We start from the raw sequence: 72,089 nt of genomic DNA, 5'->3' as shown, positions 1-72,089 counted from the left end.
TGAAACTACTTGGCCAAATTAATCCAAACTTGGCCACAATCATCTTTTGGGTTAGTAGTTTGAAAAATGTGTCCGGTGACCCGGCCATCCAACCAAGATGGCCGCCATGGCTAAAAATAGAACATGGGGTAAAATGCAGTTTTTGGCTTATAACTCAAACCCAAAGCATTTAGAGCAAATCTGACAAGGGGTAAAATTGTTTATCAGGTCAACATTTATCTGCTCAGAAATTTTTAGATGAATCGGACAACCCGTTGTTGGGTTGCTGACCCTGAATTGTTAGTTTTAAGGAAATTTTGCTGTTTTTGGTCATTATCTTGAATATTATTATTGATAGAGATAAACTGTAAACAACCATTATGTTCAGCAAAGTAAGATTTACAAATAAGTCAACATGACCGAAATGGTCAATTGACCCCCTTAGGAGTTATTGTTCTTTATAGTCAATTTTTAACAATTTTCATAAAATTTGTAAATTTTTACTAACATTTTCCACTGAAACTAATGGGCCAAGTTCATTATAGATAGAGATAATTTTAAGCAGCAAGAATGTTCAGTAAAGTAAGATGTACAAACACATCACCATCACCAAAACACAATTTTGTCATGAATCCATCTGCTTCCTTTAATATTCACATAGACCAAGGTGAGCGACACAGGCTCTTTAGAGCCTCTAGTTACTTTTAATAAAGAAGAAGATTATTGATGTATGTTTAAATGTATATTAAAATGAGACAGCAAGCCAACAACACAAAAAAAAAGGATAAAACATACATATTTTGTTTGTATCAATGTTATAATTTCCAATATGTTCAAGGTATTTTTTCATTGAAATAAAACACAAATTGAAATCTGTCTGAACTTCAAAAGCTTAAAGAAATATTGTTTCTGTTGTCTGCATTTTGTATAATATATTGCAAATTCTTGTGAATAATGGAATGTTATTATAGTTGTCTAAAGTTTTAACTTTTAACATTGATCTTTATACTGTAAAATTCATAAATTATTGCGTGCATTTATTATTGCGATTCTGTCATTTTAGACTTAAATGCGATTTTAAATTTTACGATTTTGAAAAATCCTGTTTAATCCATATAAAATATTTCATAATACAAGTTTAAATTATTGCGTATACAACTCCGTTGCATTTTTCGCAATAAAAAAAAACTTGCATTAATTCCGAATTTACAGTATATATATATATTATGTATATAACTTGGGAAAATACCCAAATTTTATAAAGAAGAATAATATACAATTACTGTCTTTTGACGAGGTAAATATGCGGTTTTATTGACTTTTGAAAAATGATATTCACTAAGGCCGACGGCCGAAGTGAATATCAGTTTTTCAAAAGTCAATTAAACCCCATATTTACCGAAACAAAAGACAGTAATTGTTTTATTCCATATTCCGAGAGAAGAACATGTATTTAATGAATAACCTATACCAAAACAAATTTTACATGAAACATTTAACCGTAACGTTGCATGTAAAAGCGCGTGACGTTTAGCGCGGTGAATAACACTTTCTCAGGTGAATATGCTTTTTTATTCAAAATCCAATTCATATAGAGAAACCTACTAATATAATACCAATATGGAATAAATTAATTGATTGTTATATGGTATTAGAATAGGAAGATGTGGTATATTGCTAATTTGACAACCCTCCATCAGAGACCAAAGGATGTAGGCCGTTAGCAACTGATGACACTGGACAACCTTTAACAATCAGTAAAATCCATACCGCATAGCTATTTTTATTGAAAATCATATTATTGCTACATGTATGAAAACAATTTTGTATAATCCATTACTTTAGATTTTATTGGTTCTTTTTCAGAAGGATTGATATTCACCACCTAAAATAAATGGAGAAAACATAGAAACAAGACCAGAATAAATTCAAAGAAAAAAGTTGGATCAGTTATTATTTTCATCACTCAGTCAATGATTTGAAGTTCTTTTAAATTCAAAAAAATATTGAAACCACAATAATGTCAAAGTTCTGTGCTGAATGTCCAAAAAGTGGACTATACCATCAAACAATGCTGGATGATAAGAAACTATTAATGTTTTGTGTTGAGGGATATTGTGAAAAAAATAGATTTACTTAAATAGCTACTAGTATGTTAAGCCTAACAATAGAGTTTTTATTGATTTCAAATGGCAAATAATTGTGTTTCAAGAAAGTATTCTATAATTCATGAATAAACATATATTGATACTTACATTATCTGCTTTGTTGTTTAAAAGTTTAGTTTTGAACAGTTAAAGAACAATATGCTAAATTAACATTTCCCAAGAAAAAAAGATATTCAATTAAAAAGATTCATCTTATAATAATTTACTACCAAATAGAATACCTTGTAACATACACATTACTGTTTATTTATATCTATATATTTACAATTAGAATCCCATAGGATTTTAATTTGTCCCATGGGATATTAAAAATCCCATGGGATAATAAAAATCCCATGGGATTTTTTTTGTCCCATGGGACAACAAATATCCCATGGGACTACAATAATCCCATGGGACAAAAAAAAATCCCATGGGATTTAACCAAAATCCCATGGGATAATGGTAAATCCCATGGGATTTTGCCCTGTCCCATGGGATATTGAAAATCCCATGTTTTTATAATTCAAATTGCAAAATAAATATGAAAGTAACTGTAGAAAACCAATGAAATTATTGAATCCCATGTAATTCTGCACATTTTGGTTATATACATGATATTGTAGCTCTTGTTTGAGGCGGCGGCGGATTTGCAAATGAGTGTTTTGCAAATTAAAAGTGTCCAGTGTTTTTGGCATGTTTCAAATATGGTAAAATATATTGAATGATAAAGATCTAAATTTTCCTCGATGTATTGACGTTTAAAGCTTTTTTTTTTTATCTTCTTCCTTTTTAGTCGCGGGAAATGTTCATGTTGAATAACAGACAAAAGAGAAGGACACCAAAGATTTGATTAATACAATTTTGAAATACGAAGTTCAAAAAGGAGTTCCTCTGCGTGAATGGACAGAGAAGAATTAAAGCTTGAATAAACTGCATGTGGCTATTTTTTTATTTTCGTTAGGTAGTTTCTGATCGATCTATTGAGTTTAATCATTTGCATTTATTGCTGTTTACAATTTATTAAGTTGTTCTGTAACACCACTGTCCCAGGGAACATTGAACCCGTTTAACATTCTCATCCCTGCTACATTCAGTGTTTTCCCGTATAAGGTTAATTTGGCAATTGCATGCCATTGGTTCATTGCTGTCATATATTTTTTCTAATACTAATTGTATAAAATTCACCGATAATTTTCTAGTTTGAATTGTTTCATATTTTATGTCAAGGTATAGGTCTTTATCATGCAGGTGACTATTCAGTATTATGTTTTCCCATTGTTGATGCCCTACGGTGACCTATAATTGGTGTCATTTTCGTTTTTTGAACTCTGTTATATAGTGGTCTCATTTAAAAGCATACTACATCTCCTTACATCAAGGGAGTATTTTGTATTACCTCACTTGAAAATGACGGTTTGATGGACAGGGACAGTTATTAAATCTTGCAACGTGCCAGTTACGGACATATGCAATTGTTTTTACAAGTATTCTTTAAAGTTTAGAGAACGTGGTACTCTCAATACTCGAAGTCTTACATATATCCCAAAAAGACGTGGCTGTGTATTCATACATCCCAAACAACCAAATGTAAGCACTTCTCTATCAAAGCATGTGTTGTGCGAGTGAGAGGTCTGGGGATGCATAAACTATCGTATCCCTGCTATCGAGAAAACTCAAAATACTCGAAGTCTTACATATATCCCGACAAGACGTGGCTGTGTATTTATACATCCCACACAACCAAATGTAAGCACTTCTCTATCAAAGCTTTTGTTGTGCGAGTGAGAGGTCTAGGGATGCATAAACTATTGTATCCCAGTCCTCCCTTTCACCTCTTGAAATGTCGACTATGATACCTAATAAAATGCAAAGAGTGGAGAAATTATACCGTATTTTTCCAGCAACTTTCTTGTGATGTGTCAATATAATAATAAGATTTGTTATCGAGAAAACTCTCAACAAGAGACTGAAATTACGTACAATGCTGTTGTTAAACATGGCGACATTTTTATTATGAACTTGAATCATTGTTGTAAAATTGGCTTTTGTTACCAATTCGCCGTTGGCAGTTAATCTTTATAATTGCGTGCACATACACTTATAGCAATAATAAAAGTATTAAATCTTTGAACTTTTTTGTCTGGCTCTGTCCCTTCATCTTGACTTATAGTTTTTTCACAGTGCTCTAATATCACTTGACAAGGATTCTACGTTTTACAGAAAAGCATGGAAAAAAAAACATGATATACTTTTACTTTGCCTATAGTGAATCTATCATTTGACCTTATGGTTTAATTTATATTATACTTACCTTGAACGTGTCATTTGATAAATATCTCATTGACGTATACAGGAATGTGCGGATGGGGTGATAGTTTACAGTGTAATGAATAATGAGCAAAACGTGCAGAATAAAGACCAGAATATAAAAAGAATAGAGAGAGAAAAAGGCCAACAATCAATATATATAGAGAATAATTGGTGTTGAATTATACAGAATAATTATTTGGGGGGAGGGATAACTGAAAGGACGGACCTTCCATCTATGCCCCATGCCTTGTATTTTTGTATTTCTCTTCGTTCCTATTTGATTTTTTGTAACAAAATTATTTTCGATGCATTATTTGTGAATGAATCATTTTTCCACAAGCTCTTGACGACATCTGGTATAGTAGTCTCGTCGTTACTTCATACTGGTATGTACGAATGGCCTGATAGGGAAAGCATTAGTATTGTTTAAACCATAGGCGAAAGTCCTTAAAAAAATATTTTACCACTTTTTATTATAAAAACCTGGCAAAAAGAGTTTTGTGTGATATCAGAAAATCAATAGTCTGGTTTAGAATTAAAGCAAATTGATATTGTATATAAATACACCAGTTTATGATATATATTAAAGTAAACAAATTATAATGAATCACGTGTAACTTTCTTTACTAATATTTTGAACGCGTTCGATGTTGATTCTTCGGTGAGTGGTTAATGTAAATGAAATAAAGGGTTACCAAAATAAGCATATAAGTGTCAGGATATTCAATTTTCATTTAAAAATATGAATACAAAGAAATGTGTGCTTTACATTGACGTTATTTGCGATTAGATGAATATGGCTATTCGACAAAAGTAGGTTCGGTACTGATGTCTATACTACATGTACATGTACATGTCAAAATCTAATTTGCCGCGGTCTCAAATTTCAAAGATCTACCATCGACATCAAATTCTCCAAATACACTACCTTCTCCAAATACACTACACAAAAGCACGAGATTTGGCACATAAATAGTTTGAGGGATTAAAGGTGTTTAATCTACTATTAACGGATTGTATTAAATACATGTATACTGTTTGTGTTAAATACATGTATACTGTTGGTGTTAAATACATGTATACTGTTTGTGTTAAATACATGTATACTGTTTGTGTTAAAAACATTGAAAGAATTTGTGTTAAAAACATGTATATTGTTTGTGTCGAATACATGTATACTGTTTGTGTTAAATACATGTATACTGTTTGTGTTACATATAAATACATGTATATTGTTTGTGTTAAATAAAAGTATACCGACAGTATACTTGTATTTTAAATTAATTTAAATACAAATATACTGTTTGTGTTAAATACAAGTATACTGTTTGTGTTAAATACAAGTATACTGTTTGTGTTAAATATGTTAAATACAAGTATACTGTTTGTGTTAAATATGTTAAATACAAGTATACTGTTTGTGTTAAATACAAGTATACTGTTTGTGTTAAAAACAAGTATACTGTTTGTGTTAAATACAAGTATACTGTTTGTGTTAAATACAAGTATACTGTTTGTGTTAAATATACTGTTACAATGTTAATCATTTTGATTTTCTCAAGGTTTTTCATATGTAATTACGTTTAAAATGTACTCAAGAAAAGTGAATAGTTTTGACAGACAGAAGATAAAGGGACATACGAGAAGATTTAAGACCAGATTTAAAAGACGCACACTACTCTTCATTCTATTCCAAACTTGTTATAGTTGGTTGTTAATTAATTGCTTAATGTCCAGTTGCAAATATTCTAAGCATCTTGAGGACGGACAAAAATGTACAACGTTGGTCGAGAGATATTATTGCAATGAGAGATTGATTAATGCCAAGTAGCAAAAGTTTAATGCATATTTGAAAAGACAAGCACAAAGAAACAATAAATCGAAAATTAAAAAAGATTAGTCGTTGCCAAATTTTTAAATTCAAGCAAGAAGTGTCTATCCCACTGTCCCGTTAGTTAATTGAAAAGAGAATGAAAATAGTGAATAAAAATATTTTTATATTCTTGTAACTATACCTATAATTGCAGAAAACTCATGGATGCAAGAGGTGTTCTTCGTACATGCTCGGTTAAAAGGTAGTCATGCCGAACCCTAAACGAATTCCTTTTTCACTACAAACAGCTGCAAAACTATATGTATTTTGTCGATTAATTCCCACCTAAATGAGTGGAAAATTCAGGAGATTGTTTATAATGAAAACACAGAACCTAACATGCGACTTTTGTGACTCCTGTGCAAATTATTACTTCCTTTCTGCAGAGACGACCGACTTCAACTAAGAGCAAGAATTTCAAATGCCAGGGAGTTGTTGCTTGGGTTCTAAAGTTGAGTGTGGCTATATCACTACTCAAAGCATCTGATGTTAAAATTAAAGCGAATCTATTTGAGGAGTAGTGATTAATGTTTGAAATACAGTCAGCTGCCTATGATATATACAGAAATGAATACTTAATTATAATTTTGACAATGTTTTGAAGATTTGCACACTGATATATTCTGATAGTTTGCCCCAATTTACGTACAACTAATGAATTACATCAGCAAACGTGTAGAAGTCGCTCTTGGTAATCTGCTTCAGTTCTCTTGTGTGTTGCCAAGGAGTTAACGTCATGTTTTTTTTTCTTTTCTTTCTATAAACTGCAAACTCTCTCTGAGGACATATTAAAGAGCGACCACTTAACTTGGTGGTAGAGTTAGTAGCATATTTTTACTATAAGATATCGTGATCCCCAATTTAATGAAAAAAATATTCTGTTTAAGTTTTGAAAAAAAAATGATTTCAGTGACAGTGTTGAAAAACTAAATAAAATGTGTGAACCAAGTTTAAGGGGACGACCATTTGATATTCTGGGGGGGGGGGGGGGGGGGGGGGCAGAAGGATTTTGAAAATAGATAACTCAGCCTTGATAATCACAAAAATAAATGGTTTGGTCTGTGGTAGTTTGAAAATAAATTACCTGACTTGCAATGTATAGAAAATAAATAACTCAGCAGGTCTAATCGAAAGTATGAGATGGCACCAGATTCTTCATAAATTCATCTTTTTTCCCAAAAAAAATCGGGAAACACTTCCCAAATTTTTCAATAACAAAAGTATAAATATTATTTAAATATACTTGAAATGTCTGAAAATTGGTTTCATTTAACTTGAGGTATATTGTCTCAGGAAACCTTACCTCACCTTTATTTTAACAGGGCTGTAACTACATGTAGGAAATTTCAAAACCAAACGCTTGTCTCTATATCAAATTGTGTTCACGGCCTTGCAAGAAGAAAGTTTTGTTTTCCCTCAGACTTATAGCCCTGATTTTTCGGGATCAATGTTTCTTATTTATTTGTCTTTTGTTCATTGATTGCCCTTCTGTATTCTGTTAGTGTTGCATTCCTTTTGTAATCTAGTAATTTTGTTATGAACTTGATCATGAGTTTAAAAAAAAAAAAAACAGCAGCCACAGGCCTAACTATGTGAATTCCATTTTTGCTTTATCATGCGCATTGATCTTTTGATGTTGTCCCTAGAAACTTCAGTCTTGCACTGAATTTATACATTTTGCTTTGAGACCAAAATATTGTCAAAAAATTATTAAAACAAAACTTCATTTTCAGATTATGAAAGGGTCTTCGGAACACCCAGAAAGCATGATTTTGCATCATTTGTTCTATAGATTCTTGGGCCTTCAGTGGCTCCAAAACCCTTTAAAAAAAAATTTTGCCTCGCTCCGCTAGGCGTAGTATGTTTGCCAATACATTTAAAAGTTCCTACTTATAACTAAACTTCAATACTATGTATGTATGCAATACATGTATATGCAGTTGGGAATTTAAAAGATTCATTTCCGCAGAGGGGGATGGTTAATCTAATTAAATGGTACATATATATATAATGAATTGACTATACTATATGTATTATTTATAATAAACAAATCATTTATAAAATTGTATGTTTTCGAATATCAAAAATATGGTTGTGAAAATGAATAATCAGTCCCTTGCTTTAATGAAAATGAAAAATCTTGCTTCAATAGTGCAGAAAATGAATAATCTGTCCTCTTAGTTTACAAAAATAAATAACCGATCAAAAACAAATCCTCCTGCCCCCCCCCCCCCCCCCCCCCCCCCCCCGAATATCAAATGGTCATCCCCTAACTGAGAAAATGTAACAGAATCAGTTGGAAATGCATAAACACACATCGACACGATTCAAAAAGAACAAGAGCTTTCCCTATTTTGATGAATGTTAACTTTAACGAAAAATCCCTTATCAAATGGCAAAATAAAAAAAAAGAATAAAATACAAGCATTATTTCAAGAGCCATTATTTGGTACCTGAAATCGTTTTGAAAAGACACAGACATTAACAACTTAATTTGGTCTCATGTGGAGAGTTTTCTCATTGGCAATCATACCACATCTTTATTTTTGTACTCTAGCGTAGAAAGGTCCCACTAGCAAAGCCGTACTGACATCCTATTTGAGCTAAAACTATAAATTACGTATAGTTTTATACAACATGGATATGAGCATCAGCTTACCAAAACATATTTTACATACAGTATGTAAATTACACCTAGTAGCAAACAATCTTTTTTTGTGTTAAGCTGTTTCCGATATCTTAACATTATTGGCAAGATCTCAAAATGAGGCTGTTTTGTGAGTTTGTGTGGTTTGGCACTTCATTCAAGAAGTTTGAAGTCATAACACAAATATATATGAAAATTCCAAAAATATAAATAATGATGTAAGACAGACTTGTGAACATCTGAACAATATTTTTTTCGTAAATTAACCATACTTTTTTTTTTTTATTTTTGAAATCAAGGGGCCGAATATTTGACCTTATCATTTGATGCATCCGAAGCGCTTATGTGGATTTTCCTACATGAAGAACGATAAAACACGACAAATAAAATATTCAAATTAATCAAACAAATATTTTTCCATTACCGACTTGGACTTTTCGACAAACTTTTTGAGAAAAGGTTGGGAAAAGGGACGAGACGCTTTTTGACATAAATGTTTAGCTCAGACACCGATGATATTGGTTACTTGCATGTTATTGCCATGCATTGTTTTATAAATACAATCAGATTCCCCCATGCGCGTAGCTGCGTTTACGTCAAAACGCCCGGGCGTACACTTGAATTTTGAGAATAAAAATAATCGCAACAGAATAAGAAAAACTGGTCAAAGGCACATCAGCCTTGTGCTTCTTTTTTCAAAATATCTCCTAAATGACCAAAAGATAAAACAACAGTACACAAAACACATTATAGAAAACAGAATACCTAGCAACACCAACATCACTAAAAACTTGGCGTTATCTCCTGTGATCAGGCATGCTGTCATAAAACTTTCGAGCACGATTTTTGTACTCAGACTCGAGAATCAACGAATCAAAATGTTTGATTTCATGTTTCCAGCATGCTTTTTGTGCTCCGAGCACTGAGCAAAGTTTTATGACTTCAACCCCTGGGGCATGCAGGGTAAGCAAATCCTGCTTCACACGTGACAACTGGCAACTGAATGACACTTGAAATTTATGCACTTGTCAAAAACAGCTGTAAAATACGACGAAATTTTTCCTCGTTTCATTTTAATGATCAATCATATCATTTTCTTCCTATCATATACTACGCTATCTTACATGTACTAAGTGTATTTTATTCAACTGGAGGATAAAAAAGTATATATAGAAGTGAAAAGCATCGATAATATCAAACTGTATAATGTGAAATTTAAAATGTAACTTTAATGTAATGATATTTCGACTTATCTCCGTATATTCATGGTATTATTTCTTTCAGCTAAAATATAATATAAAAGTTGATACACTTCGTGGATATTGTATGATTAAAATCAGAGATGACATTTCAAAATTATAGATAAAATAGGGTGGCCAAAGGACACTGAATCGTATGACCTATATGTAACAAACATGTATCATTTCTTATTACTCATAAAATGATGGGATAAAACAATGATTACAGATTGTGAACCCTTTCTATTTTCTATATTGTTAAACGTGCAAAAGTGTCATTCGACATAATATATTTCCTTTTTAATCATTTTGCAAACCTTGTGTTTTTAAAAGACCTTTAAAAGAGGGGTTCCCGTAGATAACATCTTTTTGATGTTTTATTTTCTTTGATCACGCAAAAGTACATATTTCACTACATGTAATAACAATTAATTGAAAGTCGTTCATTTGTAACATAATCTTAATAACAGTATTAAAACCTTCAGTCGGGAAGTAAACATTGTATTGAAGGTATTAACATATATACATGTACATGTACATCCGTCTGTGTAACAATAACTTACGTCTCGTTTATTTAAACTAAGGCCGTTATTTCAATGTAATATTGCGACAGATAATTTTCTAACTTGTGTTACTGTCACATTTTTTTATAAAGTTGTTGCGAAACGATTTTATTTGTTGGTAAGTTTAATTTTTGTTTGTTCTGAAATTAATTCGTATACTTGGTTTGCTAGTCCAGATGCTGCAGTGCAATGGCTTTCGTTAGTCGTCTGTCATACTTTGTTTCTATGAAATGATATTAGCTATTATAGCTTATATCTTTATGTTTCCACCCCCACTCCCGCCTTTTCCCCCCGTTCCATAATGTAATGCATAAAGGGTATTACATCTAAATCCTGCGTAAACTGAAACGTTATGTATTTTGCTGAAAGTAATCAAACCAAATGCGTTTTTTATTATATTTTTATACGGGTTTCGTTTTGTTTTTAATTTGTTAGAGGTCGTACAGCGACGCAGCTGTTTACACCGTTGTCTCTTGGTTTTAGGTACATAGTTGTTTCTTAGGCAATTACATGTATAGCACATTTCTTTTTTATGTTTACTGCAAATTGCTTTGACCTGGATTGTTTAAATGTGTAGGGTATGAATAAATACAGTGATATTGTTTGCCTGAAATTAATGGAAATAAAGGCTTTTTTCCCCTGGAGAAGAATCACAATTTGAAAAAAAAATGGCTTAAAATTATTCCCAAAACAACAACTTTTTTCCCAAACAGTGCAGTTTCTGTAGAAATTGTGCATGAATTCAAACTGAAAAAAAACCTTTTTTTATGCCTAAGATTACTATATGTGCAGATTTGAGGGTCTATTTAATATGTATCATCACTGACAAAAAGGGGTCATATTTCAAAGCAGGGTTTTGACTCTTGAAATGGGGTCTGTAAATTGGAGTTTCAGTCAAATTCATGGGTTATTCTAAAATTCCCACTTTGATGAAAATTACGCATATTTTCCCAATAAAAAAGGGTACAGGTAGCCTGTAAAAAGCCAACAATATCACTAACACCAAGTGTAAACCATATCAAGACTTCTACTTTCATTTTGTATTTGTACGTTAATGGATGTAACATCATGGATAACATCCCTTATACAAAAGGCCATGGTATTTCTCTTGAGTAATTAACATGTCACAAAAATATGAAAATAAGCAACTATGACTTATTAATGATGATATTTATCAAGCAATTACACGTACCTCTTAGGATAACTCCATTTTAATCAACAAATGAAACTTAACAAATAGTTTAACAATAAATATTACATTATATAGTCGACCTCGCAGGACTTTTATTGTAGTTAATCGTATATCCTTTCATTGTAAATTCCAGTATTGCTTCTAAATAATCTATAACAACTCTATCGGCCCATGAAAGAGCAGCAATGTCATCTAAAAATCCGCCATGACCGCCATATTTGGGCATCAGCATGAAAAAGTTAGGATAATATTTGAACAGATCTAATGGAATGTTTTTATTAGAATGAAGAGGATCGTCCTCACTGGAAATAAATAACAATGGCACCGATATATCGTCCACATCTCTAAGCGGATTGTTCCTATCCCAAAATTCCTCTAAATCACTATACCCGTACATTTTACAAAACACAGCTTCATCGAATTGTTTGTAAGTCCAAGCTTTCAGAGCTTTTGGAACATCAATGATTTTCGTCAAAGCTTTTGCGTGTTTCCAGACAACTCTCTTTAATAATGTTAAAAATAAAAGATCATATATACCATGTAATTTCGTTGACGTTCTATGAGCAACTTCAAAGGAAGCAGATACGCTAACTCCCGCGCTTATTTGAGCAGACGATCCAAATTCACCCAGATACGAGAGTAAACACTCACTTCCGGTTCCGTATGAGACGCATGTTACAAGTGCTTTTGGATATTTACCATTTATGTATTTAATAACTTGCCTGAAATCTGAGGGGTCACCATAGCTTTGTAGTTTTGGGGTTGTTAAAAAAGAATTTCCAAGTCCTCTCCTATTAAATACAACGGGTTGAAATCCTCGTTTCGCTGCGTATTGACATATTTTAGAAAGGCCGCCTGCAGTTCCACATAGTCCTGGAATAACTATTAACACCGTTCTTCTTCTCTTTCGGTGAAGATGTAAATTTACAACCCAATCTAACGCTACCACACCCCTATCTTTCAACTGTAGATATTCTCGTTTAAACTGAACACAGCATTGTGGAATAAAAAACGGCAAAAATGTCTGAATATGTTTATTTCTAATCCAAAAGGGAGGCGAAAACTGACGAGTCGCTAGTCTACACTTTTTAATAAGATGTGACGCTAAAGTCGATTCTTTAAAATATAATCTTGGATAAACTTCGGTAGTTTGTAATAAAGATTTTATGTAACACAAAGCACTCCATAAAATAGTTCCAATTATTGCAACATAAAATGGTAAATATATAATCGTATAAAATGCTAACATATTAGGAGACTCTGATTTTTCTTTCACTTCTTCACCTGTCTCTCTCTCCGGTATTGATAATCCAAATGATAAGTTGTAAATATTTGATAATGTAATGTCCAGTTTCGGAAAACATCGCCTTACGGGCAGAAAACACTGTTCGCTGATCATTTGAACCGTAATAACACTGTCATCAGTTATAACTTCAATGTCACGCGTCAATGAACAATATAACTCCGCCTTATTAAAGGGGTCGTTGTATCTTTATGTAATGTCAAAGATATAATGTGAAGTGATCAACCGCTCTGTTACGTCTGTAAAAATATTGGAAAAATAATTATATTAATATATTGACTCTCTGCCAATCAGGATACAGAGACTTACTCCTAATCAGTTTTAATACAATAAGAGAAATCCAATTTATGTTACGATAAACAACGAAAAACAACGAGAAGTGTGAATTACTTTCGTTGGGTATCACAACGATCGTGATTAAACAGATTTGATTAACATTCCTCAATGAAATATCCTGTCAGTATTATCTTAAGTATGTCTTATCGATATATAGGTATTTATTTTACAGAAGTTTAGATTCTTTCTTGCATGTAAGCTGTAACTGTTGATTTATCGCAGAAGCAGGTAGTCTATATCAATCATTACGTCTTATGTTTCAAAAGAACTTAGCTGTTTCTTATAATAAGTTATCAATCTACAATTTATCTTGTGGGTGCGGGACTTGTTTTATTTCTTGAAAAAAAGGCTCTGGAAAGTTTGTTTCTACTGAAAATTTATGAAAATAATGAAAACAAAATTGATTATAGACAAGTAAGTAATTATATTTAATTCGAAAATATTGTTTGATCTGAGTGTAAAAGACCAAATGATCCAACACATTAGAACAAAAAGCAATAACAAAATGCATCAACCAATGGACTAAAGTCTCCAGACTACGTCGGACGAAGATTTAATGAATGTCACTTCTACTTTTAAACATGGGGTGTTAACACTCAACATTCACCCCAAACTGCAACAGTGGTGTACATGTAACAGCACACTGGAAGTACTTGTCGAAACTGTCAAAATAGGTTCAAAACGGCAAGACTTATCATGTAGAAAGGTACTATAAGCATGCAATTAGAAATTTTGGTTCAGTCAAGTTAAAAAATGTCAATGTATATAAATTTAATATTTAATAAATGCTATATATGAATAGCAATTTTTTAAATATTTAATTTGCAAAGAAAAAAAAAACTTTTTCATTTTGTCGCATATTAGAAATCCAAAATACGTTATGATAATGTTAAAGTATCATAAGATGGTGTGATAATTAAGATACTTATAGATTATCGTTGATCATCTCAACGAGATTGATTTTCTCGCTTGAGCCGGGACGGGAAAAGCGAGAAAGGCAATCGAGTTGAGATGACCAATGACCAATGATAATCTGTTTATCGCTATTTTACCTATGACGACGTTGTCAATTTCGTTAGCAATGCCACGTATCTGCTTAGTTTCTAGCGATAATTTTTCCATCTCAAGCGAGTAGCATGATAGGAAAATTATCACAAAAAAAAAAATCAAACGAAAAATGCACAAAATAGCGATAAATGTATATATATGAGGACGCATCGAAAACATCTCAAAACGGAATTTCTCGTTTTTTTTTGTATATAGATTGGACCGTTGTTTTCCTTAAAAGTTTGCTGTTCGGTGTGAGATAAGGCTCTGTGTTAAAGACCGTACTTTGACCTATAATGGTTGACTGTTACAGTCAGATGTGTCGTGGAGGAGAGTTGTCTCATTGGCACTCATACCACATCTTCTTAAAAAATCAGAAAATATTGTCTATATCTTTATGCTTCTTTCAACTAAAAATGAACGATCCTCTCGGATGTAATGATTTGACAGAAAAGGTAACAATTAAACTTACAAGAAATTCTTACAAATAGGAATTATCCATAATGTTCATTGATTTTATATATGATTGTATGAAATTATGAACTATTTATAAATGACAGTTAATTCCTTGTTATTTATTTCAACTTAAATATCTATATACTAGACATGTATGTAAGTAAATAAGTAAGTAATTTTTATTGGTTTAAAATCCAAAATTACAGGATTGATACCAAGACAATACAAATTTGTTATGTGAAAGCTGCTATGAAAAATCTGGGAGATAAGAGCTAAATAAAGATTCAAATTAAATGAACCAAATCTAAACCATGTGTAATTTATGACGGTCTGGATTTGGTTACCAAAAAATAAAAATTGGGTATCAAAAGTTATGACTAAATAATATATAGGAATATAGACCCCTCCTTCAAAATTTTATCAGAAATTTAGTTTTAACGGGCGCGCATTTGGTCGATCGAAGTATCACGTGTAGAACTGGACAGTTAACAACTGAGGGTACAAGCCAATAATGAAGTTGAGAATAGATTCTTCCTAATTATTTTTTTAAAATACATGTAGTATCAAATCTAAAGGAGGGTATCGTTAGACATTTTTCTACAATTTTTCATTTTCCTTTTCCTATGTTGATTCTGGAAGGTACATTTTTGTAAGTCGTCTGAGATGAAAGACAGGAGTGGTAGACAGCCACAGTAAGTGTTTTTTGGGATAGGGTAGAAAATTAGCATTGCAACATGCCCATCCGTCACTTCCCCAACGCTTCTCTGCACATGTATGGTTTGTACAACACTGATATCGTGTTTTCGTACATGATATTGCAAGCTCATTATAAGCCATGAAATCTTAGTTGAATATGCAGCGCTATATAGCTTCATCAACTCCCCAGATGTGTCTTATTTAAATCCAGTTTAATATCTATTACAGAATAATCCAGGGCTGATATGCATAAAACCACTTAATTATAGGATATTCAATAGTAGTACGACAGTGCTAATCTATCGTAGGACATACAGGAAATCTGTCCTAAGGCTTTCGAATCAGACCCCAACTTTAGTATTTTATGCATATAGAAAAAAAAATACTGAACTCCGAGGAAAAATTATCGAAAAGTCCGTAATCACATGGCAAAATCTAATGATAAAACACACCAAACGAACGGACAAAAAACTGTCATATTTCTGACTTTGTATCATTCTTGGTTCATTTTACTTTTGTTCCAGTTTATAGGCTTAAAGATTTTAAATACATCAAATTATCTAACAGCTATATAAGATCTCTGGAGGACAGATTCTATGATGATATATAGTCAAGTCAGTTTTTACGTAGACGTTTTTTTCCATCTTTATATAAATGTGTTTAGTTGTATAACCTTGATAATACGTACGTTAATTCTTTGCTCTTTTATCTTCGGTTTATTTTTGCTGCGTGATCTTCGCTTAACGTTTTTTGTTAAAGTCGTGATCAAAAAAAGATTATTATAACCATTCATTTTTTATCTAGACTAAATGCAAATTAAATAAAAACAAACTGAAAATATGATATCTAAAATATTTATATATAACCATACTAAATTATTAAAGGAAACATGAATAAAACATATTATGTGGATGTCTACACCCTCGTCCTAAGTTCTCTGTATATATTTAGTCCAATTGGCAGGTATATACATCATCTCATAAATGGGTTTAACAATGAAAACCAAGTCTTCATAACAAATTAAAAAAAAAAGAAGCAATTATATATATGTAATATGGTGAAATTGTTGGCGACAATTTGCACTTTTACATTAAATTTTCAGCAACAGTCTGTATACCTTTATTATGTAATATGCATTTATGTATTTATTTATTTCTCGAAAAAAAGTCCAAACACCGTGTTCTATCGTACATATGCTTTACTACTTTTTATCTATTTTTTATTAGGAATATATTCAATCCCAGATTTTATATATAGTAATTTGATCGTATATCTTCATGCATGATTTGAATTTTTAAATTTCCGTATGTTTATATAAACGCACTCAAATCTTTCATTCTTCGGATTAACAAACTTAATTTTTATTTTTTTTATTTTGTTTATATCAAAGGGATTCCGTATACATAAAATATAACTGCCAATGAAGTGGGTACATCATTATGCTGATTTAGTCAATTATACTAAGTGAAACTTGATTTATACTTCAATTTCATGTATAGTTGAACGACCACTGATTTTGAACAAATATGATTAAATCGACGTCAGACGCCATTATAAAGTTTAGAAATAACATTGAAAGTTCATAGTCATTATATTATTTGATTATGGATAAAAACGTACGAAATGTAATTTTGACCATCCGTTCTCAAGGGAGAAGCATGTTCGCGAGGTATCCGTGTGAACCGGAACTTCTCGCTACATGTCGCTACATATGTCTAAAATATGAGAACAAAATATCAAGGGAAATTGACATTTATCTTGCTGGAAAACAAATCATTTAAAGCTTTGCTTATATTGCTAAGGGCATCTTGGCTACGTTCAGTTGGCGTCTGGTGGATACTGGATATATGTCTCATTGTCAGAGGCGGATTTTTGCAAAAAAAAAAATAGTTGCTTATATAGGGAATCACTGAAGCGTGAAAAGATCCCCCTCTAAACCAGCCAGTGGGCCCACACTTATGAAAATTTCTGGATCCGCCACTGATTGTGGCAATCATATCCCATCTTTCTTATTTTTATAAGATGAAGATCTCAGAAAATTGGTTGTTTTATTTCAGCCATACCTACATTTTTTGTAAGTCAGGAACCTGGTGTACAGTAGTTGTCGTTTGTTGATGTGGTTCATAAGTGTTTTCGTTTCTCGTTTTTGTATAGATTAGATCGTTAGTATTCCCGTTTAAATGGTTTTACACTAGTAATTTTTGGGACCTTTTATAGCTTACTGTTCGTGTGAAGACCGTACTTTGACCTACAATGGTTTTTCATTTACTGTGAATTGGATGGAGTGTTGTCTCATTGGCACTCACACCACATCTTCTTATATCTATATGTTCATGTTTTGTACCAAGTCAGGATAAATGATTGTGGTTGTATTTATTACACATGTAACTGTGTTGAACATGTACATAATTATATTTCATTTGCAAATGCAACGGTTGATTGCAAATCTATCATTTTTTGTAAGTCTTTATAAAGTTTATTGACTCCGTCGAATAAGAGGTTGATTTATATCATAGACACATATCTATTGTTGACCTCTTAAAATTGTTTTTTTTCCATCGTTGGGCATTTGGTATGTTAATTCATTATAAAAAGTAGCATTTTGTCATTTAAAATTTTACATTTATATATATTTCAGATTGATTAACAAATATACATTAGTCCTGAGGGGACAGAAAGGTTGGTGACCGGACACCTAACTTAAACAGCTGTGGACACGCACATCATCACATGTCGTTTTATTAATTGAATAAACTCCAAGTGTTCGTGTTTTTCGTTCTCCAGACTTTCTGCCTAGAGCTGATTTATTTTATATGTATTGTAGATCATATTTTTATTTTTATATACATGTACAAATGTACTGATGAGCATTAACTTTTTTCTAAAAGTAATAATAAAAATAATTGAATGAAATCATTCTCAGGCTGGTAATTGCACCTGACCATATCAATAAAACATTTTGAATATAATATCATATATTTTCTATCCTCATTTGCTTTCCCTCTTTCACAAAGTGAAAATATTTCATGTTCACTTATTCATTGAAAAAAAAAGATTGAACAAAAAAATGAAAGAAGTATACAAATTATTAAGTATGTCTCATAAATTAAATGTTTGTCAGCACGACAGTAGCAAACTTAAAAATGAAATGATTTGTTCGACTTTAAAATTCAGGGTGAGGCCAAAATATGTCACTATTTAAAATTTAGTAGTTGCCTCTTCATCAAATAGATTGATTTATTCTTGGAATGCAATAAACTGCATGTTTATTCTGTGATCTTATTCTAATTCAAAGAAAAATCTTTCACATTTTACAATATCTGTTTCTTAATATTAGTAAAATTAAAAGTTAAAGGAACCGATTACCAGTCCTATTCTATAACATTGTCTTAATCGTTGGTGCACCCACCCACCCCTTTTATCAAAACAATAGACCCCCTTTGTCAATTAATACTTTGATATAATTGTCATTGATCAGATTTGATATCTAGTTATTAAATACATACATGTAGATTGATGTTAAAAGTTGATGTTGTGTGATTATTTTTAAAGTTTTATAGATAATTGAGTAAAATTAATGCATAAAAAATATCAAATACTGACCTTAGCAGAATTTCAAAAGATCTTCAAAATTCATCAAAACAAAAATGAAGCTTCCATATTTAATTTATTTTCCTGCAACTTTGAACCTTTTTAAATATATAAATTAAAGAACGCCGAATGCATGTTTATGCTGAAAATATTTATTAAATGGACTGTAGACAAAATATGTCTGCAAGGTCACAGGTATTACATGATTAGTATTATAGATTAAGACGATTTGTTTACACGTTTTCAAATTATTTATATGACCTTATTTCTTACGACACGAGTCACATTATTACGGAAGTCGGTTACTGTTTCATGTGTTTATAATATATACTAAATATTCGAGAAGCATAATTAAATCAATGTTCTTTTAAAGACCGCACATTACAGAATTTCTTTAATGGATAAATAGATTAGTGTTTAACGTTCAGCAGCAATACACACGTATATTATGGCGAGACATGTTAATCTGAAATGACCACGAACCCAGCTTAGTACTAAACCGACATCCCGATATCTAGTTGACAAAGTATAACCGTCTGCAAACAGATTATGCCACCAACTAAGACATATACATATGCCAGCTCCAAGTTATTCTGTCTTTGGTCTTAGTTCTAAATGTTGCGTGTTTGTCACGGCTGGGGGAAGAACCCACAATCCCCCCCCCCCCCCCCCCCAACTCGTGGCGCGCACCTTAATCATTACTCTTTTTATTAATAATAATAAACATATTTATCAGTGAATGATTGAATGCTGTTGAAATATAAAAGGTGGATGTCAAATTAGAATTAAATAATAATCATGGGTGCCCGTCTACATTTGTGTGCTTTGCAATACCTACAATATAGTGTTATTGAAATGAAAGATTACATTGAACGGCATAAACCTACATGTTCCCAAGTTAATAAATTGTATCAATATTAGCGAGTAACTGTACCTTTTCTTCATTAGGGAACCCCTTTCACACAGGCTATTTATGCAACCAACAATTGAGACCTCTTAATGCAATGAATCCCATTTTGGTGCTATTTAAACAATGATTCTGTTATGCATGCTATCATATTCTATCTATGCAAGGTTATAGTATAAAAACATACAATGTTTACATTGAAAACTGGCGAATTCATTTCAAACGCACCCAATTGGTTGTAAAGAAAAGTTACAGGAAACAATTTCAGGACGGTATGGTTGCCGGATGCGTCCATTTCGCGTTTTCGCGTTTTCGTGTTTTCTCCTTTCACTTTGAAAACGCGAAATCGGAAAACCGAGAAACTGAGAAATCAAGAAAAATGGGAAATAGGGTAATCAAGAAATAGGGAAATCGAAAAATAGGGAAATCTAGAAATCGGGAAATCGAGAGAGCAAAAACGCGAAACACGAAAGCGAAAACGCAAAATGAATTTCACGATTTCGCTTTCTCGATTTCCCGATTTCCCGATTCCTCAATTTCTTGATTTCGCTTTCTCGATTTCCCGATTTCCCGATTCCTCAATTTCTTGATTTTGCTTTCTCGATTTCTCAAATTTCCCGATTTCGCGTTGGAAAAGTGAGAGGAGAAACAGCGAAAACACGATAAGGGGAAATGGCCGCATCCGGCTACCATACTAGGATGGACAGACGATGGTTTTTATAAGGTGTTCTTACTTTTTGAATTGACAATAGAGGCAAAAAGTTTTATATAAAATATACATCAGTGCCATGGGCGGATCCGGACATTTCTAAAAGGGGGGGGGGGGGTCCCAACCCTGGATAAAGAGGGATTTCAACTACATGCCCCCATTCAAATGTATTTGTCGTCCACATAAGTGGGGGAAAGGGGGAGGGTTCAACTGAATAATTCACAGGGTGATTAGACAAACACACATATGACCTTGATTATAAAGAAAATACCTAACGTCCATGACTTTAAAGACATTATATAATGACCTTGACTATAATGACATTATCTCATGACCTTGACTATAATAACATTATCTAATGACCTTGACTATAACGACATTATCTAATGACCTTGACTATAATGGCATTATCTAATGACCATGACTTTAAAGACATTATCTAATGACCTTGACTATAATAACATTATCTAATGCATGACCTTGACTATAGAGAAATCACCTTCATATCTGTGCATTTACAATAAAATACATCAGATGTTACAATTCGAACTTCTTACAAAAATGTGAAATCGATGAATGATAGTAAAATCATGTACAAAAAACGAATTTAATATCTCTGAGGAATAAAAATATATACTTGGAATTTTCTTTATCTCATTTAAGGCACTGTACTATATGTTTATGTATGGTTTCTAGAAAAAAAATGCTATACTCTTTTTAAGCTTACTTTCTTTGATGACTTTTGGTTTATCGTCAATTTAACATGCAAAATAACATTATCTAAAGTTGTATCGTTCAGCGTTTTGCTTATATACATATTACGTAATTAATTTTCTTTGGGGATTTAGAGAGTACAAAATAATTCATTCTTTATTATTACTGCAGTAAGCGTTTTCATTGAAAAACACTTGATGAGGTAATTGAAATAAAAGTGTTATTACTAAACTTGTTGGCATTAATTGAGTGATAGAAATGGATAGCATATGTATCATACGCATCTATAGGCTTAAGGTGGTATGAGTGTCTTCCTCCATCTTGGATTGTAAAAAACAGAGAATCAAAGGTCCAGATTTTCCATCAAGTTAGCAAAATTTGATGCAGGAATGCAGATTTTTAATGTACATTTTCATTTAAAAGTACCAATTTATAAGAATATAACTTCTAAATATTGATATTTTTGCAAATGTTAATTATTTTTGGTTGTTTTTATTTTTTTTTAAATTGGCATTTTAAGTGGAGGTAACTCTAAAAAAGTGCATTTTCTGAAGGATTCTGTATGGAATTTTCCTATTTTGTATTTTAGCCGGAAAAAACGTACGGTGACCCTATCTTTTCTTATGATATTCTCAAAGCAGTGTCTGAAAGCCATCTTTTCCTGAAGTATTTAACAATTCTATCATTTTGTTTAGTTTCTAAAAACAAAATGGTGTTTTTTCCTGTATAATCCATACAAAATGTGTCATTTTGTCCCGTCCTGTAGCTTGAGAAAATGCGCGGTGACCTATCATTTTTATTATATTTTTCAACATGTATCAATAGATACAACGTTTTGGCAAAGTATGAACAAATTCTATCATTTTTATTTTAGACTCCCATACCACCTTAAGTGAAATCACTAGTTAGTATAATATCCGTACCACAAACCTCAGAGGCGGATTTAGGGGGGGGGCAGGGGGGTCAGTGAAAAAACAATGTGAATTCAGTTTTTTATCCTACATTGAACTTTTGATGTCGACCCTTACGTTGATAAACGAGAGACATGATTCTCGACCCTGCAACCTTGAACTAAAATACATTTGTTTCACTATGATATTTAAATAACCAATGGAAACTCATACTAACAGACTTAAGAGCGGGTTCAGCCATAGGCCTATGATAGGGTTATAAATATTTAGTACAGAGATTTGCAAATACTCAGATCTAATTGAAAAATGAAGGTAGCGAAGATCGGTGTTTACCTATAATTTATTGAGACTGCATTGTATCTTGTACGTCACTTTATTTCGTCAGCTGCTAGGCAAAATTACCGTCTTACACAATTTCAATCGGTAAATATTTAAACTGTGAATAACTTCTTCACAGTATTTTTAATATTTGATTACATTGAATAAGAAAAATAGCGAAGTTTGTTAATTAAAGTTTTATATACTTGTCGATACAATCTGATAATTGTTACGTACCTGTATCTCCATTATAATTAGTTTTGATTGATTTTCTATTACCAAAACAATAAATCATATAAACATGTAAAAAGGAAAGTGTATATGCCATTAATCCTTACAAAGTTGGATAATTATACTTCAAATAGCACCATTTTTGTTGAATAAATACATGTGTAATAAGTATGTAGCTTTTAATAGATGTACGAAACTGTATAGCATTTCTTATTCGGAAAGAGTGTTTATTTGCAATGTCGCTTACAGGAGGGTGATGATAATTTTTTTTGATTTTTTGTGGGGGAGGGGGTGTCTCAGTTGCGGATCAAGGGGGGGTCGAGGTGTTGAATCCCCTTTGCTGTGGATGATCGTTGCGTTTAAATGGAGCCATATGATTGCAAACATTCCCTTTCTACTGGGTTGGGAACCCTCTTTTTAAAATGACTGGATCCGCCCCTTGATCTTCATTTGTGTTCTTTAAATTAATACGTTATTTTTTTCCCTTTTTTTGACAATTATGGTTTATTTAAAAAAAATCAATTAGCACCGGAATACACTTTATTCTTTCTTTTGTTTGTCATTTATTCTGCACATTTTAACCATTATTCTCTCTACTGTTAACCGCATCCAGACCCTCTTTATATAGGGAAGCTTCTCACTCTCTCTAGCCTACATCTTTATTGAGGATTCAGACCAAGGACGGTATAGATAGCTGATAGTTTACTAATCGTCGTTTTAGAGGGGAGGTTTTATTTAGATAAAAATGGAAGTATTCAGTGTTTTATCATCGGGATAATTATTGCTCATTGTGAAAATGTAAAGATTCGACAAGAAATCATCCTATTTGTGCATGCGTTTCTGCTGCACATATGTACAAATGTAAAGATACGACAAGAAATCGTCCTATTTGCGCATGCGTTTCTGCTGAATAGATGTACAAATGTAAAGATACGACAAGAAATCGTCCTATTTGCGCATGCGTTTCTGCTGCACATATGTACAAATGTAAAGATACAACAAGAAATCGTCCTATTTGCGCATGCGTTTCTGCTGAACAGATGTACAAATGTAAAGATACGACAAGACATCATCCTATTTATAATTATAATTCCTTAGTGAACTAAAATGATAACTCATTATACATGATTATAATCTGATTTTATCCGATTTTGGTTTCTTCAAAGGAAAGCCATAGTAGGCTGGCTTGGTAAATTATCACATGAATGACATACTGTTAATTCGGTTCTGTCAGAAGTTTTTATCCAGAAACCTTACGTTCCGTTATTGTGTGGAAACGTTGACGTAGTTCCGTTATAATAGATAAATCCTAGTTAATTATTTTTGACACATATACGCGGCTATTAATGAAATAAGTACGTAAGTATGTACCAAACAATAGTTTGTTGAAGATCAGGAGAATATATGCGAAGGATTACCAAAGAGATATTCAAATCCATATGACGAAAACAAACTATCAATGCCATCGGTAAAAACGAAAAACGACAAAAGGACAAACAACAGCTAACACAAAACACCGGCTACATAAAAAAAAAAAAAAAGACCAAAGAAAACGAACCCCAATCAAAAACCAGGTTATGTAGTGATCTCATGTGCTCCCGAAAGGTAAGTGATCCTTCCCCACAAGCGACACCCGTCGTGTTACTCCTTTAAACAACAATAATATGTTATATCAAGTAATAAGGCATCGCATCACACAATAGCGAATTTGTAATTGACTCTATATTTTAAACATGTTTTGTGAGATCTCAACCCTCCCCCTATACCTCTACCCAATATAGAATAAAAAAAAACATACACCAATATACACAGTAAAAAGCAGTTAAAAAGAAATCAGTCCGATGTCAGAATAAAAACAGAAGAAACTAAGTAAAATGACTATACATAAAAAAGGACTTCTTTTTAGATATGAGCTTGTATGTCCCGTTCCTGCCACTAAGTGTGTTTCACATAGATATGAGCTTGTATGTCCCGTTCCTGCCACTAAGTGTGTTTCACATAGATATGAGCTTGTATGTCCCGTTCCTGCCACTAAGTGTGTTTCACATAGATATGAGCTTGTATGTCCCGTTCCTGCCACTAAGTGTGTTTCACATAGATATGAGCTTGTATGTCCCGTTCCTGCCACTAAGTGTGTTTCACAAGTCCTTTATTCTGTCCTCGATCCTTCGCTTCTTCATTCATTTTGAATTCAAACTTTTGTTCGGATATTTCGTTCGTGCTTTAAGAAGTTGATCTTACTCTTGATACATAAGCATATATGTAAGATCGATAATTAGATTAATTTGTTCCGTAAGGTAAAATGGCATGTGTTCTAAGCAATATTGCTGAAAATGTCATCTGATTAAAAAAATACGAAACATGTCATCTGATCAAAAGTACTGAACATGTCATCTGATCAAAAGTACTGAACATGTCATCTGATTACAATTACTGAACATGTCATCTGATCACAATGACTGAACATGTCATATGATTACAATTACTGAACATGTCATCTGATCAAAAGTACTGAACATGTCATCTGATCAAAAGTACTGAACATGTCATCTGATTACAATTACTGAACATGTCATCTGATCACAATTACTGAACATGTCATATGATTACAATTACTTAAACATGTCATCTGCTCAAAAGTATTGAACATGTCATCTGATCAAAAGTACTGAACATGTCATATGATCAAAAGTACTGAAAATGTCATCTGATTACAATTACTGAACATGTCATCTGATCACAATTACTGAACATGTCATATGATTACAATTACTGAACATGTCATCTGATCAAAAGTACTGAACATGTCATATGATTACAGTTACTGAACATGTCATCTGATCAAAAGTACTGAACATGTCATCTGACTACAATTACTGAACATATCATCTGATCACAATTACTGAACATGTCATATGATTACAATTACTTAAACATGTCATCTGCTCAAAAGTATTGAACATGTCATCTGATCAAAAGTGCTGAACATGTCATATGATCAAAAGTACTGAACATGTCATCTGCTCAAAAGTACTGAACATGTCATCTGATTACAAATACTTAACATGTCATATGATCAAAAGTACTGAACATGTCATTAGATCGCAATTGCTGAACATGTCATCTGATCAAAAGTACTGTCATCCAATCACAATTACCGAAGATGTCGTTCCATCACAATTACTGAACATGTCATCTGGTTACAATTACTGAACATGTCATCGGATCAAAATTACTGAACAAGTTATCAGATCAGAATGGCTGCATATGATTGTCATCAGATTAAAATTGGTTAATCATGTCATCTGATCACAATTGCATCATGACTGGTATGATGATAGATTTGTATTTGCACTACAGGAAAACAGTAAGAGCAACTGCATAGACATACACCACCTCACCCACCCCCCAAAAAAGAGAAGCAAAAGTGAGAGAAAAAAGTGAACAAAATGAAATATAGGAGGGGATGAAGTAAAATTACTTATTATAATCGATTAAAATCTAACTTATTAATTTTGATTTATGAATTTTGTTTTTAATTTAAACTTTTAATTATATAACCTTAATTTACATTTGTGCAAAAATGAAAGATGTGATCAGCATACATGTAATCTACATACATGTTATAACAGCAGGGGCGGATCCAGCCATTTTAAAAAGGGGAGGTTCCCAACACAGAGTAAAAAAGGGGGGGGGGGTGTTCAAACTATATGCTCCCATTCAAATGCATTGATCGTCCAAAAAAAAGGGGGGATTCCAACCCCTGGATCTGCCAATGAACAGTGACATTTACAGTTACAGAATAGTTGAAAAATTCAATGCAATTTGAGCAATTGAGGCGCAGCTGTTATAAATTCACATGATTAATATAATATAATATGAAATACTCACATATTATTCCGTGAGACGGTTGCAAATGAAAAGTTAATCGGTATCGACACAGGTGAAATCAGATTATAAAAGATCATTTTTCAGGAAGTCATTAAAATTACTTAACTACTAGTGTGTTTGTTTAATAATACCTATAGAAATACGTACATCAGTGACGTAGGTCGACATATATTATCAATTTTATTTTATACAAAATACGACTGATTTACTATTTAATAATTGAACAAATATGAACAACAATGAGGACTGAATTTTAAATTGACATAAACTAACACACTTTCAATGTAAAACATGGTTCACGTAATATAAGAGACGTGGCGTGTTCGCGGTTCTCATCAGATATGTATTAATGAAAATTAAACAACGGGTAATACGTGACAATGTACATGTACATGTGTAAATATTATATTACACTTTATTTTAAAACTTAACTGTGGTCTTTATCCAGTCCATCTCCCAGTGTCTCGAATGATGTACAATTGTATTAATAAGGTAAAACGTAACATTTTAATTAAGGGAGCTACCGTTTGATTTTGTAAGGGTGTGGTGGGGGCTAGGATAAGAAATTATGTCCTGCATTTTTATTAAATTTTGAATCTCTGTTCTGCATTTTTTTTTTTTATTTTGAATCTCTGTCATGTATTTTTTGTTATTAGTTTATCCTTACTTTTTCCCACATAAATGGACATCCTGCCTTTTTAGGGCAAAGTGTCTCATCCTGCTCTTTAAACTCAAATCTCCTGTCCAGCCTTTTTTTCAAATAACATGCAAGAACCACACCCCACACCTCTTCCATCCCATAACATTCAAATGGTAGATCCCTAAATGAAAATTTCAATTTCATAATGCTTGAAATTTCTCACGACACGGAAACGAGATGAATAGTTCAACTAAGTTTTTTTGCTGTCTATTCTATATTCTATATATGTGTTGATAATATTGACTTAATTACTGTCCTGATCTTTCCCCGTCATGCAAAGGTTTCTTTTTTTCTTTTTTTTTTGCACTTTGTATCTTCAGAGCTGTATGAAATAAATAAATCATTCTTTCAACAGATAAAATTGACATCCATTTTATAGATAATTACTGATATCATATCAAATCTTTCTTAACAGTCATTTATAACTAAACGTTTTTATTCTTTTTAAACATATTTCAAAATAAAAACATAAAAAGTTAAGTAAGTTGTCAAGATATTTTCCATATATAATGTTTTATATGTTTATGTAAGTTTTGTATTTCTGAAGTGTAGGTTTAATGCTGTTCAAGACAACGTCAGTACTTACTGATATGTATTACCAATGTCATTTCAACTGACCAGGCGGAACTTATGTTTTAATTTGCATAAGGACAGTCTTTAATAGTTATCCCACAAGGACGCGGTGTGTCAGTGTACTAAGATCCCCCCCGATGGCCGGAGGCCATGGGTGATCTAACACTGACACACCAAGTCCGAGTGGGATAACTATTTTCATCCCAGCTGGATTAGATTAGACGAAAAACCATTTACAATTTATAAAATCTAGTTTAGAACGCCACACAACCATTATAATATACTTTATATATTACTATATGATGTATACCCTTTATGACCCCCGAACACGATGAGTAGATATCAAACAATGTAAACTCGCCCCACACTACATCGCCACTTTATAAATACATCGCCAACTCTTAGACATAAGACATAAAGCTTTATTTAGAGTCGGTATAAGCAAGCAATTACAAACATAAGCTCTGAAGAGCTTTTAAAACCGACATAACAACAAGTAAAACAAAACATACATATCGAGTCATGCACACAACATTAAACATATAAAGCAAGAGTTGCTCTTATGTTTTGTTAAAATCACAGTACTGTGGTACTAAAATGCTTTTTCTTAACTCCCCGTTGATAAAATTAACACTTTTTTTAGTGTTAGAAATAGAAATTATTTCAATAGAAAAGGTTTTTTTGGTCACATGACTCCTCACGTATTACAACATTGACTTTCAAAATTGGATAAATCCCGCAATCACGTCTGACAAATACAAATAAAAGAGTGGTATTTTCCTATAACAAGTATCCAATCCCTTAAAGAAAAAGTAATGCATCTCTGGCCTTTGTTAGTCTTGTAATTTTTTTATTTTTAGTTTCTTGTGTACAATTTGGAGTTTAGTATGGCGTTTATATCACTGAACAAGTATACATATTTGTTTATGGGCCATCTGAAGGACACCTCCGGGTGCGGGAATTTCTCGCTGCATTGAAGACCTGTTGGTGGCCTTCTGCTGTTGTCTGTTCTATGGCCGGGATGTTGTCTCTTTGACACATTCCCTATTTCAATTCTCAATTTTATTTCTTTACCAAATGGCATATATACATTTGTACTTGGGATGAATTAAATGCTAGCTCAAACAAATCAAATGCGTACATGTATGCATTTTACACTGTTAGATTGTAGGTGCTGCATTCATAAGTGTCGACGCTTCAAGTCTCTTTCAACTGATTCACTCATTTTTTGTTTGTTACCTTTATTTGTCTCGTCTTAATAGATTTAGGGAGCTACCATTTGATTTTTATGGGGGGGGGCTAGGATGAAAAATTTTGTCCTGCATTTTTTTTTAGTTGTAATCTCTGTCCTGCCTTTTTATTTTTCACTCTATTCGGTCCTGCCTTTTTTTTTTTATTAGTTTATCCTGACTTTTTTTACCTAAATTGTCATCCTGCCTTTTTTTTTTGCAAAGTGTCTCATCCTGCCTTTTTTTTTACTCAAAACTCCTGTCCTGCCTATTTTTTTCAAATTTCATCCTAGCCCCCCCCATAAAAATCAAATGGTAGCTCCCTTATGAGATTTGAACTTCTTTGAGAATTTATTTTTGCCTGAACTTTATATCTGCATTGTTACAGTAGCACAACACGGCTAGAAAGAAGGAAATAATGATAATTTTCGATACATGTAGAGTGATTAATTGATATGAATTACGTCGTCTTTCCAGTACAAAAAGGCTGTACGGCGAGGGCTATTTCAGATATATGTAGTATAACTTTCAAAACTATATTGCCAGTATTGTAGTCACCTTCTGTCTATGTCAGGTTTGAGTTGCCTTCCGTCTATGTCAGGTTTGAGTTAAATATTGTAAGCAAACAATCAGTTTTACTTTTTATAATTCTTCAAGTATTGAAAATATTTACACCCACTTCGATCTTTTAGTATTCAATTCTGTTTTCTTATGTCAAAATACACTTAAATCTGTCGGCTATGATGCCATTCTTACCATTTATCTTACGTTTCACCACCTATCATTCTCTTTTTTTCTGATTGAGTGTTGAAACATCCTATTTACTTAATTAAGCTAATTAATGCCTGCGCTGATTTTGATTGATAGCAAAAATCAAATCACAATCTCGGTATTTAACCGATTTTTTAATAACAAGAACCGATCTCTCCTTCTAATGTTATGTTATGTTGTATAACTTTTATTTGACAGCTGTATAAACTATATTGAAGTCTGTTTCTTCCAGAAATATAACAGGATCAAACGCGAAATTGCACTTGCGTCATTCGAAATGCATTTATCAAAAGGTATAAATAGTATTCAACAAATTTGATGATCAACATGAAATAAATAAAAAAATGTATGTTCAAAACGCTGAACGTAAGCACATTTAGCTTTTATTTCAACGTCACATTTTGTACTTGCTTTCAATCTTGTTGGGTATACGAAAATAACAAGAAGATGCGAAGACTGCAAATGAGACAACTTCCAACCAGAGACCAAAATGACATAGCAGTTAGAAACTAAAGGTCATCGTATGACCTGAACAAAGCCATGCACAAAATAACACAACGAAGTAAGCTAAAAATTAGTCATCCATTTCGTGGCACGATAAAGTGAGTTCTTTTCTATGTATGATGTTGTTGCCTTTTCGGAATAATGAATAAGCGGAAACAGTATTTTATCTAATAAACTACGATCGAACAAAATATAAGGGAAATGCACGATCTTCAAATGGAGAGATGCATGCAACAACCAGCATTACAAATCAATATTATATTTTACATAGCAAAAAAAACAAAAAAACACACTCGGTAAATGCATCATATCTGTAGAAAAAGATGTCAGAAAAAAGATTTACGTTCGGTTTTGACGAGAGTGAAATATACATTGGAAATGAATATAATAAAAATATATACATTTAATGTCAATGTCAGTGTCTGCTGATGCATACTAACCATTGCAGCAAATTGTCTATGGGAACTGTCGTTTGGCTGTGTGCTATGTGTATTAATGCATACTAACATCTAATCGTGAATGTTGTGTCCAAACATCATAGTTACAGTCATATAAAAAAGAATATGTGGAATGATTGCCAAGGAGATCAAAATGACATAGAAATTAACAACTATAGGTAACCGTACGACCTTCAACAATGAGCAAAGCCCATGCTGCATAGTCAGCTATAAAAGGTCCAGAAATGACAATGTAAAACAATTCATACGAGAAAACTAACGACCCAATTTATGTATAAAAAATGAACGAAAAACAAATATGTAACGGAAACAGTCCTTAAGAAATTTATCAAAGAAAAACTTAAGATAAACGAAGAAATCAAATTTCATATTGTTCACCGCCTCCGACCACGCAAGGACGCCAAACCAAGAACCATAGTAGCTAAATTTGAAAGTCGAAAGGATAGAAACAAAGTTCTTAGAGCTGCCCCTGCTAAACTGAAAGAAACATCTTTCAGCGTCTTTGAGCAATATCCATACGAAATGGTAGAAAGAAGAAATGTTCTATGGCCTATTTTCAAACGAGAACAACGTCTAGGAAATCATGCACGTCTTAAAGAAGACAAGCTATACGTCAATGGTCACAGAATATATCCTGAAGATGTAATTGAAGCTCAGAAAAATGCTTCCAATGTACCCAACAACCCTTCGCAAGACAACATGTATCCATCTCAACAAGGCAGTCAATTTCTAAGGGAGCACTTTGGCTCACGAGACGAGTCAAGAGCAGGTTTTGGCCGTCCCCGCCACATATAGGACAGGCAAACAAGAGGACAGTTGAACTTTAAACCCAGTATATGTAACAATTCTCACTCATTAAATATTTCATGCTTAAATGTATGTGGCCTAAAAAATCGATTAATATTTAAAGAATTTACTGATTTGATTGAACTAAATGACATTTTTGTATGTATTGAGTCAAAACTAGATAATTTAGACCAGCTTAACTTGCCTAAGGGATATGATTATTTTACCAAAAATAGAAAAAAATTTGAACGAAAATCTGGAGGTATAACAGTTATTTTTAAAAAATGTTTAAAAAATTTTCTTACATTTATAAACACAGACTCTGAGTTTGTACTTTGGGTTAAAGTAGATATTCCAATGCAATTAACTAAAATTATGTTTGGTTGTATTTATGTACCTCCCGAAAATTCAAGGTACTCCTCCAAGGATGCCTTTGATGAAATTGAAACAGAATTAATTACGTTAAAAGATCAAAGCACTGCAACTGCACTACTTGGCGATTTTAATGCCAGAACAGGGTCTCTTTGTGATTATATTATACCAGACGATGAACTTTCAAAAATTTTGAATTATGATGGAATAGATGAGATAGATAGATGTTTATATGACTATTACAATTTATGTTTATATAATGTATCCTTACAAAGATCGTCCGAGGACAAAGGTCGCATCAATGTATATGGTAACAAACTTTTGCAATTATGTAAAAACAATTGTTTATATATTGCCAATGGCAGAATTGGTAACGACAAAAATATGGGCAAAGTAACTAGCAAAGAAACTAGTCTAGTTGATTACTTAATAGTATCAGGAGATTTGTTCCCCTATATTACGGAATTTGAAGTTATTGATTTTGATTCGTTATGTTATAGTTATTGACCAAGCAAGTCGGTATATAGAATTTAATCTGCACAGCTCAGGTGACCCTTATTAACCCGAACGACGTAGGAGTTCGGGTTAAAGGGTCACCCTGAGCGCGTGCAGATTAAATTCTATATACCGATTTGATTGGTCAATAACTGTTTTAACACATGACGTCATTAATTTACGTGAACGTTTTATATGTGGACGATATTCCGCAATCCACGGATCCTAGGAAAGTTTATTGTAGGGTAAAGAAAGGGGAAAATACGACTTTCATTGGTAAGTTTTAAATTGATAACTTTTTTTTAGGTTTAGACTTATTGTAAAATTGCAAATTAATGGTAGATTTTTTTTTTTAATCTATTCCCATTTTTTTTTAATAGAGAAAGATAAACCGAGGAAGAATTAGATGTTATATTTTAAATTTTAAATGTTTAATAAACAGAAAATACTTTTCTCTTTCCAATCTTTTACTCCCCCTCCCCCAAATTCTTTGTATCTACTGACAAGTCCATCTAAATGAAGTCTGATTGATCTCTAGCTACATGTAACCTCCCTGTTTTAAAACAAACTTAAATATGACCCCCTTCAAATTCGATCCAAAAATATGGGGAATAGATATTCAAGAAGTCGTTATAAATTCCATTGAATCTAAAACTAGTCCAAATCAGATTTCTTTTATTCGGATATTCTTAGATACATTTCTTTTTTTGGCGGAAGTTACCAAAAATAGTTTTAACTTTCTTTCTGACTTTAAAACACTGATTTAAGTTTTATGTTGTACGCAAAATATAATACTGAAACATTTTATGTTCAAGCTAAGATGAAAAAAAGGAATGAGAAACCTTTCTTTTTTCCTATTCTGAAACTACGATGTTTGTACAAAGTTCAGTTTTGTCGTAATTTCAAGGCAGATGGTGTATTCGGATGTGGGGACGAACATGTCGTTCACCCAAGGATTGGACAAATTATCGTGTTTTGCCTTAAAATCGTCAATATTGTTTTTAGTCTCGCTACGCTCGGTGATATATTTTTTTAATTTGATAGAATAACGCCCCTTTTAAAATCTAGGAACCGCCCCTAAAGGTAAAAATAGATTTGAACTGTGCGGTATATCTGAGGTAGTTAATGCACACCTTTGCTGTGCATTATCCAGATTATCGCACAGTAAGAACAAAGAGATTTTACCCATACATGTACCATGTGTTAATTTCTGATATTCATTGTAGATTGCAATTCAATCTTTCAGCGATGTTACCTGATGATTTGCTTGATAAAAACAATTCACCGAATGTGCCTAGTAAGCATATTCGTTGGATTGGTGACAAAAGAGATCAATTTGTTGACAGCGTTGAAAGTAAATTGACCATTGATAACTTGTCGAACCAGTTAGACACGTTTGATATAACTAATGAAAATTTTCAAACTGACCTTAACGAATTAGTCGAAAGTTTAAATAAAGTGTTTCTTGATTCAGCCATCGAAAATTTCGGAAATAAACCCGCCAAAATTAATCGAAATTCAAAACAACACCAACCGTGGTTTAATGCGCAATGTCGTTTAAAACGAGATAATTTTCATCAAGCAAAGAAAACACATAATTTATTTAAAACAGAGGAAAGTAGATACGATTTGAAAAAAGCAAATAAGGCATATAAAACAGTAATGAACAAAAGTTACGAGGAGTTTCAATTTAAAGCTGAAAACGAGCTGCGTAGTATGGATCAACATGATCCAAAAAAATTATGGAATGTTTTGAATAATTTTGAAAGACCACAGGATAAAAACACACCAATCGATCTTGATGAACTTCACGCTTATTTTAAAAATTTGAACACAGACGGAGAACGAGATGATGTAGATTTTGAAATACCAGATTGCAATGACGAACGTGTAAATGCAATCTTAAATGGTAAAATTACAGAAAATGAAATTTTTAAAGCCGTTTAAGATTTAAAAAACGGAAAAGCGCCAGGTTACGATATGGTCACCAATGAATATGTGAAATCTACCATTCAATTTATGATGCCCCTTTATCTTAAGTTATTTAATAAAATATTAGACTCTGGAGCCATTCCTGAAGCTTGGACATTAGGTATTATTTTGCCATTTTTCAAAAATAAGGGGGACCCCCTTAATCCTGACTCATACAGAGGAATTACTCTAGTATCTTCTCTGGGAAAATTATTTACTGCCATACTGAATGGGAGACTTTCAAAATATGCAGACTTATTTGAAATAATTCCAAAAGCACAAGCTGGCTTCAGGAAAGGCTATTCAACTCTGGATAACATATTTTGTTTACATGTGCTGATAGAATTATATTTATCATTTGGTAAAAAACTTTATTGTACGTTTATCGACTTTAAGAAAGCGTTTGATACTGTTTGGAGATTGGGGTTATGGTAAAAGTTACCGGAAAAATTTTAAGAGTGATTTTTAATATGTATGATAACATTAAATCTTGTGTCAAAAAGGGAAATGATATTTCTGGCTTCTTTTCTAGTGATCTCGGAGTACGCCAAGGAGAAAATTTATCACCTTTTTTGTTTTCTATTTTTCTTTCGGATCTAGAAGAATTTTTGTGTGAAAATAACATAAATGGACTTGAAACAGTATCAACGCATTGTCAAGAACATATTGGACTATATTTACAAATTTTTATCTTATTTTATGCAGATGACACTATCATACTTGCTGAAACAGCAAGTGATATGCAAAATACATTAGATATGTTTGAATTATATTGTACTCAATGGAAACTTTCTGTGAACACAGATAAGACAAAGATTATGATATTTTCAAAAAGAAAAAGCAAAAGAAACCACTTACATGATTTTAAATTATATGGTTCTGATATTGAAATAGTAGATTTTTATCCTTATCTAGGCTTGCTGTTTAATTGTAACGGTAGATTTACAAATGCCAGAAAAAAATTGATAGAACAAGCAGAAAAGGCACTCTATGCTCTCTACAGAAAAATAAGGAATTTAAATATTCCTATTGATTTGCAACTAAAATTGTTTGATTCTTTGGTTGAACCCATACTGATTTACTCTTGTGAAATATGGGGTTTCGAAAACATAGATGCTTTAGAAAGAGTTCATTTAAAATTTTTGAAAAGAATTCTTTCATTAAGAAGCAGTACTCCTAATTATATGGTGTACGGTGAAACTGGCACGTATCCCTTGGAAATTAAAGTACGATTACGAATTTTATCATTCTGGTCAAAATTATTGTTAAACAGCACGAAATTATCAGGATTATTATACCAATTTTTGTATAAGATGCATAATTCTGGAAATATTATTTCTAAGTGGATTAATTGTAATAGGTCTACATTAGACAACACAGGTTTAAGCTATGTATGGAACAATCAATGTATTTTAAGAAATGTTGACTTCAAAATATATGTTAAGCAAATTTTACAAGATCAGTTTATTCAAAAGTGGTTTAGTGATGCTGAAAACTCTTCTAGAGGTGGATATTATTTACTGTTTAAACACGCTTTTTGTTTAGAAAATTATTTGGTAAGATTAAAAAAAGAAAATAGAATATTATATTACCAAACTTAGATGCTCAAATATCAAAATTCCACTAGAAACTGGTCGATGGCATAATATTCCAAAAGAGGAAAGACTATGTACTTTGTGTAAAAATAATTGTATTGGAAATCAGTTTCATTACTTATTTGTATGTCAAAATGACGAGGTTAAAAAATTAAGACGTGCATATATTCCAAATTACTATATTGTTAACCCCTCAGAATATAAAATGAAAGGTTTGATGTCTTTATGTAATGTAAAAGTCTTAAATAACTTGTCTATTTTTATCAAAAAACTTATGAAATATCTATAATTCTAATATATTATCACTTACATGTAATCGACTGGCGATCTCAGATCCCATTATTATAGCTTTGAATAATTATCACGTGTTATGTATGTGTATACTTGTGTACAGAGAATTAGGTATAATGAACTATGTATGTATATTTCTTTCTATCTTGTTCACCATTGTAAATTATTACTTGTATTACTTGTCTGCCTCTTGTTACAGTGTAAACTGTCTAGAGTGTTAGTAAAAGTTGAAGTACATAAACAAACGACAACCACTGAATAACAGGCTCCTGACTTGGATCAGGCACATACATACAGAATGTGGCGGGGTTAAACATGTTAGCGGGATCACAACCCTCCACTAACATTGGACAGTGGTATAAAAGTACTTCATAAGAACGAACTATAAAAACCAGTTGAAAACCTTAAACAGATATATCTGGCACACGACTGATTCGACATGCTGTAAAACGAACATGGTTCAATTAAAATGCTGTTTCTGTACAAAGACTCATTTTGTCAGTTTGTCTATCTTCAACCTTCAACAAAAAACACAACAAACAAACAAACACAAACACAAAAAAAACCCAACAAAATAAAACAATAAATACATCTTTAAAACAAAGGCCTGAATAAACGATCAGATGATTTATTCTATGTGTTTCCATACCAACATTTCTTAAACAGTTCATCTGATTTAGATTTGTTATCACTTCTATCCTTCATTTACCTGATGGAGTGTTTTAAAGTTTGTCTGATTTAGATTTGTTATCACTTCTATCCTTCATTTACTGATGGAGTGTTTTAAAGTTTGCATCTTCTGTACCGTATATAACAAATAAACATGAAAAACAATTAGCTTCAACTGTCAGAAAGCTTAAAATATATCACTCCTCAGTCTTACAAACAACAAAATCATCATTACTTGAAAGAGTGATAAACAGAAGGACAGTTGTAATGCATACAGTGAGGTTAATAGTTCGCAAGTGTAGCATTTGCAATTGTGTAAAGTTTTATATTTAATTTATCCAAACATAATGGAGGGTCAACAACATTCAATATACATGTTACTTCTGTGTCTTCTCTCCCCTATTTTTTCAAAAAGGCTCTCTTTCAAGTGGAAATATAAAAAAGAAGACGTGGTATGATTGCCAATGAGACAACTCTCCACAAGAGACCAAATGCATAGAAATTAACAAATATAGGTCACCAAACTGCCTTATCAATAAGCAAGTTCAGAATTTAGCATTTATCATTCTGATCGATTCATGTTGCACCAATACGTGTTGGCTATATTGTTAAATGGTTGCAGACCTACCTCTTGATACTATTGAATGAACTAGTTGCCACTGGACGTTATTTAAGTAAACGAATTATCAATTGTTTGGTATGGTAGTACATCAAATACTTATGTGTACTGCAGTGCCACTGTCTTCACTGCACACACCACAGTAAAATATTGCATTTATGAAAAATTTAATTTTGATACAACTATAATACAAAGAACAGAATCGATGCATGCATGACACCTACAATAGTTAAAAAAAGACTTATAATTCGATCGCGAGTGACATTATTTTATACCTGTTACCAGCTAAAAATGTTATGGCGTTGAATTCCATTTCCTTAGTATTCACTCTGAAGTATGGGAAAAGGAAAAAGAACACCCCAAACCGATACATGTACATGAAGATATAGATATGAAAATAGTAAGCGGTGCATTATGTGTAAATTATAATTGAAATATATGGCAAGAAGAAAAACTCATTCATACAAATTATTTTTCCACCTTTTTTCTTTTAAAATGAATTGTTTGTTCGTCAAAGAAAATTGATAAATGTAAACACACATACATTCTCTTTGGTGGAGAGTTGTCTCATTGGTAATCGTGTCACATAGCCTTATTTTGATACAAAGTATTAACCAGGATTGACATTTTGTATTTGTGCCAGATGTGCGTTTCGTCTACCAAAGACTCATCAGTGACGCTCGAATAAATAAAAAAAAATTGAAAAAGGCTAAATGAAGTACAAAGATGAAGAGCATTGAGAACCAACAATTCCTGAAAGTTTATCCGAATGCAGCTAAGGTAATATGTTCCTGAGATAGAAAAGCATAAGTATTTCAAAAACACATGATTTATAAATGTATTTAGTTAGTACCGCAGTCCCACTAGGCCACGATCGCACTACGATCTGTGAAAAAAATGCAAATTTTGACGATCGTGCAGATCGCAGTAAGGTCGTACAGTATCATGGTCGCCAACTTTGAATCAGTTTAAAACAATCGTGGTGCGGTCGTGGAATAATCAGGTCGTAGTAGAAGCGTAGTGAGAGTGCATTAATGTCGCGGTAAGATCTCAAAGGTCGCTGTACCATCGTAGCGAGAGCGTTATTCTATTCGGAGAGAAATTGCGCTACTATCTCACAACGACGATATTACGACCTCACGAAGACCATCACGTTCTCACCGCGACCCAACTAAGCTTCCACTACGTCCAAACCACGTTTACAACACGCAGTTCAAGACCATAGTACGATTCTAGCACGCCCTTGTCGTCCTCATCACGCTCTTCTTACGAGCTGACTACGTTCATGCTACGACCACCATTCTCATTGCCATTTTAACATAACACACGTCATATTTAGTATCTTCAGCTTTTGATTGTCTGTAATTAGGACTTCTTATTCATTTAATTTCTATAACTGCTCAACCATGCTTGACACATCTGTGTCATTTCTGCTATCGTTCACAAAAATATCGTCATTTTAGCTTGATGGACCAGACATATGTTGTAAATTAGGTTGGATTGGTCGGTCCGACATCTCTGCTGGATCAGGATTCGTAACTATCAGAGATCCCTTTACCTCTGCCTCTACCACTGCCACCACGCCCACGTGTTCTAGTAAATGTTAGTGGCAAGACTGTATCTTTTCCGAGAAATCTACGTATCAATCAGAAATAGAAGGAATAGAACAGTAGTGATATGGAACACGATGTTGATGTTATTAATGAAAACGTAGTAAGATCGCGATATGAACGTAGTATAATCGTGGTAAGAACATGCTATTATCGCAGTAAAAGCGTGGTAAGATCGTGTTGCAATTGGATAACTCGTGGAATAGTCGTAGTGAGAACGTTGTCAGCGGAGTAAGATCATGACAATCGTAGAAAAAGCGTGATGAGAACGTGGTATAATCGTAGCGGGATCGTTGTAGAAGTGTAATGAGGACGTTGTATCATCGTAAAAAAAACCAAAAATAAACATTTTATGCCCTCATACCGCGACCTTACCACGATCTGAATTAATTGTAGATCGCGGTGATCATGATTCGATCGTGGTCTAGTGGGACTTGGACTTAAACAGTTCTATATATATATTTGAGCATAACCGATTGTCCTCTTTATTCCCATTTTTTTTTAAGACGGCACGGACTTGAGTTATTCAATTTACATTTTGTTTTAAATTTAACACATTTATCAACCATGTCTATAGGTATAAGTGTGTTGTGAAATGCACCTATAGGTTACAAGAGCGCAATTATTTGTTTACATTCAACCGGCCCTTTTTTACCCCAAGATGGTACTCAGAAAAAAAACTTTGAAGCTCCTGATTGGATGATGCAAGTTGGAATTATTTTTTATTTGAAAGCTTATCCATTTAGGTTTGAACATTGGTGAAAGTTAAATTCATAATTCACAATGTGTAGAAGATAGAATTTTTTTATTAACTGAGGATCCATTCAAAATTAGCCTTTCCAATTTAGTGCGGAATTAGGAAGCTTCCATAACAACTGCATTTTAGGCCGCATGACCATATACTTTTTTTTTTTGCTGTAATAAAAGGCTGACATCTATAGTCTCAGGAACTGCTACCCATTTTTTTCTAGTTTGTTTATTCTTCAAGAAATAAATTTTTGAATACCACTGGGGTCCTATGGAAAATGCATTACAAATAATTGCGCTCTTGTAACCACAAGATTTAAACTATGTCAATAATATTGCAGTTATCGTTCTTTGGTTGTGTTTTCCTGAGTAAAATTGCACCATTAATACTATTGACAGAGACAAATATTGTGTGTCTCTTTCATTATCTTAGTAATAAAATTATAGTTAAAAAAAAGAACAACTTTATTAATGTCATGCGTCCGAAGCTCTTTTCTGAACTTACCTTCATTAGGGACATTAGGAAAAGGCGAAACGATTGAGGAGCATCATGACCAGGAAAAAACTATATACAAAAACATTGCCAAATCCAACTAATATCAACTTTGCCTGGAGAACTGAAATCTTAGTTTCTCAAAAATTTTTAAATTCAAAATTTGTAAATTCAAAATTTGTAAATATATAATTGTCTGTAACAGACTATTCGGGAAAGGTGCCAGAAAACATTTGTTTTACCCAGCCACATGCTGTATGATCAAGTCAGGTGTTTGTCGATTCTTGCTATTTAACTTTGCTTAACACATGGTATGGGTAAAATCTCTTTGTTCTTACTGTGCTATAATCTGGATAATGCACAGCAAAGGTGTGCATTAACTACCTCAGATATACCGCACAGTTCAAATCTATTTTTACCTTTAGGGGCGGTTCCTAGATTTTAAAAGGGGCGTTATTCTATCAAATTAAAAAAATATATCACCGAGCGTAGCGAGACTAAAAACAATATTGACGATTTTAAGGCAAAACACGATAATTTGTCCAATCCTTGGGTGAACGACATGTTCGTCCCCACATCCGAATACACCATCTGCCTTGAAATTACGACAAAACTGAACTTTGTACAAACATCGTAGTTTCAGAATAGGAAAAAAGAAAGGTTTCTCATTCCTTTTTTTTCATCTTAGCTTGAACATAAAATGTTTCAGTATTATATTTTGCGTACAACATAAAACTTAAATCAGTGTTTTAAAGTCAGAAAGAAAGTTAAAACTATTTTTGGTAACTTCCGCCAAAAAAAGAAATGTATCTAAGAATATCCGAATAAAAGAAATCTGATTTGGACTAGTTTTAGATTCAATGGAATTTATAACGACTTCTTGAATATCTATTCCCCATATTTTTGGATCGAATTTGAAGGGGGTCATATTTAAGTTTGTTTTAAAACAGGGAGGTTAGCTAGAGATCAATCAGACTTCATTTAGATGGACTTGTCAGTAGATACAAAGAATTTGGGGGAGGGGGAGTAAAAGATTGGAAAGAGAAAAGTATTTTCTGTTTATTAAACATTTAAAATTTAAAATATAACATCTAATTCTTCCTCGGTTTATCTTTCTCTATTAAAAAAAAATGGGAATAGATTAAAAAAAAAAAATCTACCATTAATTTGCAATTTTACAATAAGTCTAAACCTAAAAAAAAGTTATCAATTTAAAACTTACCAATGAAAGTCGTATTTTCCCCTTTCTTTACCCTACAATAAACTTTCCTAGGATCCGTGGATTGCGGAATATCGTCCACATATAAAACGTTCACGTAAATTAATGACGTCATGTGTTAAAACAGTTATTGACCAATCAAATCGGTATATAGAATTTAATCTGCACGCGCTCAGGGTGACCCTTTAACCCGAACTCCTACGTCGTTCGGGTTAATAAGGGTCACCTGAGCTGTGCAGATTAAATTCTATATACCGACTTGCTTGGTCAATAACTATAACTTATATTTATTAATTTTAGTTTTTTCGAGTGATTTATATTTATGAATTCGGAGATTTTGTTAGTTTACTAAGCGGTATCGGATTTAAAGCCGTTTTTTACCTAAAGTTGTTTACTTCTCAATTCGTTCTATGGTACTATCGAGACTGATCCAGGGTGTGCCACCTGATGCACGTGACACATCCTCTTGAGTTTGGCAAACATTATGCACCCTTAACCTGTATGTTTAATACAATAAGGGTATAATCGTTAACACTTGTTAAATATGGATGTGTACAAATGAAGAGACAATTCTCAATGTTAAACATTTATTCTTTCTTTGATAGTACTATATGTTTGAACATGAGGCCCAACTGTTACCAATCATTATTTTTGTTGCTACTGTGATACCCAAATTCTATTGATTTAAAGTGTGTCTCATTGGGAATCATGCCACATCTTATTTTTTTTTTATTGTTACAGATTTAAATCATGTACAAGACTACTGAGCAAACGATACCCTCGGGGACTTATAGTCTACCGGCAGCTGTACAAATGTATCAACCCAATACTGTAAAAATGAAAATAAATATAATTTCAATCGTTTGAATTTATGAATTAGTATGAAATTATTTTCTTCTGAATTGTCTGCCCATAGGTGGCGTTTTTAGGTTACATTTTTTGTATGTGTTTCATCTGATTTGGAGGTTAAATCATTCGGCACGACAGGGTCCACTCGATCGGTCACGTTTATTGTTCTAGTTGTGTTTTGTCGATTTAAGTACATTCGAATTTAATCATGGACAGTGAAGGTGAGCCAGACATATCGTTGAGAACTGTTTTAAATTTTATAGATCTTCCTACTTACAAAAATGCTTATATAGCTGGTAAGAGTAAGAAGGCCATATTTGGCAATGTTGATTTAACTTTTTGCATGTTAGCATTACGGATGGATTTTTCATCTAGTTAGCTCATTTTGATGTGAGCATGTATTATAGATCTCTCTTGATCTTTTCTTATAGAATGTTATTTAACATGGATTTCTTGTGTGTTTGTGTTGACAGTGGCGAATATTACAGTGACATTTAGATTGTAGTATTAAGATGATTGTAATGATTTTAAATGATTTTCATTATTAATGTTTCCTTTCAATTACACATATATTTTTGCAGGCATTCGCTGGAGAATTGCAGAATCTACCTGTCTCTTTACTTAGTAAAGTGAATTTACTTCCAGAATTACTTTTGGAATCTCGAGCAGCATCTACAACAAAAGGGTATTATCAAAGTTTTTTACGATGGTAAAAATGGGCTATATTGAACGGAATTGAAAATTGTGATATTTTACTAGCTAAAGCTTTTCACGTAGCTATATATTTAGCTTCTCTGACACAGTCGAGCAATACTGTTAGTCCAGTTGTTCAGGCGTTTTATTCTTTAAAGTGGATACATTCACTAATTGGATCTTTATGTTCACCGACTGATTCGTCTTTAGTTATTAATGTGTTAGAAGGTGCGAAACGCAGTTTGGCTACTCCTACGAATAAAAAGGAACCTATTTCGGTGGAATTGCTGCATAAAATGTATGATGCCATGTTTTTTTTGGTAACTTGTATAATCAACGTATAATTTGTGCGTGTTTCACTGCATTTGCTGGTTTTTTAAGAGTTTCTGAGATGCTTAATATTAAAAGAAGTGATATAGTTATTTTAGAGTGTTATATGTCAATTCTAATACAACATAGTAAAACAGATGTATATAGAGATGGAAATTCAGTATTAATCGCTCGTACACATTCAAATAAGTGTCCCGTTAAAAACATGGAATTATATTTGCAGTGGGCTGATATTTCATGTGATTCTGATGAGTTTATTTTTCGAAATCTAACAAAATGTAAAGATGCCTATGTTTTGCGTAAAGAAAATACCCCTTTGTCGTATTCAAGGATGCGTGAGCTCTTTATTGAGGCTTTCAAGCCTTTTGTTCATAACATAAAGCGATATGGATTGCACAGTTTGAGGTCTGGGGGTGCTAGTGTTTGTGCTAATTTGGGTTTACCAGACCGACTTTTTAAGAGGCACGGTAGATGGCGTTCTGAAACGGCCAAAGATGGTTATGATAAGGACTCCTTAGAAGATTTGCTTAAAGTCTCCAAAAATTTAGGGTTATAGATTTATTGCTTGAATTTTGAATTCTTTTATCGCATGATATAAAACTTTCTTAAAATTTTCCCGTTCTTTGTGTTTCGGCCATCGGCTCTGTCGTGTGGTATTGCACTTTACTATTTCTTGTTATTATTATTATGAGAATAATATGTGGTTTTGATATATGGGTATTAACGGAAGAAGAACACTATATACATTTCATGATAACAAAAGTGTACCGATCTGTAACGCATCGATCTGTATATGAAAAATGAACACGATTTAAATTGGATTATTTCCCATTTACTGACAAACAATTATATGAACTACAAATGCATTGCTATTGAAACATGTTATGTGGGGTGGATAAACTAGAAGTCATGCTAAGGTCCTGACGTCTCTTATGTCAGATGTTTTAGAAACCACACAATATTTTAAGTTATGACATTTCGTATCGAAAACTTGTCTTTTCATGTTGATTTTGATTTCCATTTCATAATCAAATGTTTGATTGTTAATGAGTCTGTTGTAGGTAAAAAGGCCAAATGAAAACAATTTGTTACAGTTAAAATCAAATTTGTCATCACTTTTTTCACTAATTCTCACATAAGCGTGATATTTCAAGGATTAAGGTCGGCATTTTTTTTTGGTGTTAAATTTACTTTGGCTTGTGCTCCAATAGTAACATATATATCTATAGGACGTTTTCCCAAATTTTCTGCAGCATCGCATACAATTTAATATTTTTTTCGATATTAGCAGGAGGTGGGGTAAAATGAGCTTAGTAATTTACGAGTCTATGATCGCTTGTGATATTAACAATTAAAAATGAAGCAAAACACTTTGTGTGACAAATACAACCAATTTAATGAATAAAAAAAATCCTTTAAAACATATAAAACTCAAGAAATGTACAAAATACTGATTTAAATAATGTTAACAGATTGAAATACATGGTAGACAAGTTTGCACAAATCAAGGTTTTGCAAAAGACTTCTTTCAAATTAAGTCTCAATTTAATATGGCTTAACCCAAGAAATACAACAGCTTTTCAGACATCTACTAACTAAAGGGTCATAATTTGATAATTTATTGTTGGAATCCAATATGAATGTACTGAACTGTTTGCTGTGCATATAAAATAATGTCTCGTAAATTACATAGTTTTTGGCTTGTAGATTACAATTATTAAATTGACCCTGCAGAGATCTTACTTTACTTTTAAAGTAGCCAAATTCACTTATTTAAAGTACTTGTTAAATTGTATTGTTGAAAAACATCGCTAAGGTCATTTTTTCAGATTTTTCACATTGGCTCGTAAATTACATTTTTTTTATAAAAGTCAAATTATTTCACTTTTTATATCCACCAAAGACGTCGTAGCAAAAGTCCTGAATTTTAAGTATGCAAAAGGCATTATGAGTGTAAATATTTACTGAAACGTCTCTCAGATTCAGCAATTATATCTTGAATTTTTGAATAATTTGAAAGACAAAAACTCTCCTAGATCTCCTTGTCGTAGTAGGGTCATTAACTCTGCAAAGTATCTTTGTGGAATCTATCCAGACAGTATCCTCTGTGCTAGGCCATCTATAATTAATGTACTTCCAGTTTCCCTCGATGCATGAAATATATATTCATTTCAGGTGTAATTATTTCTAACACTTTACCCATTCAAAACGATGTTGTCATATTTTGCTACTACATAAGACACTATCCTTATTTGATTAAAGATATTTCCCTTTCTGTTGATATTTTTTTTTGTACTTCATTGTTTTGTATTTCAGTCTCAGTTTGATGGACATCTGGTGTCAACTTCTTCTCTTTACTGTTAAGTTGACTTGTTGGTTTATAATATTCTCTGGTTCTATTACTTTCTTGTATCAACCGGTGCACTCCTAGAGATGCCTTTTCCTTTCTCTGTATTCTTTCATCCTTTGTGACTTAGACTTCGCCTTTTTGACCTCAAAAATAATTAAAAAATTATCAAAACAAATAAATTTAATAATTTTGACTGATGTTTTTGATGAAATAACAAAAAATCATTCACAGATGAGATTTGTGCACATCAAATTACAATGTAATTTACGAGACTACAAACAGGAACAATTGTCATTGTATTTTTTTCATTGATAATCACAAACAAACATTTTATTCTCCAAATTTTAAATAAAAACATATACCAATCAGATATTCTACGGGATAACAAACTAAAGATAATAGATGATGATTTTAAAATAACAACCGGTACAACTTGATGAAATTTATTTTTAATATTCTGCACTAAGGTATTATTCTTTATCTTTATATAGTGTTTTGATAACTTCGTTTAGTATCTGATCAATTTAAGAAGATTGCTGTCTATGTATGTTCTAAAATAATCTTCATTCGTAGTCATATAACCTGTCTAACCTCATTTTTTTTTACTTATTAAGTTCTTGTAATTTACGGGACAAACATAGAAATTTACGGGACAGTAATTGTGTCATTTCTGCACTGTGATCGCATATTCTTCACGCATGATCATCAACTAATTAACATTGCAAAGCCAAAACAAACAATTGATTTTGTAAAGATATATATAAATTACTTGTTAAATGTATTAAAATATGAATGGAAAAATATTTTGACTTACCTGATTGTAAACAATTTGAATGAGTTATTTTTTTGTCATCAATTCAAATCATGCCGCCAATGGAACTTCCAATTGAAAGAGGTGCTCGAAAGGAAAGATATGTATATGCGTTACACTCCTTTTCTATCGATACACACCATTTTATGTGATAGCATGACTCGTAGATTACGACTCGTAGATTACATTGCGGCTTTCAATTGACATTTTTGAGAGTCATATTAGTTTCATGAAAAGATTCTGATATTTTTCTATCCTTGTTAGAGTTAATAATTAAAGATGCACACGGTAACTTGATGTAAAGATGATGGATTTGTTTGGAACGACGTCCCGTATGATTACAATTTTAACTTGACATAGGCAAACATTATGAATGCTTTGTTTCTAGTTTTATTTTCACTTTAAACTATCATGGGTCAAAATTAATTCTTTTCTATAATATAAATATACAATGTATAGGGATAAAATGAACATGTAAAAGTTACTTATTGTCTGTTGTGTTATGTGTTTCCATAGTCATAGACCTTTGGACTGGTAAATTACATTGAAGGATACGACAATTTTTAAAAGATCGGAATTTTAAAACTGGACAAGTCAGTTCGGAAAGAAAAGTATGACCGAGCATTATATGTTTTAGTGATTATAAATTGGTAGTAGCTATTTGGTATAAACAAATAATTCACTGCTATTTGCAAGTACAAAAATATATAATATAAATTATGACATAGACGTTTTTGCATCTGTTCTACATTCCATGGATTCAGACTGAAATTTCTGGATCATTTAATCCTTTGCTGTCAGTTTTTTTCTTTTCTCTTGGTTATGATGGCATGAAAAAACACCCTAAAGCTTGTAGAAACAAAAAACTAAGCAATTTTCAGATACTTAAAACCCAATGACACGGAATTTCACGGTTATATGAGAATTAGTGACTTACGTTGGTATCTTTGCCTCATTTTTGGCTGTAAGTCGCTTAATTTCAATTGTCACTTTCAGGGTTGCATTCAATACACCTTATCGCTATTTGTCCGCCATTACTGGATATCACACAGGTTCCCGTAAAATTTTGACGTCATAAAACAAAATATCTGACGCCACAATCGGAAAGTGATTGTTGTTGACGTCAAATGTTCAAGCGGCCGGGTCAGTCGGGATGAGCGATAAGGTGTATATCGTAGCGGCTACGTAGATTTATGAATTTGAACGCGTAGCTAGCCTAGCTGCTACATTATTTAGGTGGGCTTACGAAAGTGTAATACTAAGATTTAGAACTGGAAAAAAATATCAGAGAATTAGTGTACGGGATAGTTATAAATTTACAACGGTACAAAATCAAATCAAATCAAATATATTTTATTGCCAATCAAAGCGCCCACACGGAGCAGAACAAACAACATTAATTACATACAAATGATTACAAGTGATTCAATATGATTAAGACACAATGTTATAAAAAAAATTAATTAAGACAAGCATAAGAATACAACAAATTAAGCTCCGTGTTTAATAATATAACTAGGTTAAGAAAAAAAGGGGGGGGGGGTCACTAGGCATTACTACATCTATATATCATTTAAGGTACATGTATGACGATTTTGATATATATAAGATAACGGAGGTGCATATCCAAGAATTCATGTGCACATGTTTTATAGTAGATTATCAATATTTATTTTCCATATCAATTTTTGTTGTTGATTTGACATAAAATTTTTATATTGTTTGTTCTCCTATTTGTTCTCTTGCTGGTAGAGTAAGTATATCTTTAAAATAGATACATTGTAACTCGTATTTTGACACCATATTGGGCACAGAGGATTACGAACAGTTCAAACCAAAGGATAGGCACATGATTCATTTCTGATTGGAATGAGACTTACAGCTGACATCATCTGCATCATCACACTATACTCAAAAACTGAAATGAAAATAAGGTAAAATATTGCATAAGAAATATGCGGTACCTTGACTAACGAAAGATGATGTCCACGCAGAAGAAGCATTCATTTAAATCAAACTAAGATCTATGTGTGATGATGCAGAATTAGTGGCAATCCGTTTCACCCCAAACACATCATTGACAGAGATCAAAACCGTGATAGGAAGCGTAACTGGCAATGTTGATCAACCTGAAATTATCATGTTTGATCTCACAATGCAAATCAGAAGGACACTGACAATGTATGATCATGAAGTTGTCGCTTGTGGAATAAATGAACAAAGCCATCAACTCATTGAAAATCAGCAATCAATAGATAGGTACAATGATGCATACTATGCTTACATGTATGTAAGGATTAAGTAAATTAATTAAGAACATCGAGAAAGAACACTACAATGTATGTGAAAGTCTATGTGTAGCCTGGAGGAACATAAAAAGGAACACAAACTTGATATATATAAACTATCGAAGGAAAACTATACATCGAAACAGACTGTAGCAGCAGAGAAAGAAAAGGAAACTGAACTTGCTGTAACACTTAGGCAAATCAACAAAGGACTTTAACACCTCGAATATAAGCGGGACAACACCATTGTGACACACAACCGAATCGTATCATCAAAGATTTAGATATAGTAAGTTAAGAGGTAGAAGTCAAGTAAGAGACAGTAGAGGGGAAATACTTTTTGATAGAAGTGATTACAGATGTTATGGTTGAAATTTTGGTTTTCGACATCAACATCTGTTAACATAGGCAAGCACTTATTGATGTCAAACTATAACATGGTAGTTTTAAAAACTCATACATTGCAGAGGATTGCGAGCCTTGAATTGTGTAGATGGTAAACGTTTAAACTAAATGATGTCATCGACAAAGGACAGCCGACTGTTATGAGTACTAGTATACAAAGCACTATTCACAATATTTTCAAATTCATTATCCCACCTGCACATTGTGGATTGACAACCGAATCAATCTAATATCTATAAGAAACTAGGTCCCCTGCTTTAATCATATCCAAGAAATGATATACTCACCAGGTCAAAGACACATCAATTAAATCATTTAAACAAATTATCAGCAATACACGCGTAGATGGGAATTCATGGTTGTGCTATTAATATATTGAATTTATTGAGCTGAATGTTAAATTCAAGCTGATGAGACTTGAAAATGCTATGGTGTTCTATGTTGAGATGTAAACTACGGAGGGAGAAATATTTTTTTTCTTAAATCAACAATGCAGTGCTATTCGTTAAATCAGCTAAGAATCAGTGTATCATCGATTATTAAAGTCATGACAACAACACAATTAACTTATCACTGATATAACTCAACAAGTATATACTTTAATATTACTAATGTTACCTTCATATTTTGATATATATCATATGGTATGTTTTGAACCATTTTTTAATTGAGCTGAATATTCTTCGAAAAATGCCTTTACCAAGTATAAAATATGACAGTTTTCCATTCCCTTCTTAGGTGATATAGTTGAGTGTTTGGTTTTGTCCTCTTTTTAAATTTCCTAATTATATGCCCCATTTATGGGATTTATGTTTTCTGGTCTGTGCATCCGTTCGTTCGCTCGTTCATCCGTTCGTTCGTCCGTTCGTCCGTCTCTCCCACTTCAGGTTAAAGTTTTTTTGTCGAGGTCTTTTTTGAAGTCCAATCAACTTGAAACTTAGTAAACATGATCCCTATGATTTGATCCTTCTAATTTTAATGCCAAGACAATACCAATCAAAACCAAGGAGAAAACAAAGACTCAAAAAACCAAAGGAAATTTACATTAACAGTTATAAATAATAAATAAGAAACAACATTAATGCCAAATTAGAGATTTCACCCCATTTCCATGGTACACTAAACAAAGAAAATGATAGTGCGGATGGGGCATCCGTACACTTGGGACACATTTTGGTTTCAATTCAATTATTTTTATTTTTGGGATTATTAGCGAGTGTAATTTGATTTATTTATTTTAAATATACGCTTTGATTGTGCTTATTGTATTCAGATAAAGTAGGACCTGTTAATTCTATTTCAGTTTTTCGTTAAATGAATTGGATTTATATCCCTTTGAACGCTGTGAACAATGTATGTGTGTTGTTATTTGTGTAATTATGGTTATTTATTTATGTCATTTATGTTGACTACTGTAAACAGGGAAATTTTCGCGGTCGTTTTATTTTCGCTATTTTCGCGGTAAGAATTGAAACGCGAAAATAAAATGACCGCGAAAATATCAAGGAAAATTCTTGTTATTACATTTACTTTTACAAATTGTGACTTGTAAATACAATTATGTCAATGACACCAGTAATAAAAGTATCACCTCGTTGAATCTACTACACAGATTAGTCAGATCAAAAGATCAATTAATTAACATTAATCCAGACACCTTTTATTTTAATTCATTCTTAATTAGCACAAAATTATTAGATCTACTTTTCTATTATTGAGTATGTGTTTTTACAAGCATTGAAACATGACAAACTTTTAATCTACTTTTACATTAATGAACCGAAGGCAAAAGATTTCTGATTGATTTTATCACTTGATTTAAGAAATAAAGACTGCGCGAAAATTTCCCGTTTTACAGTAAGCATCTGTAGACTAGAAAACTAATAATACACATAACAACAAACGCTTACATAGTCCATGCACTTTGGTTTGCACTTGTTGGAGTTCATGCGATTCCCTCAGATATTGTTTGACCTTGAATTTTTCTCTTAGTCAATTTATAAAATTTGAACATCAGTACACTATTATTGCCCCAATTTAAAATTCAAAATCGTATCAACAGACAACCTTAACAAAGCGTTTCGTTCAAATATCTATACGAAGAAAGATTGTATTACTTTAAATGCTCCGGAGTTAATTTGTTGATATATATTTCAAATAAGTTTGATTAAAATATTTCCAATAACTTGTACCCACTGAAGTGAGGACAACTTTACATTCCGGATGTTATGTAAACTTTGTGAAAGGCTTTAATCGGACTAAATTGTCAGAAAACTGTTTTAATTAGGTGAGTACAACTTATACTCATATGTTTAAAAGTTAATCTTGAAAATACCCAACAAAGATATTTATGTATACCCCTGCTCTGAAAGAGAGGGTATACCTATTCACCTTTACAAAACGATTGTCTAAAAGAATTATGTCGCATTCTTCTACAGGATCTCCAAATCACGATTTTTTTTTCAAATTCTAGAACTATCCTTTTTAACTGATATTTGAAAAACGTCATCACCAAATTCATTTTTGATATGATAACGACATCGATCCAGACACATTAGTTACCTTTTTTACTTTACATACAAAAATATGAACGTAGTAACAGTTTTTACCCTTTTTTCCCCTTTTAAAAATATTGTTTAGTTAACCTCATACAGCAAAGACCGTGTCCCTAGAATAATTAACATCTATGTTATAAAAATGTGTCTAAAATGAGACAAGCTTGGGATTTGTTTGCATGTTTGATTGAAATAAGAGTTTATGGTTCCAAATTAAATATATATCAAAACAAGTATATGACATATTATATATATTGAAGATTGTTATTTTCTCCTAATGGCTTTTTTGTCCTAAATGTGTGGTGTGATCAGTCTGTCAGAGGCCGATTCCGGATACATTTTTTTGTTGAACTTGCAGCTTTTATCGCAAAAAGCACGACATAGGGAAAGTGAGCCGGCGGCGGCGGCAGCATAAACTAACTTTTTAAAAGCTTTATTCTCAGAAGGTACAATGTAGAAGACATAGATGCATCATACTCTGTATATAGATGCCTCTTGTCCATTGTCCTTGTCCTCATTTTCACGATTCAGCGACTGCTGATTTTTTTGTAATGTTAATTTCTCACTTATAATGAGTAATAGGATAATATTTTCTATGTTACTAGAACACACCAGCGAAATCTCGGGCATTCAGAACGTAGTTTAAAGTATTTAAAGTATTGTTGGAAGAATTTTGTAAAATATTGAATGACTGGAGAATTCCAGCAAAAGTATCATAAGTCATAGGTTATTGGGGACAGGAAAATGTTTTTTTTATCCCTCCTCCTTTATTTCCAAAATTCCCAATTTTTGGTTTTCTATCAATTTCAATATGAACATACATTTAGTATGTTATGAACATTTAAGTAAGGAGCCTGTAATTCAGTGATTGTCGTTTGTTTATGTGTTACATATTTGTTTTTCGTTCATTTTTTGTAGATAAAAAAGGCCGCTAGTTTTCTGGTTTGAATTGTTCAACATTGTCAGTTCAGGGCCTTTTAAAGCTGAGTATGCCGTATAGGCTTTGCTCGTTGCTAAAGGTCGTGCGGTGACCTAGAGTTGTTAATTTCTGTGTCATATTGGTCTCTTGTGGAGAGTTGTCTCAACATGACAATCATACCACATGTTCTTTTTTTTGGTAATCAATGAATTTTGTAAAAGATTTAATGACTGGAGAATTTCAGAAAAGGTATCAAAAGTTCACATGAATATTTTTAGCGCTTTTCTGTATACTATGAACATTCATTACTATATAAATATAGTGTTTTTCCTTTCAATTCTAAGTTTACTAATCGATCCATGGTCAGGTGGTCATTGATATAGTATACAGACTCTCTATTTAATAAACTCTGTGACCGCCGTGGATAATAAACTTGAAAATGATAGCAGATAGAATTCTGAAAATACACTTTATTCTTTGTATATGTATGTTCAAAGTATACAGAAAAACGCAAACTGGAAGTCTCATCTTACTTAAAATTTCATCCAATGACGGGACAATATCCGGATGCCTTTTTTCTCGTTTTTTCCCCAAAATAAATCAATCTGTATAATCATATGAATGGATGACAAATGCGACTATGCACTGTACCTATAGGACACAGAGGCGTGTTTATTAATTTATTGTGGAAAGAAGAGAAGCCACACACAAAATGAGGTCTTCTCGTTTGCTAGTATATATGCTTATCTTGTAAGGTCATCATGCCCGTCAGACAGCTTTCATTTGACCTTGACCTCATTTCATTGACCAGTGAACAAGGTAATGTTTTGATGGTCAAGCCCATATCTCAGATACTATAAGCAACAGGTTTAGTATATTTGGTGTATAGAAGGATTTTAAGGTGTACATGTGCAACTGGCAGGTGTCAACTGACCTAGACTTCATTTCCATGGTTCATTGGTAATAGTTAAGATTTTTGTGTTTTAGTCTGTTGTTATAATACTGTATGCCATAGGTCTACTATATTTGGTGTATGGAATGATTGTAAGGTGAACATGTCCACCTGGCAGGTCTCATCTGACCTCGACCTTATTTTTTCGTGGTTCAGTTGTCATAGTAATTTTTTTTCTTTCAAATACTAGAAAAAAAAACTAGATTTGGGGTATGGAAATATTTTATAATGTAAAAAAAAAGTAAGATGTGTTATGATTGCCAATGAGACAACTATCCACAAAAGACCAAAAATGACACAGAAATAAACAACTTTAGGTCACAATCAGTCTCGTAGATTTATTTGACCTTGACCTCATTCTCACGGTTCATTGCTCAGTGTAAATGTTTTAGGTTTTTGTCAGTTCTTCTGCATCTATAAACAATAAGTTAACTATATTTCTTGTATGGAAGGATTGTAATCAGGACATGTCTGCCTGGCATGGTTCATCTGACCTTGAGGTCATTTTTTCATGGTTCATTGGTCAGTGTTTAGTGTTCTTGGTTTTGTCAGTTTCTTAGGAACTATTAGCAATAGGTCAACTTCATTTAGTGTATTGAGTTATTGTTAAAGAGGGGCGAAATATACAAGAGGGACATTCAAACTCATAGATCTAATAGGCAGTTAGTTTTCTCGTTTGAATTGTTTGAAATTGTCATATCAAAGTCTTTTATAGCTAATTATGCGGTATGGGCTTTGCTCTTTTTTGAAGGCCGTACGGTGACCTATAGTTGTTAATTTCTGTGTCACTTTGGTTTCTTGTAACTGTAAAGTGTACATGTATTTCTGGTCTATAGATAATGGAAGATGTGGTATGAGTGCCATTAAGACAACTCTCCATCCAAGTAACAATGGTTTATTTGTCCTCCACCTCACTTTGGATCATGTTAAGTTTATGTGATAGTTGTAGTAAAGCTTTATATTTAGGACTATCAACATAGTACCAATGGTTAATAAAGAAGGCGATACATGTCAGTGCGTGCACTCTTGTTTTAAATAAAGTTTAGCTTGGATGTTCATAGAAATATTATATTATGTTATTTGTAAATAAGATTATAATAATTTCGAGACAGTACTAGTAAATATGCATTTTTCAATGTTATCAGACGAAAACAGTATTTTTTTTAACTATTCATGAAGACTACTATACAACAGAAATCAAAGGGCAATAAAAACTATAGGACAAGTAATTTCTGTTTCCTTGGTTACAAAGGCCGAATATCATTGTATACTGTTTGATGAGTCATATACTGTTGGGTTGCATCAAAATATATTACACTTTTTTAGAACTTTTTCAGACTATTCAGTGCGGTGTTGATGTGTACAGGTTAACATCAAATACTGAACAGTGTATGCAGAGTGAAAATACACTAATATGTCTGTTTGCCTGATTTTTTTTCTTATCTTTTAATAACACTGTTCACGATATAACTTCAACGGGTTCAACAAAAACATAAAACATCAAGGTATTGACAAACTCAGCAGAGTCACTTAAAGATAATGTTTGGGTATGGTTGATAATCGTTTCTGCTTTGATTTACAATATGATACTATGAACAACTAAGATAATTAATTTTTGTTAGACAAACCTTCCATTTTTACGACAATTATTATATTGACAAAATTGGATAACAATCCACTCAGACTTTATTGGTTATTGTGACAATAATTAGGAATCAACACCCAGGACCTCTTACTACTATATCATGACGGCCAGATTATTATGGTTAAGCAGTTACACGTTAAATTATCCGCTTCTTTGCTCTAAGCAGGTAATCAACAGTGATCACATCTAGCCTGTCAACCATGGTGATGTAAATTCGGAACACCCTCGTTATGGGTTCCCAGACTCCCTCGTCAATGAAAAATGACAGTCTTGACAAAGACAGGAGTGCTTACATTGACATTTGATAACAACACCAACACAAAAATCAACAAACAATAGTGTTAAAATTCTGGGAAAATGAAAAATCTTCTCCTTTATTGGTTCTGCAACCTTATCTGTGATAGAATAGCTTGACATTCTTTGTAAACTTCTTTTTACAAACGAAACAATTGGCAAAGTATGAAGGGAACGAGAAGGTCAAGGATTAAAGAATTATTTTAGACGGATATCAAGTGCAAAATGTTAACCTGAGAACCAACTTATCTGTATTACCTTAAGAACTCTATTATTTTCAAATATTCTATCTTGATTGGGTAAACCCATAAAAACGCACCAGACGCATACACATTTGTCTTTTTTTTTTAATCTTAAATGATCTGTAAGTTTAACAGTCTTAAGGACAATGTGATTTACAAGTTTTATTAAAAAATATTAATCATAATAGAATAACCATAAGATGCAAATACTATTCATTTGTCAATAGTCAACCGTCTATAACTTTTTCACAAAGCAATCATGATAATAATACCACATATTGTATATCGTTTATACCAACGGGATGCATAAAACAGTTATAACAATAGGTTATTTAATATATTTTTCAGTTTGATTTTATTATACTTATTCATGTTGAATGCTCATAACAACTGCATAACCTTTTAAAAGTTTTTAAACACAAAATTCTATCTGAATACAAAGACGGGCATACTCACAGTATTAATTTATAAATCATATGGTTCAACGCTTTTATAATAAACATTTTAAATGCCCAAACCCCTACTTCAGACTGCTAGTAACGTAATCTAATTGAAATTCTGCTATTAAACTCAATATGAAGATAGACACTTGGAGAGGTGAGTGAACATTTTATAAATCTGCATTATAAAAGATGTATCGAGAGATATCGTCTTTCAAAGTTTTATATGAATGGCCTTTACATATGTGTAATGTGTTTTAATCAATGTGTTATTTATGGCTTTGTAAAAGGCGAGACGTTAATAAAATAGTGTATGGTTTTGTATGGGCTATATCATTTTTCTTGGTAATACTTCTTATAGTCATCTTATATACCCATTGCATAACCACAACTATCTCATAAATTTTGTGGTTCACAAACATGAGCATACATGCATATTCATTACATGTAATAGATCGATGAAACTTGAACCCAGTCATGTTTTCAAATCTGTACTCTAAGACTTCTGTTCTAATGATTACACCTATTTTGCAATCCACTCATTTCTTTAACATTTATCGGTTGGGTTTAACATTTATTATTGTTTATTCATATGAAACTTATTTTACACATAACCTAGAATGCTTACATGTTTTATGTACTTGGGTTTGCGCATGTGGAGGTTCATGCGATTCCCTCAGTTATTGATTGTGATTTTGAATTTTCCACTTAGTCAATTTATCAAATTTGCAGATCGGTACACTGTTGATGTCTTTTATAAAAAAATCACAATCATATCAACAAACAACTTAAACAGAGCGTTTTTGTTAAAAAAACTATACTAAGAAGATCATATTACTTTAAATGCAACGGATTGATCGTGACAATAATTGTAATGAATAAGTTTTCTTTTTATGCCCCACCTACGATAGTAGAGGGGCATTATGTTTTCTGGTCTGTGCCTCCGTTCGTTCGTCCGTCTGTGCGTCCGTTTTTGGTCAAGGTAGTTTTTGAAGAAGTTGAAGTCCAATCAACTTGACACTTAGTACACATGTTCCCCATGATATGATCTTTCTAATTTTAATGCCAAATTATAGTTTGAATCCCAATTTCATGGTCCACTGAACATAGAAAATGATAGTGCGAAGTTCAGGTTAAAGTTTTTGGTCAAGGTTGTTTTTGATGTAGTTAAAGTTACATCAACTTGAAACTTAGTACACATGTTCCCTATGATATGATCTTTCTAATTATAATTCCAAATTATAATTTTGACCCCAATTTTACGGTCCACTGAACATAGAAAATGATAGCGCGAGTGGGGTATCCGTGTACTATGGACACATTCTTGTTTTAAGCATAATTTTGCGTAAAGTTTATACAGCAAATACCAAATCCCGAATGATTAAGATCTCTTTATTTATAACACATGTGTCATAAAATGAGACTAGTTTTGAGTTGTTTGCACATTTGACTGAAATAAAAAAAAGTATGAGGCCCCAAACCAATTATACATCAAAACAACAATCCGACTTATTATACATTTGAACATCTAAAGAATGTTAATTTTTAATATTATATTATTATAATGTTCAGTTGAACACTCATCATTGTTTATTTATTTGACACGCAATTCCTTGAATGCCGTTAATTATGCTTTAAAAGTTTCTAATATTGCAGAGTTTTCATTCGTTCTTATGTTTTGAAACGTTTAACTTTTTAGGCACATTAAATTGAACAAAAACGGATTGAATGGAATAATGTGAGAAAATTAAACAATCATCTACATAATACGTTTTAAATAATAGCATAGTCTTATCAATTCAACATGAAAGTAACTTATATGCAACTAATAAATCGATGAGCGGTAAGCGTAGTATTGTCAGAAATAATGCCTTTAGTCCTGACACTTTTTTTCTTCGGAAACTGCAAGTACAAAGTCAGGAATATGGCAGTTGTATTCCTTTATTTGATAAACTAGTCGAACGTATGTCTATTGCCGAATTTTATGGACACCCTCCTTTTTTTAATTTAACTTTGAGTATTTTTGTTGATTATTTTGTTTTGTGTGCAATATCGAGTTTTATTTGATTTATACATTTGAATTGCCAATATGCACTTTAATAGTATAAGCTGTACTCAGGTAGAACAGAGCAATACACATCTGTACGATAAACACTTACTAAAATTTCACATAACTTGTGACGCTTACACAATTTGCACCTGGTTGAGCTATTCGGTTTTTGTTCGTGAACTTTAATTTTCTACTTAATCATTGTATAGAATTTAAACATTGGTTGTCTAAATTTGTAATTCACAAATTTATGAACAGACATCCGTAACAAAGATCGCATTTCCGTAAATGCAGCAGAGCGATCATTTTGGTCATGTTTTTTTATTATTTTATTTGTACACACTGAAGTCAACACAACTTCACATTCTGTTTTTATTTTATGAAATTCTATAACGTACTTCATGTAGATTTTTAAATAAGGTAATTAAACTATTTATTGATTTAAAACATGATCAGATAAAAAAAAATACGGTCATTTAATCGTTCTGTAGGAGGGGCATACTGACAGACTAGTTTCTGCCGCTCTTCTGAATAAGTTGTATTTCTCAAGATCTACACATAAAACATCCGTGTATTTGTATCAAGTTACATTTGAGCAAGCATTTCATTTGTCTGCTGCTCATTAACTTTCTTTTAACTGCCTTCATTATAGCCATGCATTATTATTTTTATTTTTAAAGTTTTAAACTACAAGTTTGAATTTGTTTTACCCCGCCACATCTTTTATGTGCCTTTAGATCAGTAGTTGTTGTTGGTTCATGTATGTCATATTGTTTCTGTGAATTGTTATCATGTTAGTAATAAGCGTTTAGATTGTTTAATATAATATTTTATTCCTTTTATCAGGTCGGGAACACTAACTTTTATGGCAATGCATAAATCAGCATATTTATGTTCTCGCACATGTAACTGTTTATTTTCGCGTGACGCAATTTAGTTTTACCTGGGTTTTTGACCAATCCACTAAATGAGTAACAATGCATGTAGGACAACTACATGATTGTTCAAACAAGAACACGTTTTATTTACTGAAATACAATACATTTGTTTGTGCAATGCAGGATTAACAATTTTGCTTAATTTTTTTTATTTTTTTTATCCACATTAATAGTTTGTGATATAAAGTATTCGTTCCATGCTCAGATTAACGTAGAGTTGTTTCTATGCGAAGAAATACGTGTTTGAATTACCCGATATATACATTTGTTTGGTGATGACACGGAGATTTTATGTATGCGTCCACCTGCGACATATTAACAGTTATAAACACAATTACCCATAAAACAAACCTAGTTTAGTAGATTACGTCTTTGATAAAAAGAGATCTCATTTGGCACTCATAACTTATCTTTTTTCTATATTCAAAGCACGTTTTCAGAAAACTTTTAAGGTAATATGGCATCTAATATGATCCACAGGGTTTAGATAATTTGAGATATTGCACATATGTCAATAGCACAGCAGCCGAACTATAAAAATACCTCTGAAGTATATTTTGGGATAAAATACGCAACCGACGGACTTTATCAATGGATAAAACTATACAAAATATGTTTAAGCTATTTACCGTACAAACTTGAGAATGAAAATAGGGGATGAGTCAAAGAGAGAACAACCCAACCATAGAACAGACAATAGCCGAAGACCACCAATAGGTATTCAATAACTTGGGAGAGGCGCAAAAATGCACCGAGGTTGAACATGTTTTTGAGATCTCAATCCTCCCCCTACATGCCTATACATCTATCCAATGTACAAAATGTAAAAACAAACACACAGAATATGCAAAGTAAAACTCAGTTAAAGAAAAGTCTGTGTCAAAATAGGTAACAAAAGAAACTAAACAAAATGACAATAATATATAAATTAACAAAGGACTACTAGCAGTTACATGACAGCTCTAGACCTCAATTACAGTCGATTTCATTGAGTGTGTAATGAAAGGTAGAATACTTGGTTAGCTTGCATGTTAGCTGCACCGTAAAGTTGTTGATGTTGTTATTATGTAAAGTATACTACCCTCCCTTCTAATTAGTCTAGACCTTCAGACATGTAAATTGACTGTCATCGAACTTGTCTACTCTTAAAGGATGACAGTTTACCTAACCTGCAATCGGCTGTAAACTGATTGAAAGATTGTGTCTTCATCTCTCAAATATCAAGCAAAATTCCTACCCACTTTTACAACACTTATTTTAATATATTGAATATTATGATGCCTTTACTTATAATTCAGGTCCTGATAAAACAAAAGTACACATCCAGTATGGATAGACGTGTTTCTGTGCCAGTTTTCTTGTTTTCGGGGCAGAAATGTTTTTAAATGACATCATACATGTTTAAAAAGCTCATAGCATTTACGTTCTGGAGCGTAGTGCACAGGTACAACTCATAACTATGGAACAAACCTGTTCAACTTATTTTACAAGGCGAAAAAGAAAGTCGAATTGTGAAGCCTGTAAACAATACATTTTTAATCTGAGCATGCAAATTGAAGATTATGTTATATATATTTCAATAAACATATTCGCAGAACAAAACACTTTATTTTGAGAATTCCAAACACTATATTAGTTTTCACAGTTTTCCACTAATTTCACGTGTTTTAAATTGAAAGTAAACTCGTAATAGCCCACAATGCATTGTAGGTCATTCAGTCGATTGGTCAGTTTTTGGCTTTGTGTTTGGGAAATTACTATGCAAATATATTCTGACGTCAGGAAATCTAGAGTTCTCTACCTGTTTATAGTGACTATAGTCGAATATACAATTCCATAGGCTGTTCATTTACCTATAATTGGATACATCCACTTCATTTGATCTCTGGTTTAGGTTTTATACTAATATTAGTGTATCAACTATTTATTTTGTTTTTGTCATTATATGTGTTTATAAATATGGGACCTCTTTAATTTGAGATGCTTTCAATATTCATTTAATGACATACAACTGTAAAATTTTGACTGCACCGATATACATATTTTAGTAATCGATATCACACAATATATAAATGACAAACATGAAACAACACATTTTGTATGATTTCGCAGAGAATCAATCACAGATGGTGTGCCTAATATATTTGTTTACTAAGCACTGTCATAAAAGATTCAGACAAATGGAAAAACACACATGTTACAAAGTTACTTACTTTCTTATTTACTGCCCTTGACCGAATGAAACATCTCTTTGTTTTCATGAGATTATGTCTAGATGTACTTAATACTACATGTAGTACTATTAAACAAAAGTAGACGCATTTTTAATAACCGTCCGTTGAAAATAGTAAACATGAATACAGATACGAAAAATTGAGATCAACAGACTTTCCATTCTTCATATGGTAGGAAAGCTGTTTCATTATAAAAAAATGTGCTACCTTTATTTCTGCATTCAAGAAAAAACCTTTAGTAGAAAACAACGACACATTAGCTGCATTTTCATTTATGATATGTGCAACGATGAAAAAAAATCCCATACAGTTTTATACAAAAAAATACGATTGTGAAATGACACGCATTAAATTTGCGCGGAGAAATGGTATGACGTATGCACGAATATACCTGTAGATTACCTGAGATTTTGTTAACCTGTAATTTGTTTTTTCGATTAATGGTTTGAATTTAAATTGGCATTAGTTTTAAATGAAGAACAGAGACTATCATGGAAAAGAATATTCAAAGTATAAAGTTATGCATAAAACGCAGCAGACATGCAGATGATATCTGTACGAGACGCATCTATGAATCAATCTTTGCCTGGTAATATTATTGTTTAGCTAAACAAAAATTTGAACATGATAATTGCAATAAATTCCAAATGTTTGTAGTCAGTAAATCTAATATATGTCAGTATATGTCCTATCTGACTATTTTTTTTTTACATCAAAAGTCAATACGATCGTTTTAAGGTCGATTTCGTCTACCTCACACAATCTTGTTTGGTTCTGACCCCACTGTCATTATGTTTCCGCCGTCTTAGATCTTTAGATAATTATACAGTTGTCCATCTGTTGTTTACTGATTGTGTTATGTTTTCTATTAAACAGTGATAAATTGTGAATTTGCATGAGGGATGCATGCACACGAGCAGATCTTATATGTCGATGCATCGCGATATCGCTCCTTTTTTAGTTTATGCGATACCATGTCAGTAAAATAAAGTCGCTTTTGTGTCACACCAATCATACCGATATCGTATCCCACCTGTCGACACTAGTGTACAACGTATTTTTTTTTTTGCTCCAGTTAAATGACATATGTCTTATAACTTGAGAATGTTAATTATTTTATCCTCTCAAATGAGGACATAATTTTAGAAATGATTTTCCAAATTTTCACTTTTTTGTGTCCTTTGACAATGATTGATGACAACGGGGATGGGATCTCATACAATATAGACAAGCCTATCACATTTCACTAAAATTAAATGTGAGTGACGGTATTAAATGTCTGAATAATTCATTGTTTATCACCGTGTTGAAATGCTGTCTTTTAAATATTGTTGAACTGTTTAGAATTACAAACTTTAAATTGAATGGGAAACATGATTTGACAAAATTTTCATATAATTGACACGTATTTAAAGTTTGAAAAATAGTACCGAGAAATACAAAGGTAATACGAAAATATGAGTTACAAAGAACATCCAATACTGATTAAGTATAGGTGTAATAAAATACTTAATATCGAGGAGAAATTATATATTCAACTTTAAAGAAACTTTACCTTATCTGAATTGATCAATGACATGACAACACATGTTAATTCTTCATTCCTTTGAAATAGTCATCCGAGATAGAATACCAATGAAGCAAACTGGTGTCAGATCCTTAAAAGCTATCCATAAGTAAAAAGACAGTTGGTTTGTAAATATAGTATATTTAAACATGTTACAATAAAAAAATGTTCATAGAAATTTCAGGATGCTCGAAATGGCTAAAAAAAGTACAATATTTAAAATGTTTTTTGCTAATATCTCTAAAACGAAAGTATTTAGAGCAAATCTAACAAGATAAAATTAGTCATTAGGTCAATAAATATATGCCCTAATATTTTCATACAATTCAGACAACCCATTGTTGGGTTCTGCCCGTGAATTGGTAATTTGATTAATGGAGAATGTTCACGAAGGGTTAAAATTGGCCCTGATTGTTTAATGTTTTTTTAAAATTTGGCCAAAATATTCCAAATTTCATAAAGAAATACTTGTGATAATACTATTAAGACAAAATTATTTTTGTCTGACACTTTCCCTTACAAATTATCGAGCTATGACCCCTTAAATAAACACAATTTGTAATAAAAGGTCAATTTTGATAAATTTCCCCCATAATTCTAATTGTTTTTGGCATAATTTACTTTTTTAAGTTTTTATATTAATGAATCTATATCAAAATTGGAATCTTTTGGTTACAACACATTTTGGATCGTAGGTGGCGGCCAAAGTGTTTCTAAAGCTTTTAGGTCAGAAAAATGCACAAAATCATCATATTTTGACAAAATGTCCTTAATGTGCTTACTTTGGAGAATATTATGTACTCTTATGAAAAGAACTGATATATTGAGCATTTAGACTTTTGAAATAGACCCATTTACGAACCAATTTGAGACCTTTTTGTTGTTTTATGATAAAGTTGATATTTTAGGCCATTTTGTGCCATAAGTGAACCTTGTCCTTTGGTACGGCAAAGTAAGAACCTACAAATATGTCAACATGACCAAAATGGCCTATATAGTTAATTTTTAAACAAATTTGATAAATTTTGTAATAACTTATAAAACATTTTCCACTTTAACTACTGGGCCGAGTTCATTATTGATAGAGATCATTTTAAGTAGTAAGAATGTTTAGTAAAGTAAATCTACAAAAACACAATTTTGTCATAAATCCATCCATGTTCTTTGTTTGATATACACATCGACCAAGGTGAGCGACAGATGCTCTTTAGAGCCTCTAGTTCAATCTCTCAAGGGAAGACCATTGATAATCTGCTTATTACTGTTTCTCTCGGCGACACCAATGACGTAGACTAATGACGTTATAAATACTTTTTCTTTTCCACTGAGAAAATCCATATCACCTCCTCAGTAGCGTGATACAATCTATAATTAAACATTACTAGAACACACACGCGAAATTGCAGCCATTTAGAACGTGGTTGAAAGTATGTTAACTATTGTAGGACGAATTTTTGTAAAACATTTATGTGTGGAGAGTTTTAGGAAATGTATCAAAAGTAAGAGTTACTATGGTGACAGGACACTTTTTTTAGTCCTCATCCTTTTTCCAATGTCCGTTATTGTTGGTTTCTGTTTTTTCTCTATACTTTGACCATACATGTACTATAAAATAACGTGTATTTGCTATGTATCAATTTCAAATCTACAATCCGAGGCGATATTGTCATTATAGAGACTCTATATGTATAAAATATCAGTTACAGCCGACTATAGCAAATTTGAAATTGATAGTAAATAGCAAATAATCTTTATTTATAGTATATGTATCATTAAAGAATAGAAAAAACATGAAAAAAAATTGTCTTGTACCCAAGTACCCCAAAATTATGTGCAATTCTTAAATCAGTCCTTAATGGAAGTCTTGTCTATGACTTAAAAGTTTGTCCGATGACGGAATCAATATTCGGTTGCCTTTATTTTCGTTTTTCTCCTAAAATAACCCAAAAGGAATAATCATAAGCGAGGATGACAAGTGCGACTATGTGTGGTTCCTATGGGACAAAGAAGCATTGGTGATTAATTTATTGTGGAAGGAAGAGAGGCAACACACAAAGTGAGGTCTTCTCGCTTAATAGTATAGATAATAAAAAAAATAGCAATGACTACCAAATACGGCTCATATACCCGCTTTAGTGAAAATTATTGGAGTCTCATAGATGCAACTGCATATAACAAAAATACCTGACTCATCTCTATGAATTTTGACATACCCGAAGGTGCACAACAATGCCGGATAAATAGGTAAATACAATAATTGTGATGCAGGTCGATCAAAAGAGTGCGTAATCTAAGTAAGGGAAATTCATTAATATTAAGCTTTTCCATCTTGCTTACTTAAACATGACACTGCATTAAAATAAGACAAGGCGTTTATGTTTCCTTGATTTGATGACACTCGGTTTAACAATCGTGCATTTCCCGTAAAATGCTTATATTCCGACATCATCGTTCAATGATATCAGGTAACCCATTATTTAAAAACAGATCTTTGAATTTCAGTTCCATACTTATCTGACATAACTGATTGTTAAATGTATTACAGTTATTTCCCTTTGCACAGTGCACTTTCTATGTATGTATGTTTTGAAATTCGTGTATCTTTGCGGTTATCTATGTATGTCATTTTTGTTAAATAATCATTTGTAAGATAGATAATTACTAATAATACACATAACATGTGACTCTTATTTGATCGGTGCATCCACTTTTGATAATCGGTTTTTTTTAACCTTTAGTTTTCTTCTTTTACACAACTTCACATTCTGTTAATTTTCTTTGTAAAATTTCTAAATTGGACTAGGTGGTCAGAAAATTGTGTTGTTAAGGTTAGTACTATGTAAATATTGTCAAGTAAGACCATTTCGGCATAACCTGTCTTTAAAAAAAAGAAGGAGACGGTATACTGATCTTCCTACGTCTGCCGTCCGGTTTGTCGCTCTTTTTCTTTGTAATTACAAATTCTCAATACATATGGTATCGACTTTCATGCAGTAAAACTACATCATGCTTATCGAATTCTTTAATGTCCGATCTATTTTTGATTTTTGTTTTAACTTTTAGCCTCATGTGAGCTTACACTACCGTATATTGTGTTTTAATATTCATGTTATGTTTCCAAAATGTCATTGGATTTCATATATTCGACTTTGATGGTTACTGAGGACGGCAAAAAAAGGAAAGCGATTAGGACACATGCAATTTATAACGTTTAGAAAAGACAAGTGACTAAGTATTGTACTTATGGTTTGAATGTGTTTGAGCTTTTGAATTTGCCCCTTGATACAAGGACTTTCCGTTTATAATTTTTATTTAAGTTCGGTATTTTTATTGTTTTACTTTGTAAAACAGTGTCCTGGATACATGTATCATAATGCTTTGTTAAGCTGACCATCAACGGAATACAACACTCAAATTTGGGAAAATACCTAAGAACTTTGATAACGATTTTTTTTGCCATTCCAAATGTCAGTTATTTTTAAATATGATTTAGAAACAATCTTTGTGTTTTGTTTCATATTTAATCAGTTACTATTATTGGCTTTCATGTAGGCTACATTTCTGGATTTCCATTTACTTCACTTTTAGTGAAGTGTTTTAAAGAATATATCTATATGAATTACATTTAATGCTTGCGCCTTTTCATTCGTCTCGGGATACCATCGTATAACATCTCATTTTTTCAAAGAAATTGTACGACTAAAACAAAATTAAGGAGGAGTGCTTTGAATATATCAATGAAATATGCGTAGAATTGTAAGTCAAATTAAATGAAAGGTTGTATTAATGTTTTAAGTTGATGGAGTTTAACTAATAATTAATAAATAATAGTATTAGTGGATTGAAAATTTATTATTTCAACTTTAAATTTGTTTTTTTAGTGATTCCAATATCTATGTTTTTTTTTACCTTTTCTTTGTTAGTTTCAAACGATTATTTTCTCTAAAACTCTACAGAGCTTTCTTGATAAAACTTATTTTGATAAGTGCTTCTCTATTGTTTGCACATGCAACAGTTTTCATCACAGTTTAAAAGGTAAATACAAGTCCCTCTCAGGGCATACTTGACAAAGTTTATAAATCGCATTTTTGACACTTTAAAATTTTTAACAATGTGTTATTTGAAATAATATCAAGTTCAAACATAAAGATGAATTCGCAATTAAGTGAATAGATCCTATTACATCTGATGCAGAGCAATATGTTAATAATGTGAATTCATTATTATTAGATTTGTCAGTAAAAAAACATCTATGTTTTTGAAACAATAAAGCTTGATAATAAGACCATATACAAAAATGTAATGAATTACTATTTTTTTTTATTCTTTACCAATGTACACTATTGCTGTCCTATTTATTATTTTATTAAATCAACGTTCGATTCGTCACAGTTCTGTGAATGTTTAATTGTCAAAATTATGATGTCAATATTTGATTTTTTCTTGCGAAAAAAGTGACCATACCAAATGCCGTCACATAGAAAAACATATTTCTTTCCTGAATTTTCGAAGTGAATGATTCATTTTGTCCAAATGTCGTCTAAAAATTATAAGAGATGACCGTATGATATTTATCAATTGTCGACATTTATATTTTATATATTAAACTGTCTCGAGAGGATGAATATATAATCACACTCATACAGTCGTATATATTTTGAAATTATTTGATTTAAAGATTTCATATGAATCGTATAGTCGAAATTATACACTACCAAGCTATCAACTGGATAAACAAATAGATCTTTAGACCAGTTGAGTCGACATTTTGTAAAGACTGTATTATATTATATTTTGTTTCGGTTAAGAATTAGCTTCTCTTATTGGATATCAAGTAGCCACATGACATTCTTTGTGCTTCAGAAACAATTTCCAACGGTCCTTACGAGGAAAAAACTAACCAGAATACCTGTCGTTAACGGACATTTACATGTTCATGACAGGTGGGACGTGATTTCTCTGATAAGAGAGATGACTCTTTAATAAAATATTTTCCTGTTTTCAATTTAACATTGAAGTTGATTAATTACTTACCATATGTTTTCCTTAATTATAGATTTATAGACTTTATTTTGTATTCATATACTGAGAATATTGTACTTAAATGAATGGCAGTGACTTATGGTTATCCCTGGTCTTCATTACTTTCCGTAAAACTCGTACAATAACTCGAGTTTGCTTTGAATAGTTTGAATATTAATGAGAATTCTCTAAAACATGGTTCCTCAATGTAATAAACATACTATCGATTGAAGTACTGCTTATTATTGTGATACATGGACTACCTGTATGGCAGTGGTATTGACTGCGACAGCGATACTGACATCGTCTACGGCTGAGTCACTATTGCTGTCTTAGTCAATATCACTAGCATGTGGGCTGTCCATATGTCATGATAATGAACTGTTTTTCTGTATCTATTGTGTAAGGATAAACTTCGAAATACGTTCATGTATTTGCTATATAATTTAGATGTATAGAAGTATCTATGTGTATCCTACACATGAATGCAAAAGAATTGTGCAATAGTCTTATATGGATTTAGAAGAAACAATATTAATTAATACATTGTCTGAAAGTGTATTTCTCACAAATTCTATAAAATGCATGTTCCGTGTTTTAAATTAAACCATTCATTTAAAATTTATTTCGTCAAAGAGTTCTAAAAGTGTTCCATGAATTAAACCAACAGCACACGCGTCGGAAATAAATAATGTGGATATTAAAACATCACAATTTAAAATTGATTTAGAAATAAATAAAGGTTACATAATACGCCAGTTTTCCTAAAAGAAACACATTAATTACAGAGCGATCTATGTACTTACCGGTCGACAAATCAGCCTCTAATTTGATGGTTGTATGACGTTAATACTACACAGAAGTTCTTGAAATGAATTTATAAATTATTCTGCGTTCAACTTCGTGCGTTCAACAGAGTCACAGGTAAGCCATAATATCACTACCACATTGCAGCTTAACCTTTTCTAAACATTTGAAAGATCCATAGTATCCATTGTCGCTTCATTTTTCATTTCTTCATTTCCTTTCTCAATTTTATGTATTGGTTACCAACACTTCATATATTCCTGGTTAGGAACCGTTTCGCATTCTCCTCCAGAAAGTGATTTACAACTTAACTTTTAGTATTTTCAACTAGTACATGTACCTCAACTTTTACCAAAGATCTTCTCAACTCATAATAAAGCTATCAATATTAATTTGCTCATCAGTGCACAAGTTTTATTATACGGGGTAGCTCTCAAATGACTATCATCAGATGTCCTTAATTCACCAACGAACTTTTCTGCTTACTACATGTGCGGGATTTTCTCGCTGTATTAAGGACCCATTTGTGTCCTTCGTCTTTTTGTTGCTCTTTGGTCGGATTGTTGTCTCTTTGACACATTGGTCTTTTCCATTCTCAATGCTATTTTGAATTTAAATAGCTGTCTGTTCTTCTGAATTTTACATAATAATCCTTCAATGTTTCGTCTAAACTGGTTAGATCAATGTCATTATAATTCACACGTGTTACTCTTTTCTAATTGCCACTCATCAAAACAGAATTTGAAAGGAATAAATTTCACAGTTGATTTGTTTTCTTGAATGAATTGTTTTGCTACTTGCATAAAATTTTCCACCGTCCACAAAAAATATAAATGCGTTATTTCTATGTAATATGTCAAGTAACTTTATGTTAATTGGAATTGATGACGTCTTCCAACAATTCCATGGTTGACTGTCCGAATCAAGGACCACAACATTACACAATAACATTGAATATATCTCGCTTTTCGGTCATTAAGCTTTTCTTTGTACTTATAGTCCAAAATGTGTGATCGATTACTCTGATTCCATTGTTTAGAGTTTGGGTACAATAATCGTACTCACACTTTTTTTGTCTTAGGCACTAGGATGTTTCAAATGATTTCATCTAAAAATTTACAGACACAGTTATTGCATTAAAATAGGAACAACAGTAACTTATTTGAAGAAATAGATTAAACAAATATTATTGTTCAAATGACAAATGAATCTGACACAAGTTTGATAACTTTGTTAGGTCTTCTTTTTGAAGAATTGTCAATTACAATTTATTATTGTATTGTCATTTTGAATTATATATAACATCGATGTTTTCCTTGGCTTCATTTTATTGTCAAATTCATAGTTAACATATCGTAACTTCGGCGTCAGCAGCCATATTGAATTACTTCGATCAACAACATCTGATTACTTCATAAAAATCAACAATTAAAAACCAGATTCAAAAGCGAACGTTCAATGGGTTTATATCCAAATTTGGATTGTAGAATTAACGGATATAACCTTTAGTTTGAAATATTGTTTTGGTATGATGTCGTTTTAGCCACGACATCTATGCTTCAAAATTAATATAAAGTTTCGTGAACTGAACACCGATGTTAATTCAAAACGGAATGTTCTTAATCAATTGGTAAAATCTGAAACTAAAACAAATCAAAAACTTCATCACAAAATACCATGTCGTATGTCAATACAAAAATACAGTCTGCATACCAGTGATAATTGGGAATGTTCGGAACTAAGCAAAAGTGGGAAAGTAAAGATTATTAACCACGCAGTTCATTTTTAAGATTTTAGTTTAAATCAACTGTATTAGTGCGGTGACCTGACGCAACATGTTTGCATAAATAAGGTCAAAGCTTCAAAGTCTTTTAGACAGTTGTTTTACCTACTCCAAACAGAGACGAAGTTGTGACGCATCTGGTAAGTGCATGTACAGCAGGCAACAGTTTACAAAATACTTAGGAAAGACAATCAAATAGTTGGTAAATGGGTAAAACTCTTCGCCCATTCTTTACACTGCTAATGTTCCCAAAATGCACCTACAAATCGCTTGTGTGTATCATCTGTTTGTAGAAGTGCATACACAGAACAATCACATTCGTATTAGAGGTCCGTAAGATTGTTCAGCAGCTGTTTCCCATTTCTCTAAACTTCGAATTCATGTCAAAGTTTAAGGCATTGAGTATCATATGAGTATAGGCCTCCTCTTGAGCGCTAAACAAGTTACGACAGTCATTGAAAGTGTTGGTTAAAATAACTTTGACAAAAGTTCCGGCTAAGTAAAGCTCACAATCAGGTGGACTCATAGGAGATTTGTCAAAGTTTTGAAGAATAAAACTGACAAATAATGTTAGGAGAGCCTGTTTGTTTTCTTTAACAGAAAGAAACTTCTTCAAATCAGGAATACGTCTCCCTTCAATAATCTGATACAATTTGGTGGAAGCTGTAGTCGTTGTGCGGCGTTCTCTTTCAGCAGACTTTATAGAGTTGTTCATGTCATAAAAGCCAAACACATATGCTACTGTGTACAC

General features: G+C 32.2%; 1 protein-coding gene, 1 long non-coding RNA gene and 1 pseudogene across 3 annotated transcripts in view; 2 read left to right on the top strand and 1 right to left on the bottom strand.

Moving 5' to 3' along the window:
- Positions 1-2,235, top strand: part of LOC143076452 (uncharacterized) — an 8,496-nt gene extending 6,261 nt beyond the window's left edge. Inside the window, exon 3 of the long non-coding RNA XR_012978654.1 lies at positions 1,846-2,235. This is a non-coding gene — a long non-coding RNA (uncharacterized LOC143076452). The remainder of the gene's footprint in view (positions 1-1,845) is intronic.
- A 9,718-nt stretch (positions 2,236-11,953) lies between these two features.
- LOC143076450 (protein ABHD15-like) lies at positions 11,954-27,193 on the bottom strand. Of its 2 annotated transcripts, none has more exons than XM_076252229.1 (2): positions 27,063-27,193; positions 11,954-13,494 (listed from the first exon to the last, which is right to left on the bottom strand). In XM_076252229.1, the coding sequence occupies exon 2, from the start codon at positions 13,349-13,351 to the stop codon at positions 12,020-12,022; it is 1,332 nt and encodes a 443-aa protein (XP_076108344.1). In that variant the 5' UTR covers positions 13,352-13,494; positions 27,063-27,193; the 3' UTR covers positions 11,954-12,019. The 2 variants fall into 2 exon arrangements, with proteins under 2 accessions (XP_076108344.1, XP_076108343.1); XM_076252228.1 differs by lacking the exon at positions 27,063-27,193 and adding an exon at positions 19,394-19,475.
- A 16,392-nt stretch (positions 27,194-43,585) lies between these two features.
- LOC143074742 (uncharacterized) lies at positions 43,586-44,759 on the top strand (annotated as a pseudogene).
- Positions 44,760-72,089: the final 27,330 nt, after the last annotated feature.

The sequence above is a fragment of the Mytilus galloprovincialis genome, chromosome 5 (genome assembly GCF_965363235.1).
Source record: "Mytilus galloprovincialis chromosome 5, xbMytGall1.hap1.1, whole genome shotgun sequence".
NCBI classification, from domain to species: domain Eukaryota; kingdom Metazoa; phylum Mollusca; class Bivalvia; order Mytilida; family Mytilidae; genus Mytilus; species Mytilus galloprovincialis.
This window is presented reverse-complemented; position numbering and strand designations above follow the sequence as displayed.

Excerpts from the sequence above, each read along its gene's own strand:
- LOC143076450 (XM_076252229.1), bottom strand. The coding sequence starts at position 13,351 with ATGATCAGCGAACAGTGTTTTCTGCCCGTAAGGCGATGTTTTCCGAAA.